We start from the raw sequence: 70,055 nt of genomic DNA on the forward strand, positions 1-70,055 counted from the left end.
CCAACAATTCTCTACCAACCACGGTCACCCATTTGGGCCGCCACGCCCACCCAACGAAAACCCCGACAATCACAGCAATCCAAAGAGGGGTTATGAACTTGACGAGCTCCCCCAGCATTTCAACAATCGTGGGTCTTCGCAGAATCTCCAGCAAAGCCGACGCCAAAGCCATTTTTCTACGAGAGTACCCAAAATTTTTCCGAAAACTGACGGGAACCGATAAGGGAAGATAAATAAGAAAGTAAAAAACAGAAAAAAAAAACCCTCGATTGAATCTAATAGAGGTATGCGTTAAGCACGGCGATTACTCGAGGGTTTCAGAGAGAGAGAGAGATAGCTAGACTGACCCAACAAGGAGATTGGGTTTTAGAGATATATGAAGAAGAAAGGAAATAAATTTAATAAGGGAGAGGAGGAGGAGGAGAGATTTAGATATGGTTTTCTTGTGCAGCAGAGAAGATGATGATGATGATGATGAAGAAGAAGACAGAGAGGTGTGGATAAGATTTGCGAAGATAAGCGGTAGAGAGACGCTTGTTGGGATTTGCAGGTCTGAGAGAGAGAGAGAGAGAGAGGTCAGTTAGGCCCAACCAGAGAGCTTTGTTTTCTTTTGTTATTGTTTGTTGGGTTTGGCAGCTTGGGCAATTGCCACAAGCAAAATGGAACCTAGTTGATTTGACGACGAGGCTGGTTCTGGTAAAACTTCTCTCTCACTGGGAGAGTGAAATGGAATGTGTCTCTGTGTGGTTTGAGAGGGTTTTGGGGTTGTGTGATTGACGACGATGCCTTACTTGATTCATTGGTGCCGCTCTTCTTCTCTTCTATATACCCCATGGATTGGCTCTATTATGGTCTGTGGGTAGCCGCGTTCTCGTTTTTCACGTTCCCTTGACTTGGATTTTTTGTCAATTATTTGTGTTGGCTAAGTTTTAATTAATTTCTATTTTCTTTTCTTTTGCTCCCCGTTTGGATTTCTTAATGAACAAAACTAAATTCGTGTAATATGTCTTTGGTGGGATAAAAATTTACAATAGGTTAATAATTCAATCTCAGGCTATGGTGAAGGAAAAACATGATTACACTACACTTTTTAAGTTGAAATTTAGGAATAATTGACACTAACGCTTTAATTTTATAGATTTTTATTTAGTGGATATTGAAGAAGTCGTCTGAATTTGGAATCTGTTCGAATAAAGCGAAACATTACTATACTCATACTCTCATAGTAATTACTTATAGAATATGTTATAAAGTACTTGCGCCATTTGCATTTGACTCATTACTTATTCTTGGTTGTGGTTTTTTTTTTCCTGACTTGGCTCAAAAGAATGGTCTTAAATTTGTAGTTTTTCTTTAATATATTATTTTTTTTTTAATAAAGAATTGGTGCAGTTGCCCTCAAACCTTGGATTACAACAGAGGGACAAACAAAAGGAACTACAACTATTTCCACAAAAAATAGTAAAAAATTAGTCAATGTAAGAAGTAAATCAAACAATGAATCAAAAATTCGCTTTTGTTAGAATATTTTTTTAAAAGGTTGGTGTACTGGGGTATGCTGGGATCTTATGTTTTTTAGGATAGGTTGTTAGGATGCTCTGAGGAGCGATTCTTTCTGTTGACCGCATAGGAGTGTTTCATTTTTGCACCACTTGCTGAACTTAATGAACGGGCTGACCTCTTTTGATAGATAAAAAAAAAATTAATGAATCAAAAAAGTTGGAAGCTAAACGGGCATTATATCTTGAAGAAATTTCAAATGGTCCTGTACTAGAGCACAATGCCATCGGTGATAAGGGGTGCCTTCGCCACTGGAGCCCTACAAAGACCAAGTTGATCTACTTTCCTACCAAACTCATGGACCAAGTTGTCCATAGATAAAACCTCTAAACTAAACTAGACACCAACGTCACATCGATACCTAAACAATCTTATCTATTACTTAAGAATTTAATTAATTATAAAGTTTTAATACATCCTAATATTGAAAAACTAACGTGGTGAAGTTTAGACGACCGTAATTTCAAATACAAAACAATTATCAAATCAAAACAAAACTTGTGAATTAGAAACTCGAACGTGAAAAACGCTCTCTCCCTATATTTAACTAGTGCAAATTTGCCAAAACAAACACGCAACCACTTTCATGCTAAGCTTATGAGGCGAACCACCGACAAAACATGGAACCCTAACAGATCTCTTTGGTGAAGGAAACCCTAATCATTTGAGGTAGATAGAATGAAGCTAGTTTAATATTCATCCCAGAAAACAAAAATTAGAATTATAACATATACTAAGCTAGTGGGATCTATAAAATATTGCAGCATTCCTTTGCTTAGCTAATCAAACACTAATTCCAGCATTTGACTCACTTGAATTGATCCAATTCACGCGCTTAACTCTGTTGCTTCTTTCTGACTATAGAATATAGGTCGAGTCTAATTTGCATAACTAGTTCAGATGGTCAACTTGATGAAGCTTTCAACATTTTTTGGTATGAAATTCTTATGAATAATTTGATTGAATTCCATATATGCATTGGTCTCGCTGCCCCCAAAATTTTCCTCTTCCAACCTTTTGAATTGCCAAACTATTTGACCTGACCCTTCTTTCTTTTATGGTCATTTTTATTCACTGTTTTTTAAAGTTGTATTTCACACCTAGTCTAGTCAGATTTACATGTTTGAATCTAGCAAAAGAATCATATAGCAAAAGAATCATATACCCAACATTGCGTCGACACAATAACGTGGTAATATCATATCTAGTGGCGGACTCGGGATTTTATCTATGTAGGGGTGTGAATAATTTTTTTCTCTCTAGGGCATAAACCCCCAATAGTCTCTTACTAGGTCCGGCAATGATCATATCCAAGTTTGCAATAGCCGGTAGCCGGTAAATACTGGACGAGCAAAGACAATCATTATCTTAATTTTATACTAGCAGGGCCCACCCACTATTTATGTGGAGAGAAGTTAAAGGTAATGGAAAAACTTCTCATACAACTACCACATTTTCTACTTAATTTTTTTTTCTATTTTACAATTTATCATATTATCCTTATTGATGAATTATATTTCATAGTTTTTTAATATATAAAGGTTAAATTGGTAAAAAAAATTCAGTTTTGGAGAGCAAGTTTTCTTCTCTTAATATTAGTATAAATCTAAAAATTACTCGTTTATATGTTTATTTTTTAAGGGTATCGGCACAAAGTGTTTGCTCCAGTGGTGAAACGTTATTGGGGCCGAAAGTGGCCCTGGCCCCCCAAACTCATATCAAATCTGCGTGGCTGACTATGATTGGCTTAGGATTATTTTTAAAAATTGAAAATAATTGAGTTGCAGCCCCCATTGCCCTGTTTTCTATGTTTTGTGAAGGAAATTAATTGATTTCTCATTATTGCATCAAATTACTAGTTATTAGTGTTTTGGAGAAAGAAATTTTTCAAAAGAAAACATTAATACAAATTTTAATATGCGCATTCCTAGAAAAACAGCAAAGATATTATTTATTTATTTTTTAAAATAATAATTATATTATTTTTCAGTCCCTCAAAAAATAACACGTGGTGTGGTGTGTTGGTCGAGCGGCCTAGTCTGAAACCCTCAGGTCTAGTGTTCGCATCCCAGCTCCATCCCGTAGCTAGTAGATTTGAGGGACCCTTTGGGTTCGTGCGTTTGCGGTGAAGTGGATTAGTCTGGCTTTCGCCGCAATGTTGGTACAGGTGTCCTGGCGCTGGGATACCACTGCATGGGTCTGTGAGTTACTAACAGCTAACTATCCGATCAAAAAAAAAAAAAAAGTTCCGCTACTGGTTTGTTTGACTTGTCAACATATAAAGACGGGAGTGAGGTGAAATAAAAAGTTAACTCGCTGTTATGGGGGAGGATTCAATGCACCGACATGCACTTACACCGACATATATTGATGGTTAGATTATATTAAATATACTCTTAGGTTATTAATAAAAATATTAATTATAAATATCAAGGGTTGAGATCATCTTATAATTGTTGGGTCATTTACACCGTCGGTGCATGTTCGACAAAATGCTTGAGAGAAACTAGGACTATAACCGTTGACCAAACAAGCAAGTTGTTTCTTCATTTTATTGGCTCAAAAACACATTCATCTACATAAATTTAATGCAAACCAAAACTTGAAAAAATATGTTGAGAAACAAAGAGACTAGTCAAAATTTTCAATAAATTGCTTGAAAGAAAATTAGCTAATAACAAACCAAAACATTTTCAACCAAAATGTCAAAATCTACCGCAAACCAATGACTTGGGAGAGCGTTTGGAAAGTGATGTCAACATAGTTTTCAAAACATTTTGCTTACAAATAACTTCCATAAATATTGGTTACGGACACAATAATGCAACTTCATGCTGAACCGACCCTATTTGATATCACCTACTCCATGTTTTCGTCGTGCAACTTATTTTAAATGGCAAAGAGATTGCAGTCCAAGACTTCATGTGTATACTGAATCACCTTTCTGATCCTCCACTCACATATATAGCTACTTCACCCACTTGATCGTTATTTTTTAAGAATAGACCAGCCTTATATACCCAAAGCCTCACTTTCACGCTTTACACATGCATAAGTTTTTCTACTCCCACTCATTATAATTAAAACGTTTCTTGTGTAACTTGAGGAGTATCAAGACTAACTTATTATGTTTTTTGAATTATAAAAGTCATCATTTATGTAGGTTAGCAAACATTACAATGATCACCCGGTATTAAAGGACCGTAAAAAATAGCCCTTATTTAGAACCTTATATACCCAAAGCCTCACTTTCACGCTTTACACACACGCACAAGTTTTTCTACTCCCACTCATTATAATTAAAACATTTCTTGTGTAACTTGAGGAATATCGATCAAGACTAACTCATTATGTTTTTTGAGTCGTAAAAGTCATCATTTATGTAGGTCAGCAAACATTACAATGATCACCCGCTTTTAAAAGACCGTAAAAAATAGCCCTCATTTAGAACCTTGTATACCCAAAGTCTCTCTTCACGCTTTACACACACGCACAAGTTTTTCTACTCCCACTCATTATAATTAAAACGTTTCTTGTGTAACTTCAGAAATATAAAGACGAACCCATTATGATTTTTGAGTCGTAAAAGTCATCATGTATGTAGGTCAGCAAACATTACAATGATCATCCGCTTTTAAGTGACCATAAAAAATAATCTTTATTTAGAAAAAAAAAAGAAAGAAAAAAGAACTAGTAAACCTGAAGATTCTATTGAATTATATATCTTTGCGACCTCCAACTCAAGCAAAAGCAAGAGAAACCGGAGCTTCCTCAACCAATAAGCGCAACAACTTTTTCCCACTTCTGATTTTCAGACGTGCGTACGGGTAGAACCAGACTCCCCCTCCTTCTTAGGTTTATTTTTGGAACCCTTTAGGTCTCCCACTCCTCTTCTTATTTTTGAAACCTACTATGTTATGTGGATTCAAAACTCAACCGTCAGGAAATAAATCAATAATATATATTTGTCGGGAAATTCTTCACAAGTGAGAAACAAAGAACATATTCCGGCCATTAACCCATTAAACCAACTTAACTACTTAAGTCTCTCGATCATAGTTGGACCACAAGCTAGCTGACGATCCACACCATAATGTGAAGCCTTGCAATTTCACACTTCGAGAATTTGACGTTCTGTATAGATTCTATCAATTGTGTGCTTGAGAAAGATACCAAACCGACGGTGAATAGGTGAGTAGGTCCAGGACTGATAGCTCAGTTGCACTTGCATGCTTAGATTTTCTTCAATAAGGAATATTGCCCAGTTGGATTTTTTCTTTTCTTCCAATACTTGAATTTTAAACTATGATTTATGGGAAAATCCCATCTGATGTGCTACTTCATCGTGTCGAGATTACAATTAGCAATTAGTTTCGTCACACCGTCCTTGGCCTAACATCGATATGGTCCTCACATTTCAACTGTCATGGCTTACTTCAACTATTGAAGATAGTCAATTTCAAATGCTCGATCATTTTTGGGACACAACTTTATAAATGGCTGCGTAAACAGAAGAATGATCGATTCATAACGCTTTTGGCCTTTTGGGTATTGTGCGGGTAGAGCCTCAAAACGTGTCGGAGTGGGAGTTGAAAGCAAATATCAGTATTAAAGAGTGATACACATGCCAGAATGGAACATCAGGTGCTTAACACGCGTAGGTTTGAATTTCATACCAAATTGGCTGCTTGATTGGTCGAGAGAGACTTGCGTGGGGCTGCCGCACCTCCACGGACAGATCATTTACTGTCCAACAGGAGGGTATTTTGGGGTATTGTACATTTAAAAAGAAGATGCAGTTTTGGAAAAAGAGAGAAAAATTTCTGGTTTTGATTGGAAGGCCGCACCACCACCCCCTATGCAAGAATTTCTCTGATTGGTCGCATAGTAGAGGCTCAAGGCCAGAGAGTTGGGTAGAATTCAAATGGTAGGGACAAACTCTTTACCAGAAAATGTACCGGAAAGTGGAAACTTGAAAAGGTCTAAAAACTTTTGCTTCTAATTCTAATGAACGAGCACATGTTTCACATCCAAGCTTGTGTCAGTGTTACTGTTGGTGTTACAAGTAGTGAAGAGTATCAAACTCAGAAAAGAAATTATGGATTCCCTCCAGATTTGCTGACTAAAGATTTGCATATGTGCAATGGATTAAATTAATCATATGCCAAACTGTCCCGGGCATGAATGAGCAAAAATGGGGCAGATGGTGCGTTCATCCAATTTTTCTGTTAATGCATACACATTTACATTACAATACTAGAAGTGAGCAGAAGCTAGTTTTAGAAACTGGTGTGCCAAATTGCATCGTCACCTTCTCCGCATCTTTGGTGCACCTCTTCCATTCTCTCCACCGATTTGCATATGCCACTGCAGCTCCAATCGAATGATGCAGCACAAGGGTTCCCGGCTTGAGCTTTCCACTCGCAATCTATGACAGAGATACAGATTTCATGTAATGAAAAAAAGCTCGAAAAGTACCTGTTCTAGTTAGAAGCATGAACTAAAGATTTACATTTTTAAGCTTGCTAATACTTCTTCTAATTATAAGTATGAACTAAAGATTACATGTTTAAGCTTGCTACAGTTGCTACAATTTTCAGCAAGTGATCAGATGAGTTTTAAAAGCAGAGTAAGCCTTAATGTAACTCTTAATTGATTAACACAGATCATGAAAATCATCAGTCTTTGAATTAACTAACAGTTACACGTGTAAAAACCAAAATCACATTTATAATAACTTACCTGGAGGAGTCCCACAGCAAAGGCTTCGCTCGTCGATGTGCTGAACATCAAGACCAATAAACCAAGAACCCAGAGAAACATCTTCATTTGCATATCTGTGAAGTATGTGCCTGGAGGAAACAAGAACTCAATTAATAACATATTCTAGTTATATATCCCAGAAAAATGACGCTCCACAAAAGGTTTTACCTATGCACTGAAATGTAGGTTGCCAAATCTTTGGAAATTGCATATATTTGACCTGTTGCATGCCGGAAATATTTATTTCCCTCCTCTCCAAATTTCCAATATTCTGGTTCATGGTACTTGACCCCCCTAAAGCAAAGGTATATATATCATGATCGATGTGCATTTATAATAATCAGAAGGATGCCCAATGTTCAGTTGCTTACTGATGTGCCAGGACAGGTCCAGACTTCATGCATCCAATATACGTACGAGGCTTTGATCTATGGCGGGCCAAAGTAGAACCAACCATACCTGTGAAATGTTAAATTGAACTTAGTGTCCCTGAATTCGAATCCAAGTTGTTCCCCCATCCAGTTTCAAAAGCAGAAAGAATTTATATACAAACCAAGATTTATGTGCACATCATCATCAACTTTAATATAAAAGTCAGCATCCCACTTGCTGACAGCTGCTGTAAAATATGTTTGGGTTTTTGAGGACAATTCGTGGTATCCCTCTATATGGTTCTGCAGACATACAATGGTAACAAGGCATAAAGTTAAACAAAGTATTTCAGTTTTGAACCAAAGGAGAATATGAAAAACTTAAACAACTAGAACAAGCCCACCAAAGGATTTAAGAATTTTGTTCCTTTATTTTGTACCCAAGAATATATATCTGCATGCACCACACCTTGCATGAGTCTCCAAACTACTGACTAACATAACAGGCTACCTTGGTACTCAGCACTCAGTAACTTACCAGTCGGAAAAAATCCTTATGTTTCTCATCTTCTGCATCAATGGCACGATCCAAAACACCACCAGAGGATGCACTGAGGATCAAAAAAGAAAAATTGAACCATTATGTTTTGAAAAATTATCATTCTGAAGCAAGCAGTAAAATGCCAGCCACTTGCAACAAGAGTTAGCCTACCTGTGTCCAATAACAAACCGCATTATAATTCCCTTCTCTGTCTCTAACTTCTTTAACTCGTCACCTAGGGAAATGCAACAGATAATTTATTATAGCAGCTACTAATTTTGATGCCAGAGAACAGTTATTAAGTTTTTAAATTCAAACCTCCAGGCATCCATGTTTCCCTGATTGAGTCCCTTCGCTTTCTGCTGCTGAAGGCAGTCATGATTCCCATGACAAAGAAAACCTTTTGGCGCTCCTTGAATGATTCGCTTCCTGTTTTTGTAACCACTGGAGATCCTTCATCATTGTCAGATTTGGAAGCTCTAGCTGCTGCTAGCTGCACCTCTAATGAGGATATTGTCTTGTCTAGCTTCCTAAGAGTTCCGACATGAATGTTACATATGAAGCAGTTACAATAGCGCACAAAGAAATTAACTCATTGTCTCGTATATATAGAAAATGACTTTGAGCTCTAAATAATATTTCTAAAATATAATAGTAGAAAATCAGAATCTACCTGATCACATCATGTGTTTGCGAGACTTGAGAAAAGATGTCGCCTGCCTTGTCAGTGTCTTCCTGCAATTGCATAGCTATTATTAAAGTGTGTTACGAAGGAAATGGAGCTAATGACTATAGGATCTTATAACTTGCCTTCTTCTCACAATTTACAACGGGGTAAAGAGATCTTGATTGATGTTTCTCCAGTGATGAAGCCTCTTCATCAATTTCATCTGCATCGATGGCAGCCCAAAACCTGCAAGACAAACATGAACCACTTGAAGTTCATAAAGGAAAAGAACGGTATGGAGCAGAGAATATAGTCACATGTCTCATTTCATTGGTGGAATAGATGACCACTACAACCTCTGGTCATGCAAATTCAAGGCACGTTGAACATACATTATTCAAAGATATGAACATGATGCAAGGCACATCATATCTCCCAGCCTTATTTCCTATATGATGAACTCTATTTTTGACAAGATCCAGTACAATGTGATTGTACTGAAACTTATTTTACTTCGGAATTAATTTCCGTCATAAATATTCCTATTAAAAGTAGGCTGGGTTTCTAGAAGGAACATAAAGCTTGGACACAAAGTGAATTTGAATTTGCATCCAACAATACAGACTCGAAAATAGAGTCCATCTGGTTGGAATTAGGATATAGACAGCCTGTTCCCATTTAACATTCTGGAGGTCAATTTCAAGCACCACCGAACTCTCTCAAAAATGGTCACCATTCGTTTATTAACCCATCTGAATAACTTGCCTTTCGCAAACCATTTGCCAGTGCTTGGTCTTGAACTTGAAATTAATCATCAAGCTCCAAAATTTCGACTGAGTTACAAAATCAACCTCCCAAGCAAATCAGTACCGAAACCCAAATCTGACTTAAATCACATGAAGGTAAGAGAGTTGTTTGCATTTCCGAATTCATAAACTCAATGTGTCACTCAACCTCTCGGATTCCAGAGCTAAACATCACCAAATCTACTACATTCCACACCTAAAACTCATATAACATGTATACTCTCCTTAAAGACATAAGTCTACTCACATCTATCAGCAAAAGACTTATCTGCATTTGCCAGTTCAAGTACTAAGATTAAGACAAATACTTGCACCTAAATTGGACACTTACGAAAACCCAAAAATTACTAAAAATGATTAGCAAAAGTGGGAATCTTGAGCATGATGGGTTCCAAAAACAGAGACTTTTAAATCCAGAAACCTCATTTGCATCAAAACAACATAAAGACTAAAGATTTACAAGTCCCACGAAGCAAATCTAGAAGCTGAATCTCGAAAAGAGGAAAGCACCTGTTGACAACAAGAACACCCAAGAAGAAACTGGCAATGCAAAACAGAGAAACCCATCTGGTGGAGACTCCATTGCCGACCTTGTGAGGTCTGCTCAGACCCATCTTCATTCACAAAGGCTTCAGCTTTAAGGAACCTTCTCCTCTTTGATTAACCTTTTGCCAGTAAGGTGGGGCTGAGGAGCTTTATGAAGAAGACAGAAGCAAACCCATTAGAGAAAGAGGACAGTAGACACCAACAAAACCATGCCCTGAAATAATAATAGACCCAAGTTTGAAAAGGAAAGGAAAAAAATTGATGGAGTTTAAGGTGAAGTGTTTTGCCTCTCACTTTTTGATCGATCAGCTTTCTTAAACCAATCAATTTCAGTCTCTGGGGAGATGGGCTACCTTGTAATTATGCTCCTCCCCATCTTATTATTCTGTCACGGGAAATATTAAATATTCGAGGAGGACATAAGTCGTGACAGCTTTAACTACCAATAATGCCCCTTTATTCTCAAGCAATGTATTGGGCCTATTGGCCGGCTACTTTCTCTGCCTCTCTGAATCCATCCATCTGTTTTCATTTTTTTGGTTTCATTTTCTGCCAACTTTTCTTTTTCTTTCAATTAATTTTTTAATTATTTGGAGTGAGATAGCAAGCTAATTTGAATATATTGGCGAGTTAGTAACATACTTACTCAGTCAGTATTTGAATAGAAGTTTGTGCATGAACCTGAAAATCCCTCAAACATGCTGATTACAAACTGGTGGGAATTAAGACTCGAACGCTAGACATGAAATTTTTATGTTAAACCGTCTCAACCAACATTACCACAATACCACACCATGGTTAATTTTTCAATTATTTATCCTCAATTTTCTTTCTCTTTTTGTAGTTAAGTAGCTCTAACCTCATTTGTTAAGTTGACTATGTTATTATTGATATTGTACGTAATATCATGATACTATGGCTTGTTTTACTTTCACTCCATTATAAATTACTCAAGTTTGAATATTGAATTAGTTCCCGCATTATGTTTGTGTTGTAAAATTCAAAGTTGGGGTTTCGATGCACATAGGGTACAATTGTTCATTACAAGCAATAATCACTATTACAAGACAAAACTGATATTATTTGTGGGTAGTCACCACCACTACTTGTCCATAACTCCATAATTTGATACTGCAAGCATAAAAGTTCAACAATCCTCGACATGATCATGAGCAAATCTTAAACGAAATGGCCTTTAGAGGTGATCTAAGGTTGTCTAGATCAAAATTTGGCACCTAAGACTCAGCATGATGCGACATCTGGCTATATATGAAACTCCTACAATCCATAATATATAGCTTGTAAAATTTGATTAAAATAATAAGAAAGAGAGATAAAGAACAAGAGTTGAAGTGTTATCAAAATTACAACATAAACTAAAATATATTTTATTTTTCTCCTCAAAAAAAAAAAAAAACATAAACTAAAATACATACTTTGTAGTTTCACTTAGAAATCTTTGATGTGATTTTCATAAAGCTGGCCTTTTGTTTTATATTGATTAATTTTGTATTATATTGATTAATTATCGTTAACAATCATGAACCATGCACTGCTTTTCTAATTTAAAGCGGACACAAAAGCTTAAGATGCTAAAGACTTCGAGGGTAGTTTAGTCCCAATGCAAAAGCGAAGATGCCAAGGTGGTGATGAAAATAGAGAGGTCTTTCTTTCTGCAGCAGAATCCAGAATTCAAAAATTTTAAAGCGGAAATAAAAGGTAGGTGAATGGCGATGGCGTAAACGTGGCAAGAAGAGGAGGGTATTATGGTCCAATCAGGCGCGCAATCCGGCACGAAATGCTAGAGGGACAGACACGTGTGCTGATGAGTACGAGACAAGACGATGTGAGTGCATGATGGGATCGACTACTTTAGGGGTCATCATAGGCCGGGTTAGGGCCGGCCCTACCCTAAATTTTAGGGCTTAGGGTCGGGCGGGGTCGGGCCTAGTCAAAGTCAACAAAATTTAGAGTCGGGTCGGGACTTAAATATATTAACCTTTACCCTCCCGAAAAACCCGATCCGTTAGGGCCGAAAGGGCCAGGTCAGGCCGACCCTCAAATAGGGCCGAAATGGGCCAAAAATGACCTTATTTTGTTTAACAAAAAAAAAAACATTATTTTTTTCTTCTCAAAATATGGCTTAATGGTATAAATTGGTGATAAAAGACTCATTGTTTTTTATTGAACATATTTATATTCATATAATACTTGTAACTTATAACATTTATTAATATTACTTAAGGTGGTTATATTCAATTAACTATCTATATAAATCTCCCAATATTAATTGTTGTGTAACAAAGAAAATAGAAATTAAAGAAAACAAAACTTATGAAATCAATTACAAAGAAAGAGATAAATTGCATATTATAGAAAAAAGAGAAACGTAATTAAAAAATAGAAAAACTATAAAAAAAATTATGGCTTATTCGGGCGTGCCAAAAATTTCGAAATGGAAATTGATCAATCTGACATTGCTCATGGAGGGTAACAAGCCTAATAAACTAGTTATACTACATTACAAGGCATATAAGAATTATGTGCGATCCAAAAATTTTGAAATGAAAATCGACCAATCTGAAACTTCTCATATGTTTATACAACATTGATAGGTATTGTGTAAATAAATTAGGCCGATCTGCCGTGAATAAGGCGTCCAACGTAGCGGTCAACGCTTTGCACAAGCAAACTTCCCTAAGGGGAGCGGCACCATGTGCGGACAAACATTGCGGAATTTTGACATTCGTAAGTAGACCCCCTACCCATGAGAGTGTGGGAGGTGAAAGATCGAAAAAAGTGAATTGCCAAGGACCAGTTAAGAGCATATTTGTTTTATGTTCTATTTAGGGTATTGAGTTGACCAGGTAGATCGAGGTCCAACCGAAGACGGAAATTGCTGAAATTTCTACCACTAACATATATTCATATGAAAATAACATCCAGCGGTTCATTTTAAAAAATTCCATTTCGTCCCCCATTTTGCTCATGGAGGGTAACAAGCCTAATAAACTAGTTATACTACATTACAAGGCATATAAGGATTATGTGCGATCCAAAAAGTTTGAAATGAAAATCGACCAATCTGAAAATTCTCATATGTTTATACAACATTGATAGGTATTGTGTAAAGAAATTAGGCCGATCTGCCGTGAATAAGGCGTCCAACGTAGCCGTCAACGCTTTTCACAAGCAAACTTCCCTAAGGGGAGCAGCACCATGCGCGGACAAACGTTGCGGAATTTTGACATCCGTAAGTAGACCCCCTACCCATGAGAGTGTGGGAGCAAAAGATCGAAAAAAGTGAATTGCCAAGGACCGGTTAAGAGCATATTTGTTTTATGTTCTATTTAGAGTATTAAGTTGACCGGGTAGATCGAGGTCCAACCGAAGGCGGAAATTGCTGAAATTTCTACCACTAACATATATTCATATGAAAACAACATCCAGCGGTTTATTTTAAAAAATTCCATTTCGTCCCCCATTTTGCTCATGGAGGGTAACCTCAATCATTTAAATGCAATGTATAAGTTATACAACTTTAGGAGGCAAATTGGTATAGACCAACATATTTGTAATTAAATTTGAAATTTTTATCTTATATCTATGCACATCCATTGATGAAATATTTAAAAATGTGATGTAAAAAAATTAGCACGTTTTGCGGTTGTTACTCCATCGGTCAACCAAGAAAACATACAAGTGAATATGGTTGACCAATCCGATCGGGTTCGAAACTATGGTGAAATTGACTAAATTTTTAACCACACGCATAATTTATTGTAATAATCACATTAAACGGTTGATTTTCTCATTTTCTTTGAATTGATAGAGGTTGCTCTTTGGAGTGTATGATATAAAAATATAGATTTATAAAAAAATTAGTGTCCATTCTCTTTGGAGTGTATGATATAAAAATTAGATTTACATAAATTAATTGGGTTCAACTGTTCAATCTAATGCTCATTCTCTAAAATAACATATTTCTTATTTCTTTTTATGTAAATATGTAATATAGAAAAATAATAAAAATAAAATAAAAATTTTAGGGCCCGGGCCGGGCCGAGCTTTTAGGGCAGGGCCGGGCTTGGCCCTTTCGGGCTAAATCGGGCCGGGCCGTAGGGTAGGGCCGGGTTTCATTTGCATGACCCTCACCCTACCCTATTTGAGAAAGGGTCGGGCCGGCCCGCCCTAATGGAATGGCAGGGCCGGGCGGGCTTAGGGCCCAAGGGCCATATGATGAGGCCTAGACTACTTAAAATGCATACACCACTGTTTACCATTATTGCCCTTCCCCACGGATCCCTATTGACTCCCTTTGACTGTGGTCCCCACTCCCTTTTCTCCATCTTTTTTATTTTTTTATTAAGTTTACCTATGAATCTATGAGTATCAGATCAAGAAGTAGTGCTGGATTTTCTGATCTGTTTTGTTTTCTTGGTTCTTTATAATATTCATGGGCTGCAAGCCTGCAACTTGAGCAAAAAGCTTAATCTTTAGGCATGGAGCTGTATTGATCTGCTGTGTTTCTTTCATTGTTTTATTTAGGGTTGGGTTTTTTACTTTAACAGTGTCTGAACTCTTCGAGGACTTTTGAAATGATACATGAACTTTCAAAGTTATCAATGTGATACATGAACTCATTTTTTCGTATCAACGTCGTACCTGGGTCGGTTTCTGTCACAGAACCGTTAACTATAACCACGTGTCTAGCAAGTGAGGCACAAAATAAGGGTAAAAATGACCTTTCCCACTTCCTTTAGTTCTTCACGGGGTTTTTTATTTCAACAGTGTCTGAACTCTTCGAGGACTTTTGAAATGATACCTGAACTTTCAAAGTTATCAATGTGATACTGGACTCATTTTTTCGTATCAACGTCATACCTGCGGTCGAATTCTGTCACAGAACCGTTAACTATGACCACGTGCCCAGCATGTGAGGCACTTAATGAGGTTAAAAGACTAATTTACCCTCAAAAGTATTGTTTTTTATTTTTTTTTGCTTTCTTTCTTTCTTTTTGTCTTTCTTGTTTTTCTTTTTCGACATCTTCTTCCCTCTGATTTGTCCCCTCCGATTGGAAGCCATGGCCGCAAATCAGATCTCACCTTCTCTCTCAACCATCCAACCATTTCCAAACACTACCTGACTACAACCACACTGAACTCAGTTAGATCGATATGGCTACCTTGCAAAAATTCAAGCTCATCGCCACTCAATGCCCGTCGTCGCCTGAAGCTCCACGCGCAGCCTATCCGCCAGCCCAGTCATCCACCTCCGCTGCCGTAAAACCCTCATATTGTTTCTCACCCGCCCTGACCTTAGCCGATTGGCTCGCCGGAGTACCTCGTCTGATGCTCCCACTAAGTACTAACATTACAGCCGCGAATAACCAAAGGCCGGTTCTTTTTTTGACAAATTGATTAGAAACTGGAATCAGTGAAATGATCATTGCCCCATTGTTCGATAAATCATATACATATAGATACAGTTATACACAGACACGCAGTCGTGAAAAAATTAGTTTTGGGTTTTCTCCCATCATCACCATCCTTCACCTTTTCACTGCTGTTGAGAGAGAGAAAGAGAGTTGTAGAGAGAGACTCTCAGTTTCCTTCACTTTTGCAGATTTTGATTCAATTACAAAGACACGGACTATTTTTGAAATTCATAAACTTATGCTGTGATGTTAGTTGCGGTGAGGAAGCTGAGTGCCACGACAGCGTGGCCCGCCTCTGTCATATCTCCGGCAAGCTGCACAAGAAGGTTTGGATTGCCGCCGGTCATATTCTCTCTCTCTCTCTCTCTCTCTAATCCCTCTGTTTGAAATTTCAGGCAAATTTCAAGTCTTAGATATGGAGGCCAAGAGTTGTGAAATCGTCTACACCACTCCAGCCTGCAATAAATTCAGAGAAGCAAAGCCGTCGAGCAAGCTGGGATTGGAGAACTCCGACGAGATGGAGTCCCCGGCGGAGTCCGTCCATCAGAGAATTGGATTCAAGTTTTGCTTTGGGTTTTGCATTTTGCTAGGAAATGTCATCATCCCATCTGATTGCATTTTTCAGGTGGAAAAGGAAATAGAAATGGAGAAGAGGAACTGAAGGTACGACGGGACACGTGAAGAACTAAAGGAAGTGGGAAATGTCATTTTTACCCTTATTATTGTGCCTCACGTGCTGGGCATGTGGTTATAGTTAACGGTTCTGTGACGGAAATCGACCGCATGTACGACGTTGATACGAAAAAATGAGTTCAGGTATCACATTGATAACTTTGAAAGTTCAGGTATCATTTCAAAAGTCTTCGAAGAGTTCAAGACACTGTTGAAGTAAAAAAATCATTTTTTATACTTTTGAGGGTAAATTAGTCTTTTAACCTCATTAAGTACCTCACATGTTGAGCACGTGGTCATAGTTAACGGTTCTGTGACTGAAATTGACCGCAGGTACGACGTTGATACGAAAAAATGAGTCAAGGTATCACATTGATAACTTTGAAAGTTCAGACATCATTTCAAAAGTCATCGAAGAGTTCAGGCACTGTTGAAGTAAAAAACCCTTTTATTTAGTACAATTTTCCATGCCTTATTTATTTTACCAAAATATTTTGTGCCATCCCCACATGTTGCAGAAGATAATAGTTGCAGTGTTCTTAAACCAAGTCCAGCATTGATGCTTACCATCAAATCAGATATTCAATGACAGAGCTAGAAATTTATTTTTATAGAAGTTTAGTGCCATTGTTTAGAGTCTAAAATTCGTGGATAATTTCTTTAGGGGCAATGAAGGATATTGGAGTGTAGCTTATTCGAGGAGATAATGTTGATTCTTTGCTCAATAATGGACTAGTTATAGGACTCTGAGAGCAAGTTCACCAGTGGGTCACCAAATCACATACTATTCACTGCTTTTTTTGTGTATTTTCACTCTCTAGGTCACGGACACAGTGTATTTCATGCCCTGAGTAGCCATGTGTCACCCTGGGTCACTTTCTGGGTCACCTTGGTGACCTGCAAGCTGACCTGGTGACCCAAGTTTTATTAGAAACTGTACCCGTGACCCATAGAGTGGAAATAAACACTAAAAAACAGTAAATAGTAAGTGACCTGGTGACTCAACGGGTGAATTTGGAGTTGTATGCGCTCCATATTTGCAGCATGGGCATTTGAGATTTTTTTTTTCTTCTGATAAAATTCAGGTGTTGAAAGTGGAATTCCATCTCATTATGGTCTAGAGTAGTTGAGAATAATGGAGCCATGGAGGCCACCTGCATAGTTCGTACATAGGAATGGAAACATATAGGTTTTATTGTTTGCTAGTTTCTTGAAACAGGAAGGAAGATTCATTCTTAATATTGCTAGCTCGTTTGGTATCTCATTTCCTCTGCAGAGAATCAATTGCATGTGAGATGCCAAAATGGTTTTCTCTAATTCTTGTAAATATGTCATTCTACTATTCAATCATATATATATATATATATATATATATATCTAAAAATAGAAAAAAAAAGAGAGGTAGAACTCCACATTACACACACACACACGTATATCATAAAAACCTTCTTGGAAATGTATGTATTCTTCTGGCCGGTAAAATTAGGCTAATGCAGAACCATTCATGCAAGCTATAAATCATTCCTATTCCTGCTCAACCTACTGAAAATTCCAGAGTCATACATAAACTAATACGGTGAATGATGGATCCTCAGCATGCATTTGAGATGCCCAGACTGTTATCTGGTTCTAGTGGTCCTGTACTCCTGTGGATTAAAGCTATATTTACCTAAAATATCATTTTCCATATTTTCACAACATGTGAATAAAAAGTCCCAAGTTATAGTTGATTTAGTAATACAATTGACTCTGTCGATCAAACTGGGATTTGAAAACTGTACGGCAGGGCATCTAGAATATAGAAGCTAAAATACCAAGTAAACTAACATGGTGAATGGCAAAATCCTCAGCATAGATAAACTAATATGATATTCTAGAATATCAACTAAAATTCCAGTCATAGATAAACTAATATGGGGAATGATAATTCCTCAGCATGCATTTGAGAATTATAAGATGCTCATGTTTTTGTTCTAGTGGTCCTATGGAATAAAGCTTTATTTACCTAAAATATCATTTTCCATAGTTGATTTAGGAATGCATTGACTTTGCTGATCAAGCTGGGATTTGAAAATTCCGTATGGCAGGCAATGAGGGCATCTAGAATATATAAGCTAAAGGATTAAACATTGTTTAGTCCTTAAATTTTTGTCCTAAAAAAACTTCAATCTTTGGCCTTCTAATTTCACACGTTTAGTCCTTGTACTCTTAAATTTTGGATTAATAGGTCTATTCCGTTACTCTCCGTCCAAAAATTCCGTTAACTCGCTGACGTAGCAGTAATTTCGCGAAAAAAATGTCCATCATACCCTAATTTCTTTTTTCTTTAATTTATCCTTTTTTTTTTCTTTCCCGGTTTACCTCTTCTTTTCTCTCCCCTGTAGAGACTTCAGCACAACGCCTCCGTCTCACTCCACCGAGTTCACCAAAAAAAAAAAACTCCACCGCGCTTCAATTCTCAATTCCCATTTTCACTTCTAAGATCCAAAAAATTACCAGAGCTCTAGAACAAGGACACCAAATCTCACTCTCCGATCTGAAAAACCCACCTCCCTCTTCGTCACCAGAGGTCTTCGTCGTCGTCTTGCTCTCGTTGTTGTGAGATTCAGAGGGTTTGGCCGAACAGCATATGTACCTTCATTCTCCACCGGAACCGAGAAATTGCTCTCTTCTCTGCTCGATCATTGCTTGACAGCAGAGCTTCAAGGCCAGAAGCATGTACGCCAATCTTTCCCATTCCAAGCGCAACCCCAAGTGAGTCGATTTGCATGTGTGTTCGATTTGAGTGGTCAAGTTTTGATCTTGGTTAGAAGTTACGTCTTTTGATCAATTTTTTGATTGTTGATTTTGGAAGAGTAAGGACTAGGGTTTTGCAGGTCGCCATTGGAGAAGAGGGAGATTTTCATTTTGGATATGGTTTTGGGCGGCGGAACAGTGGCGTTGGTGATGGTTGTGGGGATTGGGGCATGGAGCTGTTTGGCCTGGAATTAGGATTTGATGGTACTGGGGTTTTTGTAGGGTTTGGATGGAGCTCATGGATTGTTGATGATTGAGGCATGGAGCTCCGTCTCCTCTCGGTTTTTGTCAATGGGAGAGAGAAGAATTTGACAATGGGTTTTTGTTTATTTGAAGGAGAAGGGCAAGGTTGTAGATGAGATCGATGGAGGCGTTGTGCTGACTATTGAGGTTTCTATAGGGGAGAGAGAAGAAGAGATAAACCGGATTTCAAAAAAGAAAGCTAAAATATTTAAAAGGGTCCTTGACCTAAAGCACTAAAATTGGCCAAAATTATCTCATTTATCCTAGCAACAAATTTTTATTCCTACTTACTCAATTTCAAGTAAAATGACAATTTCGCCCTCCGTATAATTGAGAAACTACATCCATGCCATCTCTCTCTCTCTCTCTCTCTCTCTCTCTCTCTCTCTCTCTCCCTCTCCCTCTCTCTCTCTCCCCTAGATATCAACGCCGGAGCTCTGGCAAAACCACAATGGTATCTATCTCTCTCTCTCTCTCTCTCCTAGATATCAACGCCGGAGCTTCGGCAAAACCACAATGGTATCGTTACAAACTGAAACGACGCCATTGCAGACTTTACGAGCTCGCCGGCGCCGTTGAAGAAGAAGACGATGATCGAAGACAAGGTATGATCGAGTCAGTGACGATATGAAGGTGCACCATCTGAGAATCAGAGAAGATCTAAAGGTGCACGATCTGAGAACCAACGAATCCAATAGGAAGCCTTCTCTCTCTTCCTCCGCCGAACCACGTAATCCGATTTGGACTAGACGATTTGCGGAACGGCAGTAGGGCTCTGTTGAAGACACCGAGCGCCCCACCATCTCTGGCTTGGCCTGTGATAAGGTCGGGTCGCCGCTGGAATCAATTTTTTGGTGCATTGAATGCTGACCCAATCAACCTCTCCGCCATGTAAGGTTGCTTCGCTCTGGATGATCGCTGGCTCTTCTCGTACCTGAAAGAGATGATACAAATCAATTTTGGGTGCCTAGAGCATTTTCTGGGTGCCCAACTCACTTTTTTTTAGTCAAATGTGGGCATGAGGCCCAAAATGAAAGAAAAAAGAAAAAGTTTTGTTGCAGGGTAATAAAGGGTTATTGGGCAATAGAGGTCTGTTAAAGGTCTATTAGGGGAAGGGGGGGGGGGGCAATGGACGTTGAATTAATGTAATCTCCTCTTTTTTTTTTCTTTAATCAAAGTTTTATTTGTCTAATTTTAGGGAGATTAATTCTCATTCCGGCCACCTTTTTTCTTTAATCAAAGTTTTATTTGTCTAATTTTAGGGAGATTAATTCTCATTCTGGCCACCGAAAGTTCTATTGAGGGGCAATTCAGGTCTATTGGGAGGCAATAGCGGTTTATTGCCCTTCTATTGGGGGGCAATAGACGTTTATTAGAGGCAATAAACATTTCCAGCAACCTATGAGATATCCGACATCTCTTTGGGGACCTCCGACAAGGTTTTCAGAAAAGTCCGGTAGGCTGCTGCCGATGACCGGCGGCCAGTGACCGGGTTCAGGCCACCGATGACTAGAATTCGGCGGTAGGTTACCGGATTCAGGAGACCGATGACAGGAATCCGGCTATCAGTGACGGGGCTCTGGCGAAGTCTCCTATGGTTTCTCTCTCTTCTATTTTATCATTCTCTCTCTCTCTCTCTCTCTCTCTCTCTCTCTCTCTCTTTTTAAGTAACAAAGGGGTGAGGGTAAAATAGTCTCAAAAATAAACCAACAATAAAATTTAATGGGATATTAGGGAAGACTTCTTTAGAGTATTTTGGATAATGGGGAATTAAAACAAATTAATGGGGTAAGTGGGAAAAAAAATCCTTAGAAATAGGGTAAATGGACAAAAATCCTATTCAAAAAGTAAAATTAAAAGAATGAAGCTTTGAAAACCCAGATGGGGAAGCACAGTGCACGACCATTGGGAAGTGACGAGGCTGAGATTTTGGACACTGATGTCTATGTTGTGAAGTGTGGTTTTGGCCGAAAAAGAGCAACAAATCCATGAAACAGTGCGTTGGGTGAGAGTTGCTTTGAGGTGTAGGAGATGAGAATCCAAATGAGAGGAGTGGTTGCGGTGCGGAGTGAAGTGTGAAGAGGAGGAGCTTTGTGAAGAAGATCTTGGTGGGTTTGGAAGTGCTGGTTCAGAATGCTGAGGTCTTTGTAGGGGAGGGAGAAGAAGAGGTAAACCGCAAAAAAAAAAAAAAAAAAATATATATATATATATATATATATATTTTTTAAGTGAGGGTACAATATACATTTTCCAGCAGAATGACTGCCACGTCAACGAGTTAACGGAGTTTTTGGACGGAAAGTAAAAGAATAGACCTATTGGTTCAAAATTTAAGAGTACAAAACTAAACGTGTGGAATTAGAAAGCCAGAGACTGAAGTGTTTTTCGGGCAAAAATTTAAGGACTAAATAATATTTAATCCTAAGCTAAAATACCAACCAGTGCAATCTGTGTGTTAGTAATATAAAATCATTTAAGTAGCTCTTTTGTCATTTTTGTTCTAGAATCCAGACTATGAATATGAACATCGCAAAAGATAAAAGACCTGGTAATAGCCAGCATGTTGGGTGATCAGTACTCAATTAATTTGTAGGATTATTCAAATCAGTAAATCACTAGGGAGCTTTTGAAGTTCTATCACCTTCTTTGGTTCCTGGCTAGCTTTTTTGTTTCCAGCAAAACACAGACCTCCAGTACCTATTGTTTTTTTTTTTTTTTTCCCCAAAGCTATATAACCGATTTCATTTCTGCAATAGAGAAATTTCCGATTTAGAGGTTACTTCTTTAACAAGCAAGTGGGCCAGAAAATGTATGAACGCCCTATTGTTTTTTTGCAACTAAATAGTCAAGAGTGGAGCCTGGAGAGTTATTGTCAGGAATAAATATTAAAGCAACCACCATACCAGGTTAAGCCCCCTGTTAACCTTTTAACTTTATGCATAAGCAGAGAAGCTTCCTTTGAATCTGTCCAAGACCTTTGTATTTACCCTTCACGTTTTCCTTGTCCATTTCCCTTTTGGGTCAAGAATTACTTAACCTTATCAGAAGCAATATAATCCTTCCAGTAAAGTATGGAACATCTAAATATATTAATTCACCAAAATCAAATTCATCAATCATTATTATAAAATCATTAAGACAATAAGACTGCCAACATGCGTATCTAAATCTATTTCGAGTGTTCCACATGAAGGTTGACATTTAAAGCTAGCTTGACTTTGCAGCACATATTTTCGTAATTTCCCACCTCCTCCTTCATGAACTTATTGACCCCCAGCCTCCAAAGCTATTGGTCCTCAAAAAAAAAAAAAAAAAACTTGGCCACCAACAACCCTTATGCTGTTTATAAAAAGATAACTTTCTTGATCCATAATTCAATAATATATATAGAGTCATGTATCTCTAGCTCAACATGTTAATCCTCAGTTGATCTTTGGTCAGCCTCCTCATCTTCTCTCTTTCTCCAGAAACTATGACCAGCCCAATAAGTTCAGTAGTACTTGGTTTCCTATTATGCCTTCTCTGTGTTCTGAATGACCAGGGAATATCGATAACAGTGGCCGCGGCTAAGACTAATAGCCGTGTATGTAATACATCGATCATTATCTATATTTATCAACATCATATCTTCTTCTTATTTATTTAAGCCTGAATAGGGTGTCCTAGCTAATACCTGCATATATATGTTCTTTAACTAATTGCAGGTTCACATTGTGTATCTGGGAGAGAGGCAGCATGACAATCCCAAGTTGATCACGGATTCTCATCATGATTTGCTTGCCACCGTAGTTGGAAGGTAATTAATTTACAGGGGTAGTTAATTATATATCCGATGAATTTGAGCTCTAGGATGCTTCAATTTATGAGTAAGATGTTTGTTGGTTCTTATGCGCGCTACAGTAAGAGCTTGGCCTCGGAATTGATGGTATACAGTTACAGACATGGTTTCTCTGGATTTGCAGCCAAGCTTACGGAGGCTCAAGCCCAAGAATGTGCAGGTATCTTTCTAACTTGATGAAATAAAGATGTCTGAATTTGCAGTGATCAGAAAATTCATGGAATATTTTAACTTTAGCTCATGTACTGGTCAGTTCTAAACTTATTTTCATGAGCTTCATGAAATTATTCTAGAGTTGCCTGATGTTGTTCGAGTCATACCAAATACTCTATACAAGCTGCAAACTACTAGGAGTTGGGATTTTCTTGGCCTCTCTCCTCACTCACCTTCAAGTAATATTCTTCCCAGTAGCAACATGGGTGATGGAGTTATCGTAGGTGTCCTTGACACAGGTGACTTCTCTCTTCCTCTCTCTCATACGCACGCACGCACACTCGCGCTCATATGAAAACACCTACTTATGTAACACAATGACTTAAAGCAGGTATATGGCCAGAGTCTAAATCTTTCAATGAAGAAGGCCTAGGGCCAGTTCCATCCCACTGGAAGGGTATCTGTGAATCTGGTGAAAAATTTAATGCCACATTGCATTGCAATAGAAAAATCATCGGAGCACGTTGGTTCAACGATGGAATACTTGCTGAGTATGGACAGCCGTTGAACACATCTGAAAGAACTGAATTCATGTCCCCAAGAGATGCACATGGACATGGCACTCACACTGCTAGCACTGCAGCCGGTTCTTTTGTGACTAATGTTAGTTACAAGGGCCTTGGTCATGGGACAGTTAGAGGGGGTGCCCCAAATGCTCGATTGGCCGTTTACAAGGTTTGCTGGAATGTGCTTGGCGGTCAATGCTCAGGAGCTGATATGCTCAAAGCTTTTGATGAAGCCATACATGATGGAGTTGATGTGTTGTCACTCTCGATTGGGGGTTCAGTTCCACTCTATTCGGATGTGGATGAACGTGATGGCATTGCTACTGGCTCCTTTCATGCTGTGGCCAGGGGAATTACTGTTGTTTGTGCAGCTGCAAATGATGGACCTTCGGCGCAGACAGTTCAGAACACATCACCTTGGATCATAACTGTTGCAGCAAGCACCACGGATCGAGCATTTCCTACTTCCATAACTTTAGGAAATAACAAAACTTTCCTGGTACTATTTCTTTTCTTCGATTGTGTGGCAAGTTACATTTTTGGGATTTTGAACCATAGTAATGGAATTTCTACAGAAATTCATATACTTAATTGTTCTTCTAGGGTCAAGCTATGTTTACAGGACTTGAGATTGGTTTTACAAGCTTGATATATCCGGAGTCTGGAGGGCTTGAACCTACTGCTACAGGGTACCATGATCTGCCAAGTTCTGTTTACTTGCTTAAAACAATGTTTCATTCTGTTAATTAACTGCTTATAACATTTTGATGAAGTACCCTTTTGCAGTGTCTGTGAATCCCTCTCACTTAACAAAACCATGGTATCTGGAAAGGTGGTTCTATGCTTCACTTCACTCGGTCGTAGGAGAGCTGTAACAAGTGCTTCAGCTGCTGTGAAAGAAGCTGGCGGTGTTGGCCTAATCGTAGCAAAGAATCCAACTGATGGCTTGTATCCATGTAGTGATGACTTTCCTTGTATTGAAGTTGACTATGAGATAGGCACCCGAATAGTGTTTTATATCCGATCTACCAGGTAACACTTGGACATTCTCACCATTTTTGGCATTGATTAGTATTGAAAGGTTTAATTATTTCTAACCCTCAAATTTTGAATGGGATGCAAAGATATCCTCTTGTGAAGTTGAACCGTTCTAAAACAATTGCGGGCAAGCCAATATTAGCCAGGGTTGCCTATTTTTCATCTCGGGGACCAAACTCCGCAGCACCAGCAATTCTCAAGGTATCCATTTCGATTTTGAGTATAGTTCACAGTGGAACTTCTGGCCTCTGCTTATAGTACATTTTCTTTCTTATTTCTTGGTGGACAGCCAGATATAGCTGCGCCTGGTGTGAACATATTGGCTGCAACTTCTCCACTGGATTCATTTGTGGATGCTGGATATGTCATGCACTCGGGAACATCGATGGCAACTCCTCATGTCTCAGGCATTGTGGCTCTCCTCAAAGCACTGCATCCTAATTGGTCTCCAGCAGCCATTCGATCAGCACTAGTCACAAGTGGTATACCCATTTTCATGACTTAAATCTTTAATACTGTGTCATTGTTTTAAACTTACAGTACATTTGCAAGTTAATTATATTCTCATATTTCCTGCAGCATGGAGGAATGGTCCATCTGGTTTACCAATTTTTGCCGAGGGATCTCCTCAAAAGTTGACCAATCCTTTCGACTTTGGAGGTGGCATTGTGCACCCGAATGCAGCAGCAAACCCGGGTCTTGTATATGACATGGGTGCAGCAGACTACATACATTATCTATGTGCCATGGGCTACAACAACTCTGCCATATCAAGGCTCACAGGCCAAACCACAACATGTCCCATAATGAGACCTTCTATTTTGGACATTAACCTACCTTCCATAACCATACCAAGCCTCAGACATTCCATTACTGTAACAAGAACTGTCACAAATGTAGGAGACTCTAAATCCGTTTATGAAGCTACAATTGATCCTCCATTGGGAACAATGGTATCTGTAAAACCCAATCCTTTGGTATTCAACTCCACGGTTCAGAAACTCACTTTCGAGATTACAATTTCCACAACCCACCAGATGAACACAGGGTACTACTTTGGAAGCCTTACATGGACTGATAGAGTGCATGCTGTGAGAATTCCGTTGTCTGTGAGGACAGAGTTTTTACAACATTTTGCTGATGGTCTCTGAAGTGACTAGTGAAATATTCCCTATTACACTTTAATTTTCAGATCTTTCAATTCATTCACACACACACACACACACACACATATATATGAAAATACGATTTTAATTATCAATTATTCATGTGGTTAAGAATAATAGAATTGAGAGAGATTGATGAAAGAATTATGTATTCAATATTGAGAATAAGAGCCCTATATATAGGGATTACAAAGTACATGTTCTAATGTTATAAGGAAAACTATTCCGAATAGGACTAGGAATTCTAGAACATTCTCTCCTATTACAATCATGAAACTAATACTAATCCTAGTTTGAATAGGCACACATAAGTCAATTTCCTTCAACACTCCCCCTTTGTGCGGCTCAAACTTGGTGGTGACGCTTCATTCGTTGCCTCGTTAAAAATCTTGCTCGAGTGAAAAAACCCTGTGGGACAAAAACAAGCTCGAGGAAGAGAAAAAGAGTACAACACGTCCTTCACTTTTCGAGATCGAACATGTAGACATCATAACTCCCCCTAATGTCGATATCTCCCCCTGATTGTTACAATCATGGGAGTTCGGATAACTTTCTCAATCCGATGCTCTTCACATGTTTCTCGAATGTGGATTTAGGTAACGACTTAGTGAATAAGTCCACTACATTATCCTCTGATCGGATTTGATTCACTTCAATCTTTAGAAGTGATTGTTGTTGCTGATTATAAAAGACCTTAGGCGATATATGCCTGGTGTTGTCGCCCGTGATGAAACATAACTTCATTTGCTCAATACAAGCTGTATTATCCTCATAAATGCATGTATGTTCATCCGTGGTAGACTTCAAACCACAACTTTCTTGAATATGTCTAATTACAGACCTTAGCCATATACATTCACGCACAGCTTCATGTAGAGCAATAATCTCTATATGATTTGAGGAAGTAGCAACAAGGGTCTATTTTGTAGACCTCTAAGATATCGCAGTGCTTCTCATGGTAAAGACATAACCCGTTTGTCCTAGACCTTTTTGAGAGTCAGAGAGGTACCCTGCATCAACAAAACCCATCAAAATATCATTGACGTTTTGAAGGAAGGGAGTAGGGGGACGCCGACCACCATGGACGACGCCGACAACATGGCCCGTTTGGGAGTGACCTTTTTGAGGGTCAGAGAGGTACCCTGCATCAGCAAAACCCATCAAAATATCATTGACGTTTTGATGGAAGGGAGTAGGGGGACGCCGACAACATGGCCTGTGCCAAAACCTTGGACGGTGGCATTTTGCCTATTGGGGATCCCAAATTTCCATAATTCATTTTCTTTCTGTAGGGATAAAATAGGTCTATATCAATCGTACCTCTTAAATATCGAAAGATTGTCTTTACACCAATCCAATGGCGGCTTGTTGGCGCAGAACTATGTCGAGCTAACAAGTTCACTGCGAATGAGATGTCCGGTCTTGTGCATTGAGTTAAGTACAATAATGCGCCTATTGCACTTAAATAGGGCACTTCAGCCTCTAATAATTCTCCGTCCTCATCCTTTGGACGAAACGGATCTTTTCTGGGCTTAAAACTAAGGCCAATCATAGGAGTACTCACAGACTTTGCTTTATCTTCATTAAAGCGCCTTAGGATTTTCTGAGTATATGTAGACTGATGGATCAAAATTCCATCACTACGGTGCTCGAGTTCTAAACCGATACAAAACCGTGTTTTCCCAAGATCTTTCATCTCAAATTCAGATTTTAAATATTTAGCAGTTTCCTTTAACTCATTTAGAGTTCCAATTAGGTTCATGTCATCGACATAAACTGCTACGATTGCAAATCCGGAACTTGTTCTTTTAATGAACACGCAGGGGCATATTTCATTGTTAATATATCCCTTCGCAATTAAGTAGTCACTTAGACGATTATACCACATCCGTCCAGATTGTTTTAATCCATATAGTGATCGTTTTAATCTTATTGAAAACGCGCTCCGTGGTTTAGAGCCACTTGACTTGAGTAATTGAAGTCCATCTGGAACTTTCATATATATCTCTGAATCTAGATCCCCATAGAGATATGTTGTAACCACATCCATAAGCTGCATGTCAAGTTTTTCAGAAACTACCAAACTAACAAGGTAACAGAACGTTATAACATCCATTACGCGAGAATACGTCTCCTCGTAGTCGATTCCAAGGCGTTGTGAGAAACCTTGTGCCACGAGGCGGGCTTTATATCTAACCACCTCATTTTTCTCATTACGCTTTCTAACAAAGACCCATTTATGTCCAACAGGTTTTACATCTGCGGGTGTCTGCGTTATAGGCCCAAATACCTGTCTCTTTGCTAGTGAATCTAATTCAGCCTGGATCGCATCTTTCCATTTAGGCCAATCCGCTCTTCGTTGACATTGTTCGACAGAGTGAGGTTTAATACCATCATATTCTATAATTCATTTTGCAACATGATATGCAAATACGTCATCAATAGCCATAGAATTTCTATCCATCATCTCATGTACACTAGTGTAATTCATGGAGATCTCACTATTCTCTAGAATTGCATCTGGCATTGGAACGTCCCCCAATGATGTCTCTTGGACATAGCCATAATCCGGAATATTCTCATGAGATGGATTATTTACATCGATGATTAATGGATTTTTGTGTCAAACTCGCTTTCTTTCTTGGGCGAGAATCCATCGAACCTATGGGCCTCCCGCGCTTCCTAGGAGGAGTCGTGGGCCTAGCCACAACGTCACCATCACTATGAGAGGGGACGTTAGCGCCATGCTTAGTTGCCCTTGAGATGACGTCATGTCCTCTAATTTTAGGGACATCAATCCTTGCAGGCACGTTTGCAGCAGGTATATGTGATCTCGTCACTTTAGCGATATCAGAAAACGCATCAGGCATCGATTCTGCTACGTTCTGAAGATCGAGAATTCTCCGCACTTCAATTTCGAACTGTGCGGTTCGGGGATCAAGATGAGATAGAGTGAGGACAGACCACGACAATTCCTGTTGAACATTTATGTTCTTATCTCCTCCTAATGACGGGAAGACTGTCTCATCAAAGTGACAATCCGCAAATCTAGCAGTAAAGAGATACGCCTGTCAATGGTTCTAAGTAGCGGACAATAGTTGGAAAATCATATCCAACATAAATGCCTAATCGTCTTTGAGGACCCATTTTGGTGAGCTGTGGCAGCACAATTGGCACATAAACTGTATACCCAAATATGAGTAAGTGTGAGACATCAGGCTCATACCCAGTCACCATCTGGGACTCAGAGAAGGGTTGAGTGGCAGTAGGCCTTAGACGAATAAGCACATTTGCATACAATATTGCATAGCCCCAAGCAGAAATAGAGAGATTGGTGCTCATTACCAATGCTCTAGCGACCATTTATAGTCGTTTAATGGCAGCTTCTGCGAGACCATTTTGGGTGTGAACATGAGGAATTAGATGTTCAACTTCAATCCCAATGGACATGCAATAATCATCAAAAGTTTTTGATGTAAACTCCCCAATGTTGTCTAATCTTATAGACTTAATAGGATGATCAGGGTGGTGAGCCCTTAACTTAATAATTTGTGCTAGGAGTTTAGCAAATGCAGTGTTCCTTGTGGACAATAGCATGACATGTGACCAACGTGTCGATGCATCAACCAACACCATAAAATATCTAAATGGTCCTCAAGGTGGTTGAATAGGTCCACAAATATCACCTTGGATTATTTGCAAGAATGATATATTTTCTTTAGTGTCCTTTGCATAGGATGGTCTCGATTCTAATTTTGCTAAAGAACAGGCTTTGCAGAACGAATGATGGGCTTTAGAAGTAACCAATGAGGATTTTGGTTGAGCCATGAAGTCACAATTGATTATAGAAGTAGAAGGAGGAGTCAAAGAATGGTCCATGGCGTCAAAGCCATGTTGTTGCCGTAGGGGGTAGACGGCGCCGACCCTAAGTGGCCGGTCTTGCATAGTCTTGGCCCCTTGAGGCGTAGATGCATCTCCTAGAACCAATTTTTGGTTCTTACTTCTCTTCGTTCTAAAGAATGGATGTCCGTGTGAAGTCTTTAATATACGGATCATCATATCACGACCTTGGTGTCCCAGACGGTCATGCCAAAGCCTATCTGTGTCAGAATCCCATAAATCATCTCTCATAACATGATTGGATTCAATGATTCGAATAGTGGTTGCATACAACCCACTAAAATGACACATAAGTTTCTCTAAGACTCTTTTATGTCCGTAGTCATTAGAAGTGATGCAAAGAAACTCTTGTCCATTATCACAATGTGTTTCCATATGAAAATCATTGGCTCTTATATCTTTGAAGCTCAAAAGGGTTCTTTCATCCCTATAAGCGTAGAGAGCTTCAGTGACATTAATGATTGTGCCATGTGGTAACAAGAATTGAGCTGGTCCTCGACCATGAATCAATTTAGATAACCCTGCCATCATAGTCACTGAAGATCGAGTAGGCGTCATCTTAAGAAATAACTGCCTATTTTGAAGTATGGTATGCATAGTAGCACTATCCACAAGGCATTCTAGCTCTCTGGGAAAATACTTGAATGAATAAAGTTCGAATCAAAATCGACACTTTATTTCAATGAAAGCCAATGATTACGTCAAAGTTTCTAAATTTAATCCAAAAAGGATAATCAAGCTTAGACAAGTAGTAGTTACTCAATCCGTTTGGTAATTCCAATTTGGTTGTGACCAGGTAAGGTAAGGCGAGATTTTGGTGGAGCGTTGCTCACTTTTAAAACCGTTCTCTTAGTTCAAACATTTCCTAGATATCACAATTACTCTTGAGTACGCCTAGTGAGAAAGAGTTATAACCATTGTCTTTGTTGATAGTTTCCAATTTTTTTCTTTGGATTTGGATTGAAACCAATGACGTTTATATGGTCAAATTTTTATGCTTAAGAATGCTCTTTGTCCGTAGCCTACGAACGCTCTTAGTTCATAAAAATCGATGCTCACGAACGCTCTTAGTCCGAAGATCATGAACACTCTTAGTTCGTATATAGCGTGAAGACCCACGATTCTGCTTTTAGCAAATCGAACCCACGTTACAAAAAGGTGGGATGTAGAATAAGGGATTTTGTAAGTCCCCGAAGAAAAGTAAATTTAATTTTCAAAAACAGGAACAACTTGTGAAAACTTACTCATGAATTTCGGAACTTGAAATTCTCAATACACGCGGGTGTTGATGCAGGCTTATAGGTTTGCAGGCATACTATCGATCCTGGGTCGAGGATTGCAAACTATCTTTCAATCCCTGCTGCGTGGCCGATACAGGTTTGGCCGAGGCAAGCTAAGGAGCTGGCCGACTGATGCGTGGCATGGGCGCGTAGGCACTGCAGGGGCAGGCATGCAGATGAGGCTAGAGTGGGCTAGGAGCTGCTGCAGTGATGCTTGAAGGTGGCAGCGGCAGTTTTCAAGGATTTTTTTGTTGAAATTTGGAGCAGATTTGCCTCTGAACATCTTTCACTTCGATTGGTGTACAGGTCTCAAAACAACTCCGATAAGGCTAAAATTCGGAGGTCAGATAGAAGAGACAAAGATGAACAACTTTGATGAAGGAAGGATTTTGATCTGAGTTCCGATCAAGACGTTTTGGGGCTTGCAAGCAGGCTGATTTACATAGGAACGAGCGTCCTGCTGTGCTGCAGGGGCAGCAGGCGTGCGGCTATGCTGCAGGGGCAGTGGGCAGCACATGGGTGCGTAAGGGTTGCAGGGCTAGAGTACAGAGCAGGGGTGCACAGATGGGCAGCAACAGTAAGTCTAGCACGGGCTAGGTGCAACGGTGGAAAAGGTGATGTTGAAAAATTTTCTAGTTTTGGATTTTTGATCTCAAGGTTAGGGCTCGTGCTGATAACGTGTTTAAGAATAATAGAATTGAGAGAGATTGATGAGAGAATTGTGTATTCAATATTGAGAATAGAAGCCCTATATATAGGGATTACAAAGTACATGTTCTAATGTTATAAGGAAAACTATTCCGAATAGGACTAGGAATTGTAGAACATTCTCTCCTATTACAATCATGAAACTAATCCTAGTTTGAATAGGCACACACAATTCAATTTCCTTCAACATCATGGTTTTTTTTTGTCGTTCAATGTTAGCTAAAATAGGAATATTGTTCAGCACTTAAAACAACATTCTGCTATAGTTTTCGGATGGCATTGTTCTCAAGCTCTGCAAAACAAATGACACATATCAAAGGTTTAAAAATATATGATTGGAGAAACCCACAGAAAGTTCCGCTCCAATGTTAGAGAGGCATCCAATACCAGAATAAGGTGGAGAAACCAACAAAAGGTTACCTCTGGTGCACCCAAATAATATGGCAAGTAAGGCTAACGATGTCTATGACAAGTGAGGTTAAACAATGTCTATGGTAAGTGAGGTTAACAATGCCAATGTCTAATGAAAAGCTAACAACGTCCACGACTAATGGGTAACAGTAAACGTGCTTAATGAGGCTAATGGTGCTCATGCATGCTTGGACCTATGAAAGCTATGTTAACGGTGTCCATGAAACGAGATGTCATCTGGTTTTTCAACCTCATGGAACTATCCCAAAACTTTCTCTCAAAATAAAAGTTTTTATTTGAAACCATGATTTTTCACCAAAAATTGTGAACTATACCACACGGTTTTTTGTAGGGCTGCACACGGATTGAGTTGGTTAGGTTTTGACTCTAAACCGTCTCTATACTAAAGTGAGCGGTTTAAGCATTTTGGACAACCGGGCATTAAAAAAAAAAACCTTAACCCGATCCAATCCAATCCAATTAAAGATGGTTTGGTTCGGTCTGTTAGGCGGTTTTAACCTATATTATATTAACATACTATTTATGAAAAAAAAATTCTAGTTAAATTCAATCTAAATAATAAAAATTATATTAAATAAGCATAATCTAAATTTAAAATATAATAATTAAAACCAAAACTAATATTCAAAAACCAAAATCTAGAATAGATTCAGAGTGATTGAATTATTTGATGGCTTACCTATAAATACTAGCTTAATATGGTAGTATTAAAGGTTAGAGAATGAGAGATTGAGATATGTGATATGAGAGGATCAAATTAATCGTAGCGATTATATAATAGACTTCTAGGCCTTTGGGCATTGGATTCGATATGGTAATATATCATTTGAGAATAAAGTTATAATTGGATATTTAGAATTTACTTACAACAACTGGACAAATGAATATATATATATATATATATATATATATTTATATTTAACACTTTTTCTTATTATATTTCAAACATACCGGTCGGTTCCTGTTCCGCGGTTTAAGCAAAGAGAAACAAAACCAACCCAATTCATAAATAGTTTGGTTCGGTATTGAACCGGCTTTCAATTTTTAAAGTTAAAAAACCTTAACCAAACCATATTTACCGGTCGGTTTTGCCCGGTTTGGCTGGTTTGTACCGTGTTTTGCACACCCCTAGTTTTTTGGCCTAAAATACATGTTGTTATTTTTTGATCAAAAATATTTCTACCCCTTAATCATGATTTTAAAGCAATTTTAGAACAGACATAATTCGAAAAATCTAAACCCTACTTTTTCTTATGATTTTTCCAAATTTAAAAAATAAAAGAAAATAATTTAAGAACTTCTGAATTTTTTCTCATGCTTTCTAATATTATTCTTAGTGTTTGTGAAAAAATAATTTCATTTTTTTACCATGCATAAAGTCCAGCCCAAAATGCCTGAGCAGCAAGCCACACATTAATGGTCCAGCTCTCTAGTATCCAGGTCCATAATCCAAAGTGAGACCCCAGCCCAAAACAGTATCACACACCACCAACCCCAACCCCAAACCATTTACCATTACCACTTCTACCAAATGGGCCTAAAGCCCTAAACCGTAAAAACCTTAACTCCTAACTTTTATTCAATTCTCAACCCCTCTCACTACTTGGGCTAACCCCAAGAGATAGCCGTTAAACTGTTACATTTGAGCATTCTTCAAGCCATAATTCAACGACTCTCTAGGAAGTTCATTGTTTACCATTATTGGTTAGTTTCTCACTTGATTCTCTTTACTTGTACATATTTTCATTTCTATAGTTAATGCACATCATAAATTTTCCATTTCGTTTTGTCTACAGATCGATTGACCATCTAGTGGAGAGGCATCTATTATTCTATAAAAGTTCTCTGAGTCAAATTCTTTATACATTCTTACATATACATTGGGTAATTCATCGTTTTTAAAGTAATAAATTAGTCTGAAAAGTAAAAAATCATATGGGATATAAACAAAATGGAAAGTGATCCATATTGATGGAGCGCTTAAAATCTGGTCAATAATGATTTGGATCCAATATTAAACCTCTTACTAACTATGATAATGAAACTTTGAATAATATCTATATAAGCTTGGCTTAACATTCCGTCACTTTTTAGCTAGAATTTCATCATCCTTTCGATATGAAAGAAAGAAGAACGACCACATAGTGTTGATGAAGTATAAAGGTTCACGTTGTAGTCTATTGGAATTCATATATCAGTCTCTTTGGAAAAAATGTCTAAGACTGTCCCTATTGAAATCCAGGGCGTTGCCATAACCGAAATTAGTGAAAGCAAGACTCCACCGAGGCTTGAGGTCTGTGCTTAGAGATTTCAACTCATGAATTTGAGGGATGATGTTGATTCTCCTAAGAATTTTGTTTTATGTTTTCAATTAAGAACTGATATCTGATATCTTCATCAACAAACAAGCAGGGACGATATAAAGCTATAGCAGTTTGTTGGGTTCTTGGACTAGGAACCCTATTTGCATGGAACAGTGTGGTCACTATAGGGGATTACTATTACACCTTGTTTCCGGTAAGTGGCTCGATCATGTCCAATTCTTTCCTCTTGTAGTGGTAATACGACAAGGAGTTGGGTGGTCCACCACTAATATTTTAATGTACGAAGGGGATGCCTACAATTTACTAGACAGTTTTGCCTTGTTGATCTTTATCATTTGTAAGCATAGAATAATTCAAACAGAATTTCGTAAATTTATTAGCAGTAAATTTTTTTGTTATTTCCTGGCTTTTAGTTTTTTACTTTTTTTGGTGTAAACTTGTTCCCCCTGTTCTTTTGATTGCAAAAACATATGACAATCAACCCTGTCTGATGTGCTTTTCTTTTCATTGCAGAAATACCATCCTTATATCCAAAAAAAAGAAATACCATCCTTCGCGGGTTCTTACCCTGGTTTATCAACCATTTGCACTTATAGCAATGGCAGCACTAGCTTACAATGAAGCAAAGGTTAATACCCGAAAGCGGATCTTAGCTGGATACACAATCTTCTTCCTTGGTACCTTGATGCTAATTGTTGTGAGTATTATTGCAGCATTGCCTACACTTCCCTTCTTTTCGTGCTAAGTTCTGTTTGGCGTCACTTCGCAACATCTAATTCATCATGTAGAGTTCTATATATAAGTTTTCACTTTCGTGTTTGTAATAGGTGGATTTAGCTACGTCTGGTAGTGGAGGAATTGGACCTTATATTGGGATATGTGCCATTAATGGTGCATTAGGGGTTGCAGGTGCCCATGTCGAAGGTGGGATCGTTGGCGACCTATCTTTCATGTGCCCTGAATTCATCCAGGTTGGTCTTCTTCTCAAAGTTTTCTAGCATTTCTGGTTTTCTTCTCAAACTTATAATATTAGCCTTCTGACCTATGTTACAGTACATTTAGTTGATGTTTTGCTTCTGCAGTCTTTCTTATCTGGATTGGCTGCAGCTGGTGCTTTAACCTCAGTCTTGAGGCTGATAACCAAGGCGGTCTTTGATAAATACAACAATGGTTTTCGCAAGGGGGCGAGTATGTGACTGTCACTGCTTCTTCACTGATATACCTATTGTTGGTTCACTTCAATCAATATATAACAATTTCCTGTATATGGGTATTGAATTGCAGTGCTATTCCTGTCAATTTCCACATTCATTCAGTTTGTGTGTATTCTTCTATATGCAATTTACTTCCCTAGATTGCCTATAGTAAAGTACTACCGCTCAAAAGCAGCCTCGGAAGGCTCTAAAACTGTATCAGCTGATCTTGCAACTGCTGGAATCCAAACAAAAGCAGACATTGAAGTATACGTTACAACTCTATATAATATCGTAAGGTGTCTTGCACTCAAATATGTCTAACTGCTAGCTAATGAGCTTCTCAAATTGTCACGTACAGGTCCAGAACGGTGCTGCTCTTCCACAAAGATTGAGAAATAAGCAATTGTTCAATCAGAATTTAGATTATGGACTTGGCTTGTTATTGACATATGCTCTGACATTATCAATATTCCCTGGTTTCCTATATGAAAACACTCAAAACCACAAGCTCGGCTCATGGTAAGTTTAAATCCTTTTGCTTATGAGAGGTTGTTATATTAATGTGCATGCATTGCATTACATATACATGTACTATAACATTGGTTTAACTTTTATCATTGAGTTGATCCTTGTGATGTTATCTTGTGAACATTTGATCAGGTATCCGCTTGTTCTGATCGCAGTGTACAATGCGGCGGATTTAACATCGAGGTACATACCTCTTGTGAAATGTCTGAAGATGGAATCAAGAAAGGGTCTAATGATTGCAATTCTATTGCGAATGCTTTTCGTGCCAGCATTCTATTTCACAGCAAAATATGGTGACCTGGGATGGATGATGATGCTCACATCACTCCTAGGATTTTCGAATGGCTACTTCACTGTTTGTGTCATGATAGTGGCACCCAAAGGTTACCAGGTAAGAAGCCAATGTGCTTGTGTGATTTGTAAGTCTAGTCACTTTTTTCTTTTGGTGGATTCACAAAAAATAATAATAATATAAAAAAAAATTTCATTTGTTTGGTTTACAGGGATCTGAGCAGAATGCCTTGGGTAACTTGCTTGTACTGTGGCTTTTCTTCGGCGTATTTGCAGGGCTTTCCATTAACTGGTTATGGCTAGCTCATTAGTGAACACAAACTAGTGGTTCTAGATTCATGCTTAGGCTAAGATCACATAGCAAGTAGCCAGTGCGACCTACTGGTTCTATGGTAATAAGTTGCCAGATTGATATGTGGAGCTGTACTCTTAGAATACAGATATATATTATGATCCAGATAAACTGATGTAATAAGTTGCAGATACCAATGAGAAAGTGGAACAGAGGTTAATTACAACAAAAACTGCATATGTCAAATATATCACATTTCTGTTCTAAAATCACAAGGGTACGTTCAAGGCAGTTCCAATGGTTGACGAAAATATTGAGTCATGTTTTGGTAGTCGATGAATGTTGTGCTCATCTGCCCTTGGATTTGAATTTAAGGATGGAGAATAATGAGGCAAATAAACACATTGTGCGTCTTCAAGAACTCAAGTTTCCTTGCAGTGCAGAACGTGTGTATTATTATAATATTTAGATAGAAGTCCAGGTTTTATATTATCCAGTTTGGTTTGAGCATAGTGCACCAGTCTTTTCTGTGTTATTTATTTGTTGGATAGCAAGCTATATACAGGTGCAACTAACTGGTGTGGGCATGTTAGCTGGAACACCACCATTGACTTTGTGTCTACCAATGCTTGGCCTATGTTTAGTGTCAAGTTGCAGACTTGCAGATGTTGATGTAGTAAAAAATAAAAGATATCTCGCTGTCCTTCATTTATAATAAAAGAAAATGGCTTTGCAGTAGTTGATTTCTTAAATAAAGACTTGCAGTAGTACATAGCGTGTGTGTGTGTGTGTGTGTGAGAGAGAGAGAGAGAGAGAGAGAGAGAGAGAGAGAGAGAGAGATGGCAGCAGCAGAGGAAACCAGTAAGTCATCTGAAGCTTTTCCAATGAAAGGTGGAGATGGACCCAACAGCTATACCAAAAACTCTATATATCAGGTTCAGTTCATCTCTGTATTCTGATCTAGTATTGCATTTTAAGCCCAAAATATTTTGTCTGAATTGTAGTCCGAAGCTGAAGTAACCAAGACCTTGGATCTATTGTAAAAACACTTCTAAAAGAAGGAAAAGAAATATAAGAAACATTGGCAACCTCAACAATGATTCCATCTTTTTCTTGTGTCCCTTAAGCATTTGTAATTAGTGACTGCTATTTCTGCTTTAGTTTACTTACTAACATTCAATCATTTTACGTATTTCCCATGGCCAAAAGCAAAATATATATTAGATCAATTAGAAATTTCTGTTGGCTGAAAAAATAAAAAGTTATGAATTCCCCATCTTGCTTTTGCAGAGAGGAGCTGTGGATGTAGCTAAGCAACTTTTAGACAAGGAAATTGCAGAGAAGCTTGACATAGAAATCTCGTTACCTTCGAACACCTTTAACATTGCAGATTTGGGTTGCTCAGTTGGGCCTAATACATTTTCTTCAGTTGAAAACATACTCGAAGCTGTGCAGCTCAAGTATCAATGTCAAGGGCTGGATTCCCAAATCCCTGAATTTCAAGTTTTCTTTAATGATCACATCCTAAATGATTTTAACATGCTGTTCAAATCCCTCCCTCCAAACCGTCAATACTATGCCGCGGGCGTGCCAGGTTCTTTCTATGGTCGTATATTTCCTAATAATTCCATTCACTTGGTTCACTCTTCTTCTTCCAACCATTGGCTTTCCAGAGTGCCGAAAGAGGTAGTTGACAAAAACTGTCCTGCTTGGAATAAAGGAGAAATTCATTACTCAAATTCCACAAATGAAGTAGTGAAGGCTTATGAAGCTCAATATGCCGAGGATATGGAGTGTTTCTTGCATGCCAGGTCACGAGAGGTCGTGTCTGGAGGACTGATGGTACTAATCATTCCAGGCCGCCCCAATGGCACCCCTCATTCCAAAACTCTGCCAAATATGATGTTACAACTTTTGGGAACTTCCCTCATGGAAATGGCTAGAAAGGTAAGCAATGATGTACTGCTATAAGTTTGAAACTAGTATACTTCTTGCTACATATAGCTAGTGTGCTATGATCCTTTTGTGTATTGTGAGTCATATAGAGTCATCTGTAAAAATCAGAAAGGAGAGAATATTTTTCCATGACATATATGATTTTAATTACAACTGAAGACAGACATCCTTATTCTGGCTAGGTGTTTTTTTCGTTTATGCAGGGAGTTGTTCTGGAAGAGAAAGTAGACTCGTTTAACATACCTATGTATTACATGTCTCCCCAAGAGCTGGAAGCTGCTGTAGAAGGAAATGGATGTTTTAGCATAGAGAAGATTGAAAACTTACCCAGTGCCTTGGCAGATGGCGCCTCCATTGAAACTCGCGTATTAGGATATCATATGAGAGCTGCTGCAGATGCACTAATCAAGCAGCAATTTGGAGAAGAAATCTTGGATGAGCTGTTTGACTTGTACTGTAAGAAACTTGAAGAGAAGCCCTCCATCTTTGAGTCTGGGAAGGGAATTAACTTTCTTGCTGTTCTTAAACGCAAGCCAAATTGATTGGGATTGCTTTTGTAATTTTTTTTTTCTTCCAATATTAATAGGGTGGTTCTAGTTAGACCTCCAAATTTGCTATCCTATACTTAGTACACCTCTAATTTGCTTTTTAGAATACTTGAAAGGCTAAGTAAACCTCCTTATTTTTACCAAAACATCATTGAACATGAGACACAACAATCTTTTATCTGAATCTTCAACCACGAGAAGAAAAATAAATCAAAATTACATGATATTGCTTTCTTATGTGTAGGTCTCTCCTTCACCAAAATTAATCAGAGCGTTGGTTCTCAATCTTGATTATGTTGGAATCCTTTTGAATTTGCTAAAAGAAGGTTGAGTAATAATTATATCATAATATTCAATAAATTTAATTTAAGGAAATTCCAAATAAGAATGTTTTGAATTTAATTTTGTATTAAATGAAAATTATTATTTTTACTTAATTGTTTTAGGTAAATTATAAAACTATATAGGCAATATAAGGAAATTCTAGAAAAAAATTAATTGAATGTTATATTGGGAAGGTAAGAAGAGTTTTTTTTTTTGTTTATCTCTTTGCCCTTATTTGTCTTTTCATATAATTTGACAAAGTCTATTAATAATTGAAAAAAGTTGGAGGACCAAATATCAAATTTGGAGGTCCAACTAGAACCACCCATATTAATATTTGATTGAAAGGTTTCTGATTTTTCTGCCATTTAAATTGCCACGTAGTGCCTACTTAGCAATTATTTTATTTATGGGCTAATTACTGTTTAGTACCCTGTGCTTTTGGTCCAACATCAATTCAGTCCCCCGACTTCCAATTTCATCAAAAACACCCCCACACTATTATTTCTCCATCCAATAGGTCCATCCGTGATAAATCAGTCAATTTCAGCCGTTTAGGTGCTGACGTGGCGATCCAACTCAGCCCAGGTGGGGCCCACACGGAAGTGAAATTCCCAAACTGACCCTGGACAACCAAATATGAAAAAATCCAAAATAAATTCCAATCTTTGAGGTTTGGGAGACTCGAACCCACACCAAGACCTTTCATTTGCAAAAGCCCAACCACCAGAGTGCCAGACCACTTGCATGGTATTATAATAATACAAACGAAAATAATATATGTATAATAGTTTAAAAAACTCTCCTTCTTCACCCACCTCTCTCCTCCTCTCCTCTTCTTCTTCCTCTGTGCCTTCCCAGTTTGCCGGGCTTGCTTTGGTTCCTTCCTTCATGTCGTTGTTGCTTCTGCGTCTGGTGTGCAGCGCTGGGCAGAGGCTCTAGTTCCCTCAGAAACTTCAAAATTCTCAGCAATGCCACATAATTATATATCTACTTTTCCTAAAATTTCCATTATCTGGAGAATGTTCTAGTCTAATTCAACTGTCGTTTTCTAACAAAACCAAAACCAAAACCGCCTCAAAGACAAGGATTTTTCTTCCAAAAGTATTTATGATTTTCCAATACCTTGGGCCAAAAATGAGCTCGAGCCAGGGGTGTTGTGAACTCAAGGAACCGATCTAAATTCACGGCCTCGCTGAGCGCTTCCCGACCTGACCCTGAACTATGCGACGTAGCACAGTCGTCGGACTCCACCACCGACACCGGCCGCCTCTGATGCTGCTGCTTCTCCTGTTCAAGCTTCTGCTGCCGCTGAAGCTGTTGCTGGTGTTGTCGCTCTCGAATCGGGGGCGGGTTGTAGAACCGGTTCTCGCCCCGAGCCTGACCGATCGAAACTCCGCCGTGACCAGACATTGGACAAATACGGCGTCGTATTGGGTATTTGACAAAGGTTGGGAAGCAACGACAACATGAAAGAAGGAAACAAAGCAAACCTGGCAAACTGGGAATGCACGGAGGAAGAAGAAGAGGAGAGGAGGAGAGAGGTGGGTGGAGAAGGAGAGTTTTTTTAACTATTATACATATATTATTTTCGTTTGTAATATTGCAATACCATGCAAGTGGTCTGGTGGTTGGGCTTTTGCAAATGAAAGGTGTTGGTGTGGGTTCGAGTCTCCCTAACCTCAAAGATTGGAATTTATTTTGGATTTTTTCATATTTGGTTGGCCAAGGTCAGTTTGGGAATTTCACTTCCGTGTGGGCCCCACCTGGGCTGAGTTGGATAGCCACGTCAGCACCTAAACGGCTGAAATTGACTGATTTATCACGGATGGACCTATTGGATGGAGAAATAATAGTGTGGGGGTGTTTTTGATGAAATTGGAAGTCGGGGGACTGAATTGATGTTGGACCAAAAGCACAGGGTACTAAACAGTAATTATAGATAACGAAAATGTCTCACAATTATCAGATCATTCATTAATAGAAAAATATCCAGTTAAAAATTAACGGAGGAGGTCTAAATTGACAATTGATAGTTTGATACCAAGCTTGAGGCACCTTTTTTTTTTTTTTTTTTTTTTTTTAAGGGAAAGACGATAAACTATATTAAGTAATAACAGAGGGTTACATGGAGCGATGCAAAAGCATCGAAAGAAAACAATAAAGCATAACGAGATGCACCAAAGCATCTATAATAAAGAAAAAACAATAAAGGATAATAAGAAGCACTGACGCATCTAGAATGAAAGGTAACCAGGATGTGACTTAATGTCGAACGACACCGCTGCACTGCATATGTCACAAGAGCAGTGTAAATGTAAAAGTAACCGTAACCGTAATCGTAACCAGTGATATGATCACCTAGGAGAGGTGATTCGCCCACCAGGAGTTCGAAAGTAATCGAGGGTGTTAAAAACTCAAAAATTAGCAAACGAACTCCTAAGAACCAGAACCAATACCAGATCAATATGAGCAACTGTCTCGGATCCAAGATCCGGATTTGTGAGCGACCAGGATCCCAAATATGGATCCAATTCTGGCCTAAGACCAAAGTCAAGTCTGCCAAAGCAGCCTTGACAAAAGCCCAACCCCATTTAAATATGATGAGGGCACCCTAGCATCAACTCCTTTCTGGGCACCCGAACGCTTCCGCACCCAAACACCACTGATTCGAGTCGCCGCGCCGTTATCCCCGCCGGAATCCACCAGGGGCTCCACCAAAGCTTGATGGAAGAGAGCATTCTGGAGAAGGCAGCTGCACAACAGACCTGGGAAGCCCTTCAACGTCGATTCGATCTGCAAATCCTGCCAGAGTTGGCCCGAATGCAACCCCTCCAACCTTCGTCAAAGAAGACTCAACCATCGTTTCAATCTATCATGCCGAACGGGATCAGCCTAACCATGTACCGATTCGGTGACAACGTTGCCTGATCGATCAGGTCTGGGCATGCCCTAAACATCCAAGCACAAACCAACCCGACCCACCTTACCAAATTTGAGACTCGCCCGCTTAGGCCTCGACGAACCACCGCTATGAGCCGCCATCCGCGATGATAGATAGGCTATCATCCTCAACACCGATCGAGCCAGCAAAGCGCACGCTGCCTCCACCTCAACGCAAGGGAGCGGCATTGGAGAAAACGAGAAAGAGGGGAGAAGAGAGTCCCCACTCCATGGAGCCGACACCACAAACGGTGAAGGAATAGATCCCCATTGAACAAGTGATGCAAAACCTCGCCTGAGGGCGGTGGCCGCTCAACCCTAGCAGAGTACTGCAAGGTCTCATTCCTAAACCCTAAAGCTCGGGGCACCTTCGTTACAAGAAGAGATGACCACTGTATTTTGGTGTTTCAACAATTATACCATGCATATGTAATATATATGATTATTTAAAATTGATTGGTATCCTATCAGCAAAATTGACTTTTTTTTTTCCATCATCTATTAAGCAATGTATTTAAAATTTCACAACCGCATAGAACAATAGTATATTAGAGCCACTAAATACACTCGATTTTTGTCTCTCTCCCTTTTAAAAAATATATATATATATGTGTGTGTATTGAAGCCAAGAATGATTACACTTGTGTAGAAGGGATCCCAAATGAACTCAGTGAGTAAGAGCATCTTTAGCAGACTCTCTATTTTGACTCCTTAAATATTTTGGAGAGTATGTTTAGCTTTTTATATATTTTAACAGCTGCACCAGACTCCTAAGTGGCTCTCCATTATAACTTTTAGCTATTTCGCTCCTAAATATAGAGAGCGAGATGAGACTCTGTATAATTTATAACATTCATTTTGAGTTATTTTATGTAATTTTTAAATACATTTAAACTACTTAACATTCCTTTAAAAAATAGTATGAATTCAAAACTAGCTATAATAGAGAGCATTGATGCAGACGTATTTCTAAAGTGGCTAGCCAAAATGACTTTTTAGCTACTATGGCTAAAATTTGACTAAAAAATGGCTAGCATTGCTAAAGATGCTCTAAGTACATGCAGATCAACCAGAATTGTTTGAATCTAAATTAAAGGCGGAACAAGCCAATATATTTGTACTGAACCAATTAGATGTCTGATTACAATAGAAATGGCCTTTCTCCCATTTGAAAATTCAATACAACTATCAAATCTCAATATTACAAGAGATTTGAGCCTCTCTTAAATTGCTAGAAAAAAGTAAGAAGCTGGCTGACTGAGCCTTAGTCAAAACCTCATTATTACAAAGACAATTACCTACAATGTAGTGAGTAGGTTTTAGAAAATTCATTTGATTTAACTTCATATTCATATAGGTTTCGGAGCAACAAAAAAGTATTTATATTATTATATAAGTAAAGTTTTGCACTTAGATTGAGATCTTAAAGTTCTAGTTTTCTCCAATATTCTACCCAAAGACAAAAAAAAACACAAAATATCAAACACAGCGAATAAAATGATATAATATTGCATTTCAATGCACAAATGAAAGTTTTATTTGATCGCCCTTTTATATGTACATTGCATGCTTAGAAAATTGTTGAATGTCATACAATATGCATTTCCATGATGTAAACCATACACACAATTATTCGTAAAATTGAGAGGTAGAATTCATACATTTCCAGCCATAGTAAAGTCACAAAAATAAATACACAAATGAAAGTTTTCATTGATCACACTTTTAATGTACATTATACAGTACTCATAAATGTAGCATGGCGTTCAGGTACTATGTCCCCCCCCCCCCCCCCCCCCCCCCCCAGTTGCAAAGTATTAATTCAATAAATGGAATCGGGCGTGCGGCTGAGCCTCCCATCTAGGCTGGGTTCCAAACCCCTTTAAAAAAATATATATATATATGGTTAAGATGTCATACAATATTTATTTCCATGATGTAAAATATATAAATTTATTTCGTAAATTTGTGAGGTAGAATTCATTCATAGTTTAGCTCTCCGTTCCCAGAGACAGATTGATGAGTTCAGGCAAGTGGTTGAAGATTGTGGGTTTTATGAGTTCTCTTTTACTGGATTTGAATTCACATGGGATAATAGAAGGGAAGGAGATGCGAATGTTAAAGAGAGAATTGATCGTGGTTTTGGTAATTTTAATTTGATTCAAAAATGTGGTGGCTTTGTTGCCCATCATTTAGTGACTATGTCTTCTGACCACTGCCCTATTCTTATTGAGGCGGAACCTCCTTCTTGTAGTGATAGTAGTTTTCGGAGACGGGGTTGTAGATTTCTTTTTGAGGAGATGTGGACAAAGGAGGAGGAATGTGGCCAATTGATTAATCAAGTCTGGGAGGAGGGGCGCCATAGAGGTGTGAACCTCAAAATTAAAGCAGTGGCAGAAAAGCTGAAAATATGGGAGAAGGAAAAGTTTGGGCAGATTCGTCGTAGTGTGGATGAGCTGAGAAAGGAGTTAGACTCTTTACAAAGAGCCTTTCCTTCTGGGGAGGTTATGCAACAACGAAGGGAAGTGGAATTAAAGCTGGACAAATTGCTTGAAACAGAAGAAATTATGTGGTGCCAACGGGCTAGAGTAAATTGGCTTCGGTATGATGACCGCAACACTAAGTTTTTCCACAATCAAGCTAAGCACCGGGGGTGTAGTAATAAGATTACAAGTATTCTTGGTGAGGATAATAGATGGAGGACTGGATTGAATGAGATTGGATGTGAATTTGTGAATTAATTTCAGAATCTATTTACGTCAAATGGAGGACAGTTTACTGATGAGTTATTCCAGGTAGTGGATGCTAGAGTTACTGTGGGGCAATCGGTATTTTTGAATAGCTCTTTTACTAGGGGAGAAGTTGAGAGTGCATTGAAACAAATGGGGGCTACGAAATCTCCGGGGCCAGATGGAATGCCTCCCATTTTTTACCAGAAATATTGGGACGTGGTTGGCCCTGATGTGGTTTCAAAATGTTTGGATATTCTGAATTGAGAAGGTAATGTTGGAGAGCTCAATCGTACTTTGATTGCGTTAATCCCGAAGACTGATAGTCCTAAGAAGGTGACTGAATTTCGGCCGATTAGTTTATGCAATGTAATTTATAAACTTGTGTCGAAGGTTTTGGCTAACAGGTTGAAGAAAGTTTTACCGACTGTGATATCTGAGTTCCAGAGTGCATTTGTTCCAAATAGATCAATCCACGACAATGTTATCGCCGCATTTGAAATCATTCACAATTTAAAGCGTCGTGGTAAGAAAAGTAGGCAGAAGGTGGCTGTGAAATTGGATATGGCCAAGGCTTATGATCGAGTAGAATGGAATTTTTTGAGGAGGATGATGGAGGGTCTGGGTTTTCCTGGGAGGTTCGTGGAGTTGGTAATGTCCTCTGTGCAATCTGTCAATTATTCTATTGTTCTTCAGGGGAAGCCTTTTGGGAAAGTGAAGCCTACGAGGAGAATAAGGCAAGGGGATCCAATCTCGCCATATTTGTTTTTAATGGTTGCTGAAGGATTTTCATCACTATTGTGGAAAGCTGTTTCGGAGGGTCAGTTGCATGGTATTGCTATAGCACGGGGGGCTCCGTGTCTGTCCCATCTATTTTTCACATATGATAGTTTGTTATTCTGTGACACTTCAGCGGGGGACTGTAGTAAATTAAAGGAGATTATTGAGAGATATGAGATGGCTTCGCGTCAAAAAATTAGTACTGAAAAGTCTGCTGTTTGCTTTAGCCCCAAAACCAACCGAGCTACGAAGGAAGAATGTTGTGCTATTCTGGATATGAAAGTTGTGCCATGCCAGGAAAAATATTTGGGACTCCCAACGGTCACTGGGAGGAATAAGAAGGGGACTTTTCGAGGCTTGGCAGATCAGGTTTGGAAGCGAGTTCAAGGTTGGGATGGGAAAATATTATCGAAAGGTGGGAAAGAGATCCTTATTAAGGTCGTTGCTCAGTCTATTCCCTTCTATACGATGAGTGTTTTTCAGTTGCCTATTGGTACTTGTGAAGAAATAACTAAACACATTGCAAGATTCTGGTGGGGGAAGCCAAATGGGAGAGGAATTCATTGGAAGAGTTGGGATAAATTGTGTTGGTCAAAGAATGAAAGGGATCTGGGATTTAGAGAGATTCAGCAGTTTAATAAAGCCCTTGTGGCAAAGCAAGGGTGGAGGTTGTTAAGGGGAGCTGAGTCTCTTGTGGGAAGGATGTTAAAAGCCTGATATTTTCCCAAGTGTAATTTTCTGAAGGCTGAGGTGGGTAAAAACCCTTCATCCATCTGGAGTGCTGTTATGTGGGGGAGAGAGTTGCTTCAGCAAGGGCTGCGATGGAGAGTTGGAAATGGAAGTAATATTAAGGTTTTCCTTGATCCGTGGGTACCTGGTTTGGAAGGATTTCGAGTTACGTACAAGGATGGTCTGGACATGGCTATGGGGGTGTCAGAGTTAATTACAGCTAATAGAGAGTGGAATATTACTCTTCTAAATCAGATTGGTACATCGCAGGAGGTGGATGCAATTCTTGGTATCCCATTGATTTGTAATGGTAGCCGTGATCAGTTAATATGGAATCAAAACCGAAATGGAAAGTACTCTGTAAAGAGTGGCTATTGGCTAGCTTTAAAAGAGGGTAGGATGCAAAGGGGGTCTGGTAGTGGTAATCCTACGAATTCGGAGTTTTGGAGGCAGCTTTGGAATATTAAAGTCCCTCCAAAGATGTCCCATTTTCTTTGGAGATGTGCCTCTGGGTGTCTTTCTTGTAAGAGCTCGTTATATTCGAGGAGTTTGGTAATGGATTCAACGTGTTCGAGGTGCCAACAAGCTCAGGAATCGCCTTTACAGGCAATATATTAATGTCCACTTTGTATTGCGGTGTTGGAAAAGGCGAACTTCTACTCAAAGTTGGGCCAAGGTACATGGAGCTCTTTCTTTAATTTTATGGAAGATGCTAGAAAGTTCTTGACGGTGGATGAGTTGAGTTTTTTGGTGGTGTTATTATGGTGTAATTGGAAAGAGAGAAATGCAGTATAATTTGGAGAGCAACCTAGGCCTCCAGAGCTGATTTATGAAATGGGGCCAGCGACATAGGCTGGTATTTTGCAAGTACAAGGTCTTAATCAAAATGGAACATGTGATGGTAGTATTACAGTGCCTAGTCATTGGATGCCACCTCCTGTGGACCATGTGAAGTTGAATTGTGATGCTGCTGTTCTACAGAATGGAAGTCAAGTTGGTGTGGGTGTGGTGTGCAGAGATTATAGGGGCTCTCTAGTGGGTGCTATGGGTGAAAGACTCCTGTATAGATTGCAACCTCGGGCTGCGGTATTGATGGCCATTTTGAAGGGTTTAGAGTGGTGTAACGGTCAAGGATGGAGGGGTTTGATTATTGAAACTGATTGCCTCGAGGCCGTGCATTTAGTTAATGGTACTGATGAATGTCTTGCAAATGAAGGATTACTGGTGGATAGAATTAGATTCCTGATGGGGTCTATGGGCATTCAAGGCATTCATTTTGTGCCAAGGGTGGTAAATGGGGCAGCTCATGTAGTAGAGGGATTTGTAGCTCTTGATAATGGGCGACATAGTTGGTTAGGGGTTGGGCCCTCTTGGCTCATGGATATCATTGTTAGTGACGGACCCGTAACTGGTTTAGGTAGTAGGGAGGAGAGTGGGGACGTTGTGTCTACCACCGGTTAATCCCATGTTTTGTAGTTGGCTTTCTTTGAATAAATGAATCATTCATTCTAAAAAAAAAAAAAAAAAAAAATTCATTCATAATAAAGTCACCAAATCCAACGGATGTCATGAATCTAGTATGTAGGAACTAGGAAGTGTAGTCCCATATAAAAAAATGGAGATCCAAAAGAGTTCATAAGGGTTTATGATAGGGAAGATGCCCAAACCGTTGTAAGCTATTTTACAAGGTCTTTCTGTTCTAATGTGAGACAATACTCCACGTTCTCAAGCCATTAATATTAATATTATTTTTTAACTGAGTTCTCTGCTGAAAAAATAAATCAGTGTATTAGGGTTTTCACTTTGCAGTACATTCATTTGGTGAGACCTTATGTTCATATGTCTATTACAGAAAACCTCGACATAGAAATCTTGTTATCTTCCAACACCTTTCACATTGCCGATTTGGCTAAAGTATTATCGCCAAGGGCAGGATTCCCAAATCCCTGAATTTCAACATGCTCTTCAAATCCCTCCCCAAGAACTGGGGGATACTATGCAGTGGACGCCTGGTTCTTTCTATGGTGGTCTATTTCTTACTGTGCTTCCATTTATTTTGTACACTCTTGTACTGCCATTCATTGGCTTTCTAGGTTACCACAAGAGGTAGTGGACATAAATTGTCCTGCTTTATATAAAGGACAAATTTATTATTCAAATTCAACAGATGTAGTAACTAGTAAGGGTTTATGAAGCTCAATATTCTAATTTCCAAGGAGATATATGGAGTGTTTCTTGCATTCCAGGACACAAGAAATTGTGTATGGAGGACTAATGGAACTTATCATTCCAGGAATCTGGACCGCCCTGATGGTAACCCTCATTCTGATTCTCTGACAAATATGATGTTATACGGAATCTTGCTTGATCATATGAACATGTCTAGAGAGGTACACAATGATCCCCTTCTCTAAGTTTCATATTATACTACTAATTGCTAGTTCATTGCGATCCTGCTGTTAAGAATTGTGGAGCAAATACAATTGTCCTGCATCAGAGAGGAGACTGTCCATCATGGGGCATATTAACTTTAAGCTCTCCTTTAACAGTTTAACTGCACCAGTGGTGACAAAGTTGGTGCAATGCCAAAAGATACAGAACCATGTAAAGTCAATTGGAGAATTTTTTTTTTCCTGTTACATATTTCATTTTACTATGTTATTGGTATATGTTGGATTGAAGAAGACATCCTTTTGGCTGCTATAAATTTTTCTGTTTCTTTCTTTTTTGCAGGGAGTTGTTGGCAAAGAGAGAAGATTCATTCAACAAATATATGTATTACCTCCCAAGGAAGCTGCTGTAGAAAGAAATGGATGTTTTAGCATTGAGAAGATGGAAGGTTTACCACATGCCTTGGTATGTTAGTACTTCATATTAGAGCTTCCATGAAGGAACTTATCAAGTTGCAATTTGGAGAAGAAATCTTAGATGAGTGGTTTGACTTGTACTCCAAGAAAATTGAACAGCAACAGTCAATCCTCAAATCAGGGAAGATGTGTTGGAAAATATGATGGTCTAATTGCTATATTTATAATAAAATCAAGAAACATTTATGCAGATAAATCTAACCAAAATAAAACCGATAAAAGTTAGAAAAACCTTAAACAATTTGGTCGAGTCTAGAACTTGGTTCTATGTCCTTAAGACGAAATTGCCTCCTCATCGGTGCTTAAAAGTTCTAATGGCAAACGTCTCCCAGGATACAACGACCTTCTTCTTGTGATAGTAGCACTCCAAACCTCAAGAACGGTGAGCTTAGATTGTGTATGAACTCTCTCTTGAAAAGACTCAATTGATTTTCATGACGCTAGGAAAACTCATATGTAAAAGAAGAGGAGGAAAAACAATTCAATCATTTTTTTTTCAGAATATGGTGTAGCAAGTGTTTTATAGATGTAAAGTGACTTTTGAAGGAGAGATGACTTTTCACCAAAAGTTATCTTTTGTGATCAGTCATGACTTCTCATTGCATAGTCATTTACATTTATTCAACTTCACACATTTTCACTAATTATTCATCCACAAATTATGGAAAATAAAATATTTAATATTAAATTTACCCACAATCCCCCACATGGATGAAATAATTAGTTAGAAAAGAAAATTTCAAAAGACGACGTGCGCGGACATATGAGAGAGTTCGGTTGAAATGATATCACATCGGGATAAGTAGCTTTTGGCTTTGAACTTTCCTTAGTGAAATACCATCGGATTTACTAGCTAATTAGTGAACGTGATGTCTTGAACTATTCAGCCATTTATGTAAACCAAGACAATAGTATTCACACAATACCTTTTCATACACATCTAGTTCTACGGTTGTGTCCTTCCGGCCATGGACAACACCGGGTATTCATGAGTGCTTTAGAGAATTCAGCCTTCAAAATTCTCATAGAAACGGCCTCATTTCACACTCATATAGGTGGCTTCCTATGAAGAGTATCCTTCTATACCCCACTTGAAAATTCAAGCTATAGGAACCATTAAAATCAAAGCTTATCCTAACTCATTATGCATTGTTTCATCATCATAGGACATGGGAATGAGATTTTATCTCCACAATGCTACTTCAAAATCATCCATCATTTAGTTGTCCCTTTGAACCTAGATCTTGGGATCTCCAATCAACTAGGTTGGGTATCCATGATGGCGACTTTATGTTTTAGGCTTATATCCCATTCCTTTCGATGATCAACTTACTCTCTAGTCAAACTTCGATACAAGTAATTTGGGCCCACTTGTTGGACTATAACTCTATTGCAAATCAAATTCAACATATGAACTAATTTCATTGAGAGTAGTTGTTACCAAGTCAAGTCTTCGATTCCCCAATTGATCGAGACTTGCTACTGGCTAGGATTCATTTAGCTTAATTTAGCCACACCCCCACATTTCTAGGCAATTTATAGGAAAGTCTTTCATTTTTCCAAACCTTACGGGGTGTTTCATTATAAAAGATGATTCGAATGAATGGTGCGAAGAAACATTTCATAAGTTTAGGGTGCTTATAAAATTTTCAGTAGATGGTTATAATCCTCATCACCAAATTCATCATCATTTTGTTTGTTCAAATATACATTTGTTTGTAGATCAGATAGATGGGTGACCAACCCCCACAATTCTCTCATTGAAGGGCGGAAACTTATTTCAATGGAGTGACCTTCTTGCACATCCATTTGAACCCTCAAAACATAGCACTGTACAAGTATCCAAAAAGAATTTTGGTTCATGGAAACAACAAACGTTGAAACATGGACATCCATGTATAATAATTACTATGATCTTAAAGGTTCTTATCACCCTCTTATCACGATAATTATATTGGCTATCAAGCAGCCTTCATTTAAATTGTAACCAATTGAAGAAACCACATGCAAGAGATAAGTTTGCAGAAACATCTCAAGTATCATATGTCTTCAGTTAAAATAAAATAAAAAAATAAACTGGTAATATTCTATTGCAGCAAATTAATCATGAGACTCATAAACCCAGCCATGATGACGTTTAGCATATCAATTCAAAAGACTTCAAATTTCAAATGTATAATTGCAATAGAAGTTATCTTTTGAACCTTATGCCCGAAAACCACCATGGATTTCCAGAGATAACAAGACAGAGCCATTCAATTCAAAAGGATGCTAAAAAGCAGACCATGCAATTCATATCAGCATATATATAAAAGATTGCATATCGATTATAGTCTTTTGAACTGCATATTCCATAACCACTTATATAACTAAAGTTATAAACATAGTGTTGTAGGATAATGGAATTGTATGTTATCATTGATAATAGGAGCCCTTTAAATAGGGAGTTACAAGGTACCCAAAAAGGTAATAGAATCTGATTACAATTGAATACCTAGAACACATTCCTATTACAACCCTAAACCCTAGTTTGTAGAGGCACACATTATGTCGATATCCTTCAACACTCCCCCTTGTGCCGCTCAAACTTGGTGATGACGCTTTGATTGTTACCTCGTTAAAAACCTTGCCAGGTAACAAAAACCCTGTGGGACAAAAATAACCCTGGTCGAAGGACAAAAAGAGCACAACACGTCCTTCACTCTTCGAGATCGAACATGTAGACATCATGCCTCCCCCTGATGTCAATATCTCCCCATGATTGTATATCTCCCCCTGATTGCTACAATCATGGGAGTGCGGATAACTTTCTCAATCCGATACTCTTCACATGTTTCTCGAAGGTGGATTTTGGTAACGACTTAGTAAATAAGTCTGCTGCATTATCCTCTGATCGGATTTGGTTCACCTCAATATTTAGAAATGCTTGTTGTCATTTTGATGGAGGGAAGGAGGAGCACGGAAGGTGGCATTTTGCCTTGTGGGGTCCGATCCCACACTTCCGTCATCTCTTTTCTCTGTAGGGATAGAACAAGCCCATATTAATCGTACCTCTCAAATATAGAAAGATTGTCTTTATACCAATCTAATGGCGTTGCGTTGGCGCGGGGCTATGTCTAGCCAACAAGTTCATAATAATTAAGGTGTCAGGTCTTGTATTGTGCTAAGTACAATGATGCGCATATTGTACATAAGTAAGCACTTCCGCTATTAACACGTCTTCGTCATCATCCCTGGGACGAAACGGATCCATTTTAGGGCCAAGAGTACAGACGACCATGTGAGTGCATTTTTGACTTTATCAAAATGCCTAAGCATCTATTGACACGGTATACAAGTTCTGAATCTAGACAAAACCGTGTTCTCCCAAGGTCCTTCCTCTCAAACTCGGATTCAGGTGTTCAGCGATTTCCCTTAACTCTCAAGGGTTCCAATCATGTTTATCAACATAAACCGCGAAGATTGCAAATCCGGAACTTGTCATGGAAACGTGTGGGCATAGTTCATCATATCCCTTCCCAATCAAGTAGTCATTTTAGTGAGCATTTCAACCTCGTTGCAAATGCGCTCCGTGGTCTAGAGCCACTTGACTTGGGTAAATAAAGTTCACAAGAACCTTCATTATATTCCGTATCTAGATCCCCATAGAGATACGTAGTGACCACATTCATAAGCTGCATGTTCAGTTATTTGGAAACTACCAAACTGATAAGGTAGTGGAGTGCAATGACATCCATTACGACAGAATATGTCTTCTCGTAGTCGATTCCAGGGCGTTGTGAGAAACCTTGCGCCATAAGGCGAGATTACCATCTCTTTTTCTCATCACGCTATCTAACGAAGACCTATTAATGTCAATAGGTTTTATGTTAGGAGGTGTTGGCATATCAGACCCGAAATCCTTCCTCTTCATTAGTGAATCCAATTCAACTTGGATCGCATCTTTCCATTTAGGCCAATTTTCTCTACGTTGGCATTCTTCAACGGAGTAAGGTTCAATGTCATTGGTCTCAATAATTCCACGTCCTCATGTACACTAGTGTAGTTCGTAGAGATCTTTATATTCTCAGGAATTGGTTCTAACATTGAGGCGTCCCCCAACGATGTCTCTTGGACATAACCACAATCCAAAATATTCTCATGAGACGGATTTTGAGTATCAATGATCAATGGATCAAGTTGTGCCAAACTCGCTCTCTTCTTAGGGCGAGAATCCATCGAACCTATGGGTCTCCTACTCTCTCTAGCGAACCCATGGCCTATGACGCCATTATGCCACCTTTGTGGCGTCACCATACCACCATCCATGGTAGTGGTGCAGTACCCATCTTATCTGGGTGGCACCATGTCCTCTTGTGGGGAGATCAATCATTGCAGGTATGTTTACAGCAGGTATATGTGATCTCGTCACTTTTAGGGGATCAAGATGAGACATAGTGGGGACAGACCACGACAATTCCTGTCGTTCCTGTTGAACATTGAAGTTCTAATTTCTCCCTAACGACTGGAAGACCGTCTCATCAAAGTGACAATTCGTAAATCCAGCGAAATAGAGATCGCCTGTCAAGGGTTTTACATAGCGGACTTATAGTTGGAGACTCATGTCCAACAAATATATATATGCATTCGTTGCAATGACTCATGTTGATGCGCTGTGGCGGTGCAATTGGCACATGAACCGCACACTCAAATATGCATAAATACGAGATATTAGACTCGAACCCAGTCACTAGTTGTAACGCAAATAAAAGTTGAGTGGCTGCTATGAGTCGTAGACGAATTAGCATAGCTGCATGCGATATTGCATAACCCAAGCGGAAATATTGGTGCGCATTACCAATGTCCGGGCTACCATCGTAGTCGTTTAATGGTGGCTTTTCCGTGAGACCAATTGGGTGTGTACATGGGAATATGATACTTGATATCAATACCCAATGATATGCAATAGTCATCGAAAATTGTCGATGTAAGCTCTCTAGCATGATCAAGTCAAATTGATTGAATGCGATGATCTGGGTAGTGAGCCTGTAGCCATATGTTATGTGCTAGGAGTGTAGTATAAGCAGCATTACGAGTGGATAATGGCACAACATGTGACCAGCGTGTTTGCGTATCAACCAACACCATAAAACATCTATACGGTCCGCAAGTTGGTTGATCAAATCCATAGAATTCCCTTAGATTCTTTGTATGAATGGAATTATTTCCTCAATCTCCTTTGCATAGGATGGTCTCAATCCTAAATAATAGGCTTTACATAATGAAACATGGGCTTTATAATCAACCAATGAAGGTTTTGGTTAAGCCATAATGTCACAATAGACTTGAGAAGTAGAGAGAGGAGTTTATGGCGTCAATGCCATGTATTTGCCGCAGGGGGTAGGCGGCGCCGGCCATGTATGGCCGGTCTTTGCACATTCATGGCGCCATAAGGCGCATGTGCAGCTCCTCCAACCAATTCTTGGTTCTTACTTTTCTTCGTTCTGAAATGGATGTCCGTGTAAAGTCTTTAATACACGGATCATCATGTCAAAGCCTATATGTGTCAAAATCCCATAAGTCGTCTCTCATGACATGGTTGGATTCAATAACTCAAATAGTGGTTGCATACAACCCACTAGAGCGACACATAAGTTTCTCTAATACTCGTTTATGTCCGTAGTCATTAGAAGTGATGCAAAGGAACTCTGTCCATTCTCATAATGTGTTTCCATATGAAAACCATTGGCTCTTATATAATAAGGTTCGAATTAAGGTATGTCCAAGACATTAAGTAAAAGAATTGACACTTTATTAATAGCCAATGATTACATCAAAATTTCCAAAATCTAATCCAAAATAAAATCAAAGTAAGACACATTGTAGTCACTCTATCCGTTTGGTAACTCCAATCAAATATGACCAGGAAAGTAGAGAGAGACGTTGGTGGAGCGAGGCTCAATTAAGTACCAATAATCTCAATGACTTTCCTAGACATCACATTTTATTGGGTCCGCCACATAAGAAAGAGTTAATACAATTGTCATTTATTGACTAAGGCAAATTGCCATTACAAAAGTTCTTGGAAAAATAAAAGGACTAATCTAATCAAAGTCTGCTACATCCTTGTGCACTTCATCTTCAGCTTTGAAGTCCTCTATGGTGAGATTGACATCTCCACCATCTTCTTCTTCTTCTGCAAGGTACACTTCTTGCTCTCTCAGGTCCCTGTATGCCCTGTATCTTTCAACTAGTTCCTCGCTTGCCTTCCATTGCTTGAACCAATGCTCAATTGATCCACATCGATGACACTCATCATTGTGGTTGCCTCCCTTTAATTGAGGTGCACGTTGTGCACGTTGCGGGCGTTCCCTAGGAGGGTTGGTGCCACCACCACGACCCATGACGCCACCATTATGGCTAGGGATACCACAACCCCCTCTCCCACGTGTGGCATTACCACCACGTGTATCCACACCAAACTTGCGGTTTCCTTCCTGGTTAGGGCGGTTATATGGGCCCATACACCCCTCATGTCCCCCATTCTTAGGGTACCGCTCCTTGCGCCCTTCTTTTGGTGCGCTATTATAATTCGCCTCGTGATCGCTCTTAGTTCCAACGGGCCTTTGAGCGTGCGGCCGTGCAGCGGGAAGCAGCGGGGGCTGCTGTGCAGGTCGGCAAGGACTTGCGGTTTGCAGCAAAAGGATGGGGTAGAGTGTAGGGCTGCTGTGGGAGGCTGGTAGGAGCAGGTGCGGCAGGGGGGCTGCAGGGGAAGGCTGCAGGCTCGGTGTGCAGGAGCTGCGGGGACAGCAGTAGTGCGCGGGTTGCAGGCTGCAGGGAGGCCGACTGGAGGCTGGGCTATAGGAGGCTGGGTTGCAGCTAGGGTTTTATGGGCAAGGAGAGTTTACGGCAGATTTTTGGGAGAGAGATTTTAAGGTTTTTTTTTCTTTTGGGCTAGGGTTAGAACTCGTGCTGATAACGTGTTGTACGTAGGAGAATGAAATTGTGTGTTATCATTGATAATAGGAGCCCTTTAAATAGGGAGTTACAAGGTACCCAAAAAGGTAATAGAATCTGATTACAATTGAATACCTAGAACACATTCCTATTACAACTCTAAACCCTAGTTTGTAGAGGCACACATTATGTCGATATCCTTCAACACATAGCAAATAAACCATATATTTTACCAACAAGATGTACAATTAACATTCTTGTTGTGCTTAAACAGATGGCAAATTGATTTGAACATGCATGTTCTGATATTTTCTGTGAAACTACATTTGAATTTCCTTTTGCCTCTACTCCTTATGCAAAATGCACTCAATTGACTAATGAAATTAACTTGTAAGATTTAGTTTCCAGAGCCTTCATTCACTTTGACCATTTAGGTGGTTTTGTTTCAGCAGGTCATTAAAAATATCCCAAAATCATATTGTACTTAACAAGATGTGCTTAACAAGAAACATCATTAAAGAATTAACACGGACTGACTTCTTATCTGTCTTATTTGTTTATCCGGTACTTATCTTAATTTGCCACCCATGTTATATCAATATACATATTGGAGTGCAGATTAGTTAGATCATAGATATACTTTCTTTTTGGTAGTCTTGCATTCATACTTTTAGTCAAACTTTCAATGCAATGATACAATTCTCTGTATCACAATCGCATTCCTCTACTAATCGTTTGGATAAGAACCGATGACTGTAAGTCTTGGAATTTCCAGGACATCTGAAGCTTTCCTCCATCTTCAACAAGTTTATAATTAAATGAGAATATAACATTTATATATTTTAAAGTCAAATTTTGTTTGTTGAAGCATCATATTATGATGATGACATCAGATAGTTTACTAGCCTCCTGGACTTTTAAAGGTTTAATCAAACTATATTTGGCAATGCAGCAAATGTTTTAGCATATCTATTAATTTGTCACTTAAACACCATGGGATCTCATCTAATGAAGAAGAGCAACAAAGTTCCACTGTTTGTGACATTCAATCTTTTCTTAGTCCTCTGTAGCCAAACCATCATAATTAGGACGGTGGACGACAAGAGTAAAGTAAGTAATCTAAAACTAGAAATCTCTGCATTTTACAGAACACATATATACTTGTGACTAGAACTAATTGGTGTTTTTAATAGGTTCACATAGTCTATATGGGTAAAAGGCACCACCATGATCCTGAGGTTGTAACCTGTTTGCATCACGACATGCTTGCCTCTGTTGTGGGGAGGTATATATATATATAAAATCTCCCTACATGACCAACAATTATGATAGACTTGAGAAGCATTCATTAAGCTTATTCTTGTTCAAGTTGACTATACCTCATTGGGTCTATGCAGCAAAGAAGCAGCAACTGATGCTATGGTGTACAGTTACAAACATGGGCGGATCCAAGTAGAAGCCTGGGCGGGCTGGAGCCCGTCCGAGATTTTTAGGCTTAACAAAAAAAATTAGATGTATACTTTAATTGATGTGGGTTTAAATGTTTAATCGACGTGGGTAAGTGGGTTTAATTGATTTCAAAACTTATCAAGGTCGATCAATGGGTCTTTTTTCTGCTGTGCAATTGTTGTGGGTTTAATTGATTTCAATACTTATCATTTTATCAATTGTTGTGCTATCTCAATATCTCGGCCAGGAGCTTGGCCTCATTCGAATGTCGAGTAATCAATTCAAGTTTATAGAGTTAACTTTGCAGATTGGGCTTGGGTTTATTTGCTAACTATTTCGTCATATCCATGGCTTTATATTCAGAACAAACTTTTGGGTTGAAAAAAAAAACTATATATATGATGTATATTTTTTGTTTAACGAAGCCACCCGAACTCTCAAATTATCGAAGTTGAACTCCTCTCTGGCTCTTCCATTCTCTCCGTCCATCACAAATTCTTATTCTTCTTCTTCGCAAAAATGCCTAAATTACGGACTAAATTCAATCTTTGAACACTTGAACTCTCAAGTTCTTATCTCCCCACTCTTGCATTCGCACATCTGTGCATTATTGTACTAAAAAAAAAATTTGGGCTTCGCCCAAAGAGACACATAAATATGTAGCCCTCCCTATTTTCAAATCCTAGATCCGCCACTGGTTACAAACATGGATTTTCTGGTTTTGCAGCTAAATTTACAGAATCTCAAGCTAAGAAGATGGCAGGTAGTTTTAGGTTCAGTTTGGTGCAGCTCAACTAAGCCAATATATATATATATATATATATATATATATATATATATATATATGCATGTGTGTACGTCACTGATTAAGAAATTCTATGTCTATGTACTTAGACTTTCCTGGAGTTATTCGTGTTATACCAAATCACTTTCATTCGCTGCAAACAACTAGGAGCTGGGATTATCTAGGGCTCTCTCCTAATTCTCCCAATACCCTTTTAAATGACACAAACTTAGGTGATGGAATTATCATTGGTCTACTGGACACAGGTAATTTTTCTAACCTCTCTATGTAAAACGTCTTTGAAAGTCTCGAGTGCTTGAAAATATGATGAAACAAAAAAGTCTTCAAATGGTGGTAGGTATATGGCCAGAGTCTGAGGTGTTCAATGATGAGGATCTGGGGCCAATCCCAAGTCAATGGAAGGGTCAGTGTGTATCTGGACAGCAATTCAATGCCTCAACAGCTTGTAACAATAAGCTAATAGGAGCAAAATATTACATTGACGGTTTTCTTGCTGAGAATGAACAACCATTCAACACCACAGACAGCCCGGATTTCTTGTCCCCAAGAGACGTTGTTGGACATGGAACACACACATCTACAATTGCTGGCGGCTCCTTTGTGTACAATGCAAGCTACAAAGGGATTGGCCTTGGAATAGTCAGAGGAGGAGCTCCCCGTGCTCGTTTGGCTATGTACAAAGTGTGCTGGAATGTGCCAAGAGGACAGTGCTCAAATGTTGACATGCTGAAAGCTTTTGATGATGCAATTCATGATGGAGTTGATGTTATATCAGTATCTCTTGGCACTCAACTTCCACTGTTTTCAGAGGTTGATGACCGCGATGCAATTTCCATTGGTTCATTCCATGCTGTTACTAAAGGCATACCTGTTGTTGGTGGAGCTGCAAATGAAGGACCTTCTGCATACACTGTCGAAAACACAGCACCTTGGATCTTAACTGTAGCAGCTTCTACTATAGATCGGTCTTTTCCTACAAATATCACACTAGGGAACAACTCAACCATACTGGTAATTTTCAAACAATTTGTGGAAAACTTCATGTAGTTAATGAATACTTCTGAGGTGTTATATTGTCAGTCTGTCAATCTCGAAGCACGCATTAAAAGTAGAGTCCACATAATCATTACTCCACTAATTTTGGCAACAGAACATGTCATAATATTTGTACATATCTACGAAATTGGTTCCTTTTCTTATCTAGTTTTTCTTTCGCAGGGTCAAGCCCTGTTTGCAGGAACGGAAGGTGACTTTACTGGTTTGGTGTACCCGGAGAACCCAGGACTTATTCCTTCACTAGCCGGGTAATGGATTTTTTCTCTTAATATCTACATGTCCTCTATATATTCCGACAAATTTGAACTAATTACATGATTGCTTGAGATCAATTCAGAAATTTGTCATTTTTATTCTTATATCTGGTTTTACACAATACATCCTAATTTAACAAAGATTCGATCACTTGCAGCGTCTGTGAGGCTCTTATACTCAATAACACACCTGTGGCTGGAAATGTAGTCCTTTGCTTTACATCAGTGGCCAGAAGAACTCCGGTAGCACTTGCTGTATCTAGTGTCAGAGCAGCTGGTGGGGTTGGAGTAATTGTTGCCAAGAGTCCTGGTGATGTCTTGGGTCCATGTAGCAGTGACTTTCCATGCATTGAAGTAGACTACGAGCTTGGTACTCAGATACTATTCTACATTCGCTCCACCAGGTACGTTCAATTTAACCATCGATCAGTCTATCAATTCACCATCAGTCTTCAACTAATTCATTGTGAACTATGAAACTTGGACTACTCCATGTGGTAAACAGTTCTCCTGTAGTAAAATTGAGTCCTTCTATGACACTGGTGGGGAAGCCTGTATCGACCAAGGTTGCCGCTTTCTCATCTAGAGGACCTAACTCCATTTCTCCAGCCATACTAAAGGTACAAACTCCTACCTTTTTAGCTCTTTAATAAAATCCAGTTCCAAAGGAAGTCATTTCCTTGAGAGCCAAGTTACTATGTATTTTTTTGCTGCTACAGCCGGACATAGCTGCACCTGGTGTGAGCATATTAGCTGCCAGTTCTCCTTTTGATCCGTATATGAATGGAGGATTTGCCCTGCATTCAGGAACATCAATGGCAACTCCTCATGTTTCGGGGATTGTGGCACTTCTAAAAGCATTGCACTCCGATTGGTCCCCTGCTGCCATAAGATCAGCAATAACAACAACAGGTTGTTAATCCACTATTATTAGTCGCCACAATTTTCCATCTTATTCTCAGTGACAAATGAATAAATTTTATGACAGCATGGAAGACTGATCCATTTGGAGAGCCAATATTTGCTGAGGGGTCACCGCAAAAGCTTGCTGATCCATTTGATTATGGAGGTGGGATTGTGAACCCTAACAAGGCTGCAGACCCTGGTCTAATTTATGACATGGGCATTAATCACTACATAATTTACCTATGTGCTGTTGGGTACAACAACTCGGTAATTTCTCAACTTGTTGGGAATTCGACGACATGTTCTAGTACAAAGCCTTCTGTTCTTGATGTGAACCTGCCATCCATTACCATTCCAAATCTAAGAGAGAACATTACGCTCACCAGAAGTGTCACAAATGTTGGTCCAGTTAACTCAACATACAGAGGCCGGATAAGCCTTCCATTGGGAATCAGTGTGGCTGTGAGGCCTGAAACCTTGGTTTTCAACTCGGACATTAAAACAATCTCTTTCACAGTTGCGGTTTCTACCACCCATGAAGTGAACACAGGGTACTACTTTGGAACCCTTGCTTGGACTGATGATGATGGGGGGCATGTGGTGACAATTCCCATATCTGTTAGGACACAAATCATTCGATATTATGCAGATGGCAATTGAAGATCTAATCATCTAGCTAAAAGGAAGCAGAGCTATGAAAATAAGCATGGAATGACTAATTACTATAGTAATAAGGGAAGATTAATCAATAAAAGAACATATATGTAACTAGCTCTTGCATGTTTTGAAAGCAATATATGAGAGTGACTGCTTTACATATGCCTTGAATCTCAACGTGTGGTTTTAGTTAGTATCTGTTCAGCTTTAAATTGATACTGTTTACTTGCATTCAGTCATTAAGGCCAGTTTTTTTTTTTTTTTTGCCTCTCTTTCTTTCGGTTATCAATGAAGCTCTGCAACAGTCTGCAATTGAATTAGGTTTTGAGTTCTATCTACTACATGTGAATTGTTGTTTTACTTTACATAATCCAAGTAGTTTATCTAGAATTAATTAACTTTCATGATTGATATGTATTGATGGCAAAAAAAGACCATTCCCTTATAACCTCATCTTCACCCAATGACACAGAATTATTTTCACCAAAAAAAAACGACTCTAATGTCATCTGGTTGAACAAACCAACCAGAAATCTTGCATTTCCAATATCATATTCCAACCACAGGCGGATTTCCGTTATCATATTCCAACCAAAGGCAATAACAACAGAGAGATAATCCCATCCAAAGGCAATAACAACAGAGAGATAATTGGTGAGTCAAATACTGGAAACTAAGTAACCTAAATACTAGAAACTAAGTAACCTATGTTGAAGGATGTCGACATAATGTGTGTCTCTACAAACTAGGGTTTAGAGTTGTAATAGGAATGTGTTCTAGGTATTCAATTATAATCGGATTCTGTTACCTTTTTGGTACCTTGTAACTCCCTATTTAAAGGGCTCCTATTATCAATAATATACACAATTACAATTCTCCTGCAACACGTTGTCAGCACGAGTTCTAACCCTAGCCTAAAAAAAAAAAAACCCTAGCCTCCCTGCCTCAAGCCTGCACCCCACTGCCGCACTTTTCCTGCAGCCATAGCCGCAAGCCTGCAACAAGCCAGCCTCCTGCCGACCTGCTGCCGCAGCCTCCAGCCCACGCACTGCTGCTACCCCCGCAGCCTGACTTGATACACATTTACGCAAGTGTACGTATCATTGTCAAGTAAGGGAAGTAATTGGACCTTAGTTTATCGTACCTCGGGGATTAGGTATTGGACCTAACCAAGATAATTGGCGGTAGGATACTAAAAGCACACAAGAAAAATAAAAAGTAAAATAAGACTATAAACAATCAAGGCACCAAGCCTTGGCAATGCTCGGCTTAGCTCACACCAAGCCTATTCAAAGCCACTAACTTGTAGCCTCAAGATGGGTATACACAAATGAGTCGATGGATTTAATGTTTGAGAGTGGATTTGAACTTAACAAAAAGTAATAAAATGTAAAGCGGTTAATAAAAATGCAAGGAAATTAAACTAGAAAAGTGTGAACAATATAATGGGAATGTCGGGTGCTAGGGAGGTTCCTTCACCCAAATCTCATGTGTCGGAAGCTAATCTAATGTAGATGCAAATTTCCTACTTTGGCGGTAGTCGTATCCAAGGCGGTTCAAGGCTCAAGGACCGAAATTTCCTTTCATGGTATTCCTACTCCGGTTCAAGGGTAGTAGGAACTCACTTGGCATGAATTAGAGCCGGTTCAAGGGCTTCTAATTCACATCAAGAGGCCTAAAGATTGAGGAATTAGACTACTAAGCGACCCGCCCGCGCATTCACGCAACGGGTGTAAATCACCATGCTTATAACCCCTCGAATACGAAATTGAAGGTTTCTAGCTTAGGAATTAGAGGGGGTCAAGCCTCTAACTCCATCCTAGACATGCTCAAAATACACACCCTAGAGTTGACTAGGCTCCTAGACATGCATTTTAACCCAACAAAAATTGATATAAGCATCCAACAAATTAAATTGCATCATGACATTAAAATAGGCATCCTTTACATAAAATTTGGACTAGGGCACACAACCCTAGCCCCCAACAACAAATCTACTCACTACCCATCATTAAACAAACATCAATATACAAAATTTAAAGAGGAACAAAGTGAAGAGAAGTAGGAGTAACAAGAACAATCCACAAATTACTATAAAGCAATTATGGCTAGCCTTGATTTATGGCTCCCCACTTTTACCCAAATTTAATGGTGATGAATTTCTCGATGCTTGGGCTCCCCCTTTGAAATTTGTGAAATTGATGAGAAGATTAAATCTTAGTGAGGTAGATTTTGGTGAGGAGGAAAGAAAATCTTGGTGAGGTGAGGAAATCTTGGTGAGGAGGAAATAAAATCTTGGTGAGGAAGAAATTTGATGAGGTGAGGTGAAGTGTGAATCTTGGTGAAGTGGGAAGAAAAGATAAGAAGGAAAATTGAAGAAAATGAATCTGGTGGAGGATGGGTCTGATGGATATCCTCGTGCGGCGGAATTGTGTATGTATATATATTCTATCGGCTATCACGAAGGAAGAGAGAAGGATAGGGTTTTTAGACTTATGGACTGCCACGTGTCAAAACCAGATTGATTGAATAATGTAGGAGAATTTGATCACGTGCTGTGTTGGCTGCAACCTTAATTAACCAATTGGTTAATTAGTTAATTAACCTTGTGTTGCTGCGTGTCACATGCTCATTGGTGGAGCTGATTCTCTTCATTCTGTTTGCTCAGCCCACGTGCCTCCTTCTATAATTAAACAATTGTCTAATTAATTAAACATTTGTTTAATTAATTGAACATTGTTTAATTAATCCCTCTCACTATTATTCTGTATATTTTATTTTCTCTCTCTTTTGCTCCGATCTTGAGGCACCTCTGTCCAAATTATTTTAGGGTGATAGACTTCTATCTCCTAGCTCAAGTTGATCATGGTTGACAAATGTTGACTTTTTCGTCCTTTTGTCGATAATTCCCATTAGCTCCAATTTCGCCTCATTTTCTCACGATTTCCGTAACTCCGCTTATTTTCTACGAAATAAATAAAAATAGATTAATTACATAATAATTAGTTTGAGGATTAGCTTAATTCTAGTGTTTTAGATATAATTACACGTATATAAATGCGTGTAATCACAACCCCTGCACGGCTCGCGCTGCACACCTGCCTGCGTCACAAGCCCACTGCATCCCAGCCTCCTGCAAGCCCACTGCAGCCCAGCCCATCGCTGCCCAGCCAAACCGGCCTCACCTGCGCACAACCCAACGCCCCCGCTTCTCACGTTCGGATCCCAGCGCCTCCGCTTTGCAGCAGCGCCTCCGATTTGCAGCAGCACCACCGGCGAACTGCAGCAGCAGCAGCCTCCCACCTGCTTCAGCCTAGTCTTGCGCCCCCTCGACAGATCAACAGTCGATCGCTGCAGATTAGGAGGAGGAAGAACAGAGGAAAGAAAGAAGAAGAAGACGCGAAGGAAAAGAAAGAAAAACAAAAAAAAAGAGAAGGGACCCGGCCCAAAAAAAAAAAGAGAAAAAAAAAGAAAAAAACAGGAAAACCCAAAGAACAGACAGCCCAGAGAAAAAAAAACACGCCTGCTCCATCACGCGCGTGTCCTCAAGCCAATAACCATCACGTAAGTTTTTGTGAATTAAAGTTGTTGTTTTCATGTATTTTAAATTCTTTTATTTTCTGCAAATATTGGAATATATGTTGCCAAATGGTTTTGAGTATTTAACAAAGCGGAATTGTGGGGTTTCACGCTTAACGAACTAAGAGTGTTCGTATGAACTAAGAGTGTTCATAATTAAACGAACTAAGAGCGTTCGTATGAACTAAGAGTGTTCATAATGCTTGGACTAAGAGCATTCACAAGCATCAAACTATGACCATATTAAAACATCATTGTTTGGTCTAATCCAAAAAAGATTCTTGGAAATTGATTTCTTGGTAGCATAGCTCGGAAATCTTATTGTTTTAGTTTTCGTGGAAGTTTAACTCCCAAACTAATATATCTTCTCTTCTTATTTTCAGGATGTCGAATGAACCTATACTCGATTTTCCCATGCTTGACTCAATAGGCTCGGATTACCACAGTTGGGTAACCGATGTTGAGAACCATCTCACTTCAAAGGGAATATTCCCATAATCCAGGCACCTAACCCGGATCTTGTGTTCGTGCGAACACCTACAAAGCATGCTCAAGCAGTTATCTTGATGCGACGCCATATGGACAAGGCACTTAGATTGGAGTATATGTCGATCAAGGATTCAAGAGAGCTATGGGTAGCGCTAGAAGAGCGTTTTGGCAATGTCTAAGATTCCCTCCTCCCTGACTTGAAGGTTCAATGGAACAATCTGCGCTTTGCTGATTTCAAGTTTGTAGCTGAATATAATTCAGAAGCTCTTCGCATACAGTCCATGTTGAGGTTTTATGGACAACCTGTCATGGAGCAAGAGCTAATTGAGAAAACTCTCTCCACCTTCCCTGTTTCAGCCATTGTGGTATCAAACCAATACCGTACTGAAGTCAATGCTAGACGGATCACGAGGTTTCATCAGCTTATCAATGTTATATCTGTAGCTGAGAAACATGATAACATACTCGTGAGGAATTATAATTCAAGGCCCATTGGAACTAAGAGCGTTCATGAGAGGAATTATAATGCACCCAAAGGAGGACGCAAGGAGCGGTACCCTAAGAATGGGGGACATGAGGGACGTATGGGTCCATATAACCGCCCTAACCAGGAAGGAAACCGCAACTTTGGTGTGGATTCACGTGGTGGTAATGCCACACGTGGGAGAGGGGGTCGTGGTATCCCTAGTCGTAATGGCCATTCACCGCCAAGATCCTGCAAGCCGTCAGACCGGCACATGCAAAGACACCAAAGATGCCACATTACAGTGGCATGACTGAGCCCTTCGTCCATATGGACACCTTAAAAAAAGTCACTAACAACAAGAGATTTGATGACGCCACCCTCTGCCACTTGTTCAGAGAAACGTTAGATAGTGAGGCAATGAGCTGGTTCTTTGAATGCCCACCAGGATCCATCGACTCATTCCATGCACTATCAAATGCTTTCCTTTCTCGGTTCATCCTGTTGGCTGCTGGACATCACAACACTACTCAGTTGTTCAACGTCAAGCAGGGCGCAGAGGAAACATTGAAGGCATTTGTCACAAAGTGGTGAGCAACGACATCTCAGTGCAGCAATCTTGATAAAACAATGGCATTGGCAGCCTTTAAGCAATGACTACTAAATGGGCCATTTCTCTATCATCCAATTACAATCATCCAAACGCCGCGTATGACCACGTCATGAGCGAGGCAGTCATCCCCGCACAAGCAGAATTCATCACATATGGAGAGACCCCACCACCACTGCCAATGTTAACAAAGTCCACTCAACCCTCATCCAGCCAGCAGGAGACCGCCAACAAAACCACTGCTACGACGCCAGTTGATAAAAGGAGAGAATGGCAACAAGGCAACTACCAGAGCAAGCGGCAAAAGGATCAGCATTACCACAAGGGCAACCGCTCATCCCACGGGGATAACCGTAACAAATAGATGGAGTCATCCCAACGGTATGCAGTGTTCACAGTTCTGATGGCCTCGTATGAAGATATATATGACCAGTGCAAGGACCAGATCCCACTGCCACCCCTAAGAAAGTACCCAAGGGTGAGAAAACCCTAAAACACCTGTAAGTGGTGCAAATACCACGAGGACAGCGGTCACAACACCAACAACTGTAACACCCACAAAAAGGCAATTGAGACTTTGTATCGTAATGGTAAATTGGAACAATTCAAGGTGCGTCAACCGCCACTTGTGGTACCAACATCGAACCCATGCGCAGCAGCAACACCATTGACGGCGGTGTTCCGATCACCAACATGTCTCATAGGGCGAGAAAGCGTTATGCACGCGCCAACCACCCCAAAGAAATCTGTAACATCCGCTACGAGAGATTCGCTAAACTCCCAAAGTCTGGTTGGAAACCCATCACCTTCTCGGAGGAAGAAGAGCGCGGAGTACATTTACCCCACGACGATCCATTCATGATCGACTCCATGCTTGATAAATGGTCCTTGGGAAGGGTCCTCGTTGACAGCGGATCCACTGTCAACGTCATCTTCAATGGCTGCTACAACTAACTCCAGCAGAATAGGAAATTACTCCAAGATCACGAGCCTTTGCTCAATTTCTCCTGTGACGTCACACAACCACTAGGTTCTTACTACATGCGCCTAGTCATCGGCGCTAGCCCATGCACAGCGGAAATACATACAGAGTTCATCATTGTCGATTGCTTCAGTTCATATAATGCCATCATTGGTCAACCGGCGCTCAACAAACTAAAATGCATCATAGCCGGATACATGCTTCTCATGAAGTTCCCTACACCCAACGGGACAGGCTGCATGAAAGAAGGTTAACAACTAGCACGAGAATGTTATTCTACAACTGTGGCACGGTTGACACGCCGTCATGAGATCCTAACAATAGGAAACCATGTACCGGCAACAAATATTTTTGAAGATCCTAGGGATGACGAGGAAAAATAGGTGAAAAAGGAGCCTGTCAACCCAGAAACGTCAACCCAGAAACATCTTTGAGGGTTATTAGCATCTCCGACGAACACCCTGAGCTAACGGTCCGCATCGGCGCTCAGCTAGCCCCAGAGATAAGGACAGAACTCATTCAGTTTCTACAAGACAACGCCGCCGTATTTGCATGGTCCTACGCTGATATGCTGGGCATCTCCCCTGAGATCATCACGCACAAGTTGAGCATCAGATCATCACGCACAAGTTGAGCATCAAACCATCCTTTTATCATGTCAAACAATGGCGAAAGGCCTTTGATGAAGAGAGGTATCGTGCAATAGGGAAAGAAGTCGCCAAGCTCCAGGGCATTTGGTTCATCCACCAAGTCAATTATCCTCAGTGGATTTCCAACTTGGTAATGGTCAAGAAACCTAGTGGAAAGTGGCGTACGTGTGTAGACTTTAAGGGTCTTAACAAGGCATACCCCAATGATAGTTTCCCGCTACCCTGCATTGACCAGCTGGTTGACGCTACAGCGGGACATGAGTTGTTCAGCATGATGGACGCCTTCTCAGGATACAATCAAATCAAGATGCACTCCAGCAACCAAGAGTGCACCACCTTCACAACCGACAAGGGACTATACAGCTACAATGTTATGCCCTTCGGGTTGAAGAATGTTGGGGCAACGTACCAGCGGTTGATGAACGCCATGTTCGCCGAACACCTTGGCAAAATAATAGAGGTCTATGTGGACGACATGCTAGTTAAGAGCATCAAGGCCAGCGGGCACGTGGCAAACCTCCTCATTATATTCACCATTCTCTTGGCCTATGGTATGAGCCTCAATCCCAAAAAATGTTACTTTGGCGTCACCGCCAGCAAGTTCTTGGGATACATCGTCAGTGAACAAGGCATAGAAGCTGACCCTGATAAGGTGCAAGCCATCCTCAACATGAAGTCCCCGGAATGAAAGGTGTACGTCCAGAGCCTGCAGGGCAAACTAACTACCCTTTCTCGGTTCATCTCCAGACTCACCGACAGATGCTTCCCATTTTTCAATGTTCTGAAGAGGACCTACAAGAAAGTAATTGACTGGACACCAGATTGTGAAGCGGCGTTTCAGAACTTGAAAGAATACTTGGCAGCAGTCCCACTTCTTTCCATTTCGGTACAGGGTGAGATATTGTACATCTACCTAGCGATATCCCCATCAGTGGTAAGCTGAGGTATTGTACGACGAGAGGGCCAGGAAGATCTCCCAGTATTCTATGCCGGAAGAGGCATGAACAGGGGGAAGACAAGATATACCCCCTGGAGCAGCTCGCTCTCGCACTCATTGTCACCGCTAAACGCCTCCGCCAATACTTCCAGGCCCACACAATTCATGTCTTAACAAACCAGCTGCTGAAGCAAGTAATGCAGAACCCTTAGTACTCCGAGCGCCTCAACAAGTGGGCCATCGAGCTTAGCGAGTTCGACATTGACTATAAGCCATGAACCGCTATGAAAG

General features: G+C 39.4%; 7 protein-coding genes across 11 annotated transcripts in view; 5 read left to right on the forward strand and 2 right to left on the reverse strand.

Annotated features, from left to right (window-relative positions):
* Window positions 1–791, reverse strand: part of LOC112175766 — a 3,469-nt gene extending 2,678 nt beyond the window's left edge. The window contains exon 1 of the mRNA XM_024313507.2: window positions 1–791. This exon is cut by the window's left edge and continues 163 nt beyond it. Within this exon, the coding sequence (XP_024169275.1) occupies window positions 1–172 (172 nt within the window). The 5' untranslated portion in view covers window positions 173–791.
* A 5,883-nt stretch (window positions 792–6,674) lies between these two features.
* LOC112178791 (beta-1,6-galactosyltransferase GALT31A) lies at window positions 6,675–10,673 on the reverse strand. Of its 3 annotated transcripts, none has more exons than XM_024317010.1 (12): window positions 10,549–10,673; window positions 10,219–10,468; window positions 9,046–9,148; window positions 8,909–8,970; window positions 8,554–8,765; window positions 8,407–8,470; window positions 8,233–8,305; window positions 7,877–7,997; window positions 7,695–7,782; window positions 7,492–7,617; window positions 7,303–7,412; window positions 6,840–6,988 (listed from the first exon to the last, which is right to left on the reverse strand). In XM_024317010.1, exons 2-12 carry the CDS (start codon window positions 10,326–10,328, stop codon window positions 6,840–6,842), a joined length of 1,218 nt encoding a protein of 405 aa, XP_024172778.1. In that variant the 5' UTR covers window positions 10,329–10,468; window positions 10,549–10,673. The 3 variants fall into 3 exon arrangements, with proteins under 3 accessions (XP_024172779.1, XP_024172778.1, XP_040367139.1); XM_040511205.1 differs by having other exon boundaries at window positions 10,219–10,401; window positions 10,549–10,659; XM_024317011.2 differs by lacking the exon at window positions 10,549–10,673 and having other exon boundaries at window positions 6,675–6,988; window positions 10,219–10,541.
* Window positions 10,674–22,703: 12,030 nt separating this feature from the next.
* Window positions 22,704–26,183, forward strand: LOC112176502 (subtilisin-like protease SBT3.3). 2 transcript variants are annotated; one of them, XM_024314461.2, is made up of 10 exons: window positions 22,704–22,986; window positions 23,108–23,199; window positions 23,304–23,401; window positions 23,535–23,693; window positions 23,786–24,459; window positions 24,564–24,649; window positions 24,747–24,992; window positions 25,085–25,199; window positions 25,288–25,480; window positions 25,578–26,183. In XM_024314461.2, the coding sequence occupies exons 1-10, from the start codon at window positions 22,876–22,878 to the stop codon at window positions 26,147–26,149; spliced, it is 2,346 nt and encodes a 781-aa protein (XP_024170229.1). In that variant the 5' UTR covers window positions 22,704–22,875; the 3' UTR covers window positions 26,150–26,183. The 2 variants fall into 2 exon arrangements, with proteins under 2 accessions (XP_024170229.1, XP_040367586.1); XM_040511652.1 differs by lacking the exons at window positions 22,704–22,986; window positions 23,108–23,199; window positions 23,304–23,401; window positions 23,535–23,693; window positions 23,786–24,459 and having other exon boundaries at window positions 24,734–24,992.
* An 8,513-nt stretch (window positions 26,184–34,696) lies between these two features.
* Window positions 34,697–37,420, forward strand: LOC112177322 (equilibrative nucleotide transporter 3). Its single transcript, XM_040511264.1, has 9 exons — window positions 34,697–34,777; window positions 34,897–35,001; window positions 35,350–35,505; window positions 35,636–35,779; window positions 35,891–35,996; window positions 36,093–36,268; window positions 36,363–36,523; window positions 36,665–36,923; window positions 37,036–37,420. Exons 1-9 carry the CDS (start codon window positions 34,697–34,699, stop codon window positions 37,132–37,134), a joined length of 1,287 nt encoding a protein of 428 aa, XP_040367198.1. The 3' UTR covers window positions 37,135–37,420.
* A 455-nt stretch (window positions 37,421–37,875) lies between these two features.
* On the forward strand, window positions 37,876–39,681 carry LOC112176503 (loganic acid O-methyltransferase). Its single transcript, XM_024314462.2, has 3 exons — window positions 37,876–38,050; window positions 38,406–39,062; window positions 39,275–39,681. The coding sequence occupies exons 1-3, from the start codon at window positions 37,955–37,957 to the stop codon at window positions 39,611–39,613; spliced, it is 1,092 nt and encodes a 363-aa protein (XP_024170230.1). The 5' UTR covers window positions 37,876–37,954; the 3' UTR covers window positions 39,614–39,681.
* A 4,964-nt stretch (window positions 39,682–44,645) lies between these two features.
* Window positions 44,646–47,112, forward strand: LOC112177323. Its single transcript, XM_024315620.1, has 4 exons — window positions 44,646–44,656; window positions 44,877–45,474; window positions 45,634–45,852; window positions 46,009–47,112. The coding sequence occupies exons 1-4, from the start codon at window positions 44,646–44,648 to the stop codon at window positions 47,110–47,112; spliced, it is 1,932 nt and encodes a 643-aa protein (XP_024171388.1).
* Window positions 47,113–57,895: 10,783 nt separating this feature from the next.
* Window positions 57,896–62,360, forward strand: LOC112176501 (subtilisin-like protease SBT3.3). Of its 2 annotated transcripts, XM_024314460.2 has the most exons (11): window positions 57,896–58,037; window positions 58,121–58,212; window positions 58,325–58,365; window positions 59,083–59,139; window positions 59,271–59,426; window positions 59,519–60,192; window positions 60,400–60,485; window positions 60,650–60,895; window positions 60,997–61,111; window positions 61,211–61,403; window positions 61,480–62,360. In XM_024314460.2, the coding sequence occupies exons 1-11, from the start codon at window positions 57,921–57,923 to the stop codon at window positions 62,055–62,057; spliced, it is 2,355 nt and encodes a 784-aa protein (XP_024170228.1). In that variant the 5' UTR covers window positions 57,896–57,920; the 3' UTR covers window positions 62,058–62,360. The 2 variants fall into 2 exon arrangements, with proteins under 2 accessions (XP_024170228.1, XP_040367585.1); XM_040511651.1 differs by lacking the exons at window positions 57,896–58,037; window positions 58,121–58,212; window positions 58,325–58,365; ... (2 more) ...; window positions 59,519–60,192; window positions 60,400–60,485 and having other exon boundaries at window positions 60,756–60,895; window positions 61,008–61,111; window positions 61,480–62,057.
* The last annotated feature ends 7,695 nt before the right edge of the window (window positions 62,361–70,055 follow it).

Source organism: Rosa chinensis, chromosome 7 (genome assembly GCF_002994745.2).
Source record: "Rosa chinensis cultivar Old Blush chromosome 7, RchiOBHm-V2, whole genome shotgun sequence".
Taxonomy (NCBI): Eukaryota; Viridiplantae; Streptophyta; class Magnoliopsida; order Rosales; family Rosaceae; genus Rosa; species Rosa chinensis.

Bases quoted from the DNA above. Each gene is read 5' to 3' on its own strand.
- LOC112178791 (XM_024317011.2), bottom strand. From the start codon at position 10,328: ATGAAGATGGGTCTGAGCAGACCTCACAAGGTCGGCAATGGAGTCTCC. The intron at 8,766-8,908 runs GTAGATTCTGAT...CGGAACTCTTAG, and splicing joins CAAACACATGATGTGATCAG to GAAGCTAGACAAGACAATAT. The intron at 7,413-7,491 runs GTAAAACCTTTT...TGTTTCCTCCAG, and splicing joins ACCTACATTTCAGTGCATAG to GCACATACTTCACAGATATG.
- LOC112176502 (XM_024314461.2), top strand. From the start codon at position 22,876: ATGACCAGCCCAATAAGTTCAGTAGTACTTGGTTTCCTATTATGCCTT. The intron at 24,650-24,746 runs GTACCATGATCT...ACCCTTTTGCAG, and splicing joins CTTGAACCTACTGCTACAGG to TGTCTGTGAATCCCTCTCAC. The intron at 25,200-25,287 runs GTATCCATTTCG...CTTGGTGGACAG, and splicing joins CAGCACCAGCAATTCTCAAG to CCAGATATAGCTGCGCCTGG.
- LOC112177322 (XM_040511264.1), top strand. From the start codon at position 34,697: ATGTCTAAGACTGTCCCTATTGAAATCCAGGGCGTTGCCATAACCGAA. The intron at 35,506-35,635 runs GTGAGTATTATT...TGTTTGTAATAG, and splicing joins GTACCTTGATGCTAATTGTT to GTGGATTTAGCTACGTCTGG. The intron at 36,924-37,035 runs GTAAGAAGCCAA...TTTGGTTTACAG, and splicing joins TGGCACCCAAAGGTTACCAG to GGATCTGAGCAGAATGCCTT.
- LOC112176503 (XM_024314462.2), top strand. From the start codon at position 37,955: ATGGCAGCAGCAGAGGAAACCAGTAAGTCATCTGAAGCTTTTCCAATG. The intron at 38,051-38,405 runs GTTCAGTTCATC...TTGCTTTTGCAG, and splicing joins CCAAAAACTCTATATATCAG to AGAGGAGCTGTGGATGTAGC. The intron at 39,063-39,274 runs GTAAGCAATGAT...TCGTTTATGCAG, and splicing joins TCATGGAAATGGCTAGAAAG to GGAGTTGTTCTGGAAGAGAA.
- LOC112177323 (XM_024315620.1), top strand. The intron at 45,475-45,633 runs GTAAATTGGCTT...AATTAATTTCAG, and splicing joins TGTGGTGCCAACGGGCTAGA to AATCTATTTACGTCAAATGG. The intron at 45,853-46,008 runs GTTTCAAAATGT...CTTGTGTCGAAG, and splicing joins ACGTGGTTGGCCCTGATGTG to GTTTTGGCTAACAGGTTGAA.
- LOC112176501 (XM_024314460.2), top strand. From the start codon at position 57,921: ATGGGATCTCATCTAATGAAGAAGAGCAACAAAGTTCCACTGTTTGTG. The intron at 59,140-59,270 runs GTAGTTTTAGGT...CTATGTACTTAG, and splicing joins TCAAGCTAAGAAGATGGCAG to ACTTTCCTGGAGTTATTCGT. The intron at 60,193-60,399 runs GTAATTTTCAAA...TTTCTTTCGCAG, and splicing joins GGAACAACTCAACCATACTG to GGTCAAGCCCTGTTTGCAGG.